Below are 72,089 nucleotides of genomic sequence, written 5' to 3'. Positions count from 1 at the left end.
AATGCTTTCTCAGCATCCAACGAGAGTATCTACTTACAAATTTTTAACTGCATCTAGCCCAGGAAATACTTTGTGCCTAGTAGCAGTGTCTGCTAGTCAGCGGATTATCCCGGCTGTTAAGCAAGCTACACCACCTGTAGTTTGGACACTTAATTTTTTCAAAGGAAATGCTTCGGGACCACGGGATACTCAGTGAAGAGCATCAGGAGGCACCCCAAGGCATAGGGGCTGGGACTGGCACTAGGATGCCTTGTGGTGGACAGCCGAGCTCGATCCTTATAAAAGCTTTTTAACTGCAGCAGCTTTAGTGGACGCTACTGGAGCTGTAATTACGCGGCTGCTGGCATGAGACTTGCCCTCCAATAGATCCTTGTAAATGGATTTAAAGTGTATTCATTCAAATTAGAGGGACAATTTAATTTAAAAAGCTTAGAGCTGCCTCCACCACAGGGGGGCTCTCTCGACCCACCAGCGGACAGGCACCAGTATTGGGAGAGGGGGGCTGGCCGTCAGGGTTCACCGCGTCTCTGGCACAAACCCGGCGACACGGAGGTGGCACGGGCAGGAGCAGACTGGCCGTGTCGACTTCTCACTTTTTGGATTTTAGAAGGGCATGACATGCCTATATCTGTGTCTCCCCCTCCTTTTACTCCTCCACCTCTTTTATTTTCGCATGACTATATGTACTTGTCACTTTTCCATGTGTTAGTTGTGTCTTCTGAGCAGTTTGTCAGCTTTTGGACTCCTTTGAAGGTGTTTTCTATGTGTTTCTATGTGTTTTTGTTTGCCTGCCATTGGTTTTAACGGTGTTCGAAGGTGTTCGACGAACAGTTCGACGAACAGTTCGGCGAACACACGGGTGTTCGACGAACCGAACCGAACTCGAACACTACGGGGGTGGCTCAACACTAAAGACAATATGAATGCCTCGTGGAAGAGACTTGGAGGTCACAGTAGCTTAACAAGATGGTTTTAATGCCCCTTGGAAGAGTGGTGGAGGTCGCAGTGGAATAAAAAGACAATATCAATGCCCCTTGGAAGAGTGGTGGAGGTCGCAGTGGATTAAAAATACAATATCAATGCCCTTTGGAAGAGTGGTGAAGTTCGCAGTGGAATGAAAAGACAATATCAATGCCCAGTGGAAGAGACGTGGAGGTCACAGTAGATTCACAAGATGGTTTTAATGCCCCTTGGAAGAGAGTTGGAGGTCGCAGTTGATTAAAAAGACAATATCAATGCCCCTTGGAAGAGAGGTGGAGGTCGCAGTGAAATAAAAAGACAATATCAATGCCGCTTGGAAGAGTGGTGGATGTTACATTCGAAAAAAAAGACAATATCAATGCCTCTTGAAAGAGCTGTGGAGTTCAAAGTGTTTAACCAGACAGTTTTAATGTCCCTTGGAAGTGAAGAGGAGGTCACAGTAGCTTAATAAGACTGTTTTAATGCCCCTTGGAAGAGTGGTGGAGATTGTTGTGGATTTAAAAGACAATATCAATGCCCCGTAGAAGAGTGGTGGAGGTCGCAGTGGAATAAAAAGACAATATCAATGCCCCTTGGAAAATTGGTGGAGGTTACAGTGGAATAAAAAGACAATATCAATGCCCTGTGTAAGAAACTTGGAGGTCACAGTAGCTTAACAAGACGGTTTTAATGCCCCTTGGAAGAGTCGTGGATGTCGCAGAGGAATAAAAAGACAATATCAATGCACTTGGAAGAGTGCAGAAGGTTACAATGGAATAAAAAGACATTGTCAATGCCCCTTGGAAGAGCTGTGGAGCTCAGCGCGGTTTAACCAGACGGTTTTAATGCCCCTTGGAAGAGACTTGGAGGTCACAGTAGCTTAACAAGACGGTATTAATGCCCCTTTGAAGATTGGTGGAGGTCGCAATGGAATAAAAAGACAATATCAATGCCCCGTGGAAGGGATGTGGAGGTCACAGTAGCATAACAAGACAGTTTTAATGCCCAATGGAAGAGTGGTGGAGTTTGCAGTGGATAAATAAGACAATATCAAAGCCCCTTGGAAGAGTGATGGAGGTCGCAGTGGAATAAAAAGACAATATCAATTCCCCTTGAAAGAGATGTGGAGGTCGCAGTGGAATAAAAAGACAATATCAATGCTTCGTGGAAGAGACTTGGAGTTCACAGTAGCTTAACAAGATGGTTTTAATGCCCCTTGGAAGAGAGGTGGAGGTCGCAGTGGAATAAAAAGACAATATCAATGCCTTTTGGAAGAGCTGTGGAGTACAGAGTGGTTTATCCAGACGGTTTAATGCCCCTTGGAAAAGAAGTGGAGGTGACAGTAGCTTATCAAGACTGTTTTAATGCCCCTTGGAAGAGTGGTGGAGGTCGCAGTGGATTAAAAAGACAATATCAATGCCCCTTAGAAGAGTGGTGGAGGTCGCAGTGGAATAAAAAGACAATATCAATTCCACTTGGAAGAGATGTGGAGGTTGCAGTGGAATAAAAAGACAATATTAATGTCCCTTGGAAGAGTGGTGGAGGTCGCAGTAAAATAAAAAGACAATATCAACGCCCGTTGGAAGAGTGGTGGAGGTTACAGTGGAATAAAAAGACAATATCAATGCCCCTTGGAAGAGCTGTGGAGTTCACAGTGGTTTAACCAGAAGGTTTTAAGGCACCATGGAATAGACGTGGAGGTCACATTAGCTAAACAAGACGGTTTTAATGCTTCTTGGAAGAGTGATGGAGGTCACAGTGGATTAAAAAGACAAAATCAATGCCCCTTGGAAGAATGGTGGAGGTTACAGTGGAATATAAAGACAATATCAATGCCTCTTACAAGAGCTGTGGAGTTCAGAGTGATTTAAATTGACGGTTTTAATGCCCCTTGGAAACAGGTGGAGGTCACAGTAGCTTAACAAGACGGTTTTAATGCCCCTTGGAAGAGTGGTGAAGGTTACAGTCGAATAATAAGACAATATCAATGCCTCTTGGAAGAGATGTGGAGGTTACAGTGGAATAAAAAGACAATTTCAATGACGCTTGGAAGAGTGGTGTAGGTCGCAGTGGAATAAAAAGACAATATTAATGCCCCTTGGAAGAGTGGTGAAGGTCGCAGTAAAATAAAAAGACAATATCAATGCCCCTTGGAAGAGTGGTGGAGGTTACAGTGGAATAAAACGACAATATCAATGCCTCTTGCAAGAGCTGTGGAGTTCAGAGTGGTTTAAATTGACGGGTTTAATGCCCCTTGGAAGAGACGTGGAGGTCACAGTAGCTTAACAAGATGGTTTTAATGCCCCTTGGAAGAGTGGTGGAGGTCGCAGTGGATTAAAAAGACATTATCGATGCCCCTTGGAAGAGTGGTGGAGGTCGCAGTGGAATAAAAAGAAAATATCAATGCCCCTTAGAAGAGTAGTGGAGGATAGAGTGGAAAAAAAAGACAATATCAATGTTCCTTGGAAGAGGGGTGAAGGTCGCAGTGGAATAAAAAGACAATATCAATGTCCATTGGTAGAGTGGTGGAGGTCGCAGTGGATTAAAAAGACAATATCAATGCCCCTTGGGAGAGTGGTGGAGGTCGCAGTGGAATAAAAAGACAATATCAATGCCCCGTGGAAGGGACGTGGAGGTCACAGTAGCTTAACAAGACGGTTTTAATGCCCCTTGGAAGAGTCGTGAATGTCGCAGAGGAATAAAAAGACAATATCAATGCACTTGGAAAAGTGCAGAAGGTTACAATTGAATAAAAAGACATTGTCAATGCCCCATGGAAGAGCTGTGGAGCTCAGAGCGGTTTAACCAGAAGGTTTTAATGCCCCTTGGAAGAGACTTGGAGGTCACAGTAGCTTAACAAGACGGTTTTAATGCCCCTTGGAAGAGTGGTGGAGGTCGCAATGGAATAAAAAGACAATATCAATGCACAGTGGAAGGGACGTGGAGGTCACAGTAGCATAACAAGACTGTTTTAATGCCCATTGGAAGTGTGGTGGAGGTCGCAGTGGAAAACAGAGACAATATCAATGCCCCTTGGAAGAGTGGTGGAGGTTCCAGTCGAATAAAAAGACAATATCAATGCCTCTTGGAAGAGCTGTGGAGTACAGAGTGGTTTAACCAGACGGTTTAATGCCCCTTCTAAGAGACATGGAGGTCACAGTAGCTTATCAAGTCTGTTTTAATGCCCCTTGGAAGAGTGGTGGAGGTCGCAGTAGTTTAAAAAGACAATATTCATGCCCCTTAGAAGAGTGGTGGAGGTCACAGAGGAATAAAAAAACAATATCAATTCCCCTTGGAAGAGATGTGGAGGTCGCAGTGGAATAAAAAGACAATATCAATGACTCGTGGAAGAGACTTGGAGTTCACACTAGCTTAACAAGATGGTTTTAATGCCATTTGGAAGAGAGGTGGAGGTCGCAGTGGAATAAAAAGACAATATCAATGCCCCTTGGAAGAGTGGTGGAGGTTACAGTGGAATAAAAAGACAATATCAATGCCCCTTGGAAGAGCTGTGGAGTTCACAGTGGTTTAACCAGAAGGTTTTAAGGCACTGTGGAATAGACGTGGAGGTCACAGTAGCTAAACAAGACGGCTTTAATGCTTCTTAGAAGTGTGGTGGAGGTCGCAGTGGAAAACAGAGACAATATCAATGCCCCTTGGAAGAGTGGTGGAGGTTCCAGTCGAATAAAAAGACAATATCAATGCCTCTTGGAAGAGCTGTGGAGTACAGAGTGGTTTAACCAGACGGTTTAATGCCCCTTCTAAGAGACATGGAGGTCACAGTAGCTTATCAAGTCTGTTTTAATGCCCCTTGGAAGAGTGGTGGAGGTCGCAGTAGTTTAAAAAGACAATATTCATGCCCCTTAGAAGAGTGGTGGAGGTCGCAGAGGAATAAAAAAACAATATCAATTCCCCTTGGAAGAGATGTGGAGGTCGCAGTGGAATAAAAAGACAATATCAATGACTCGTGGAAGAGACTTGGAGTTCACACTAGCTTAACAAGATGGTTTTAATGCCATTTGGAAGAGAGGTGGAGGTCGCAGTGGAATAAAAAGACAATATCAATGCCCCTTGGAAGAGTGGTGGAGGTTACAGTGGAATAAAAAGACAATATCAATGCCCCTTGGAAGAGCTGTGGAGTTCACAGTGGTTTAACCAGAAGGTTTTAAGGCACTGTGGAATAGACGTGGAGGTCACAGTAGCTAAACAAGACGGCTTTAATGCTTCTTAGAAGAGTGATGGAGGTCACAGTGGATTAAAAAGACAAAATCAATGGCCCTTGGAAGAATGGTGGAGGTTACAGTGGAATAAAAAGACAATATCAATGCCTCTTGCAAGATATGTGGAGTTCAGAGTGGTTTAAATTGACGGTTTTAATGCCCCTTGAAAGACAGGTGGATGTCACAGTAGCTTAACAAGACGTTTTTAATGCCTTTGGAAGAGTGGTGGAGGTTACAGTCGAATAAAAAGACAATATCAATGCCTCTAGGAAGAGCTGTGGAGTTCAGAGTGTTTTAACCAGGCGGTTTTAATGCCCCTTGGAAGAGACGTGGAGGTCACAGTAGCTTATCAAAACTGTTTTAATGCCCCTTGGAAGAGTAGTGGAGGTCGCAGTGGATTAAAAAGACAATATCAATGCCCCTTGGAAGAGTGGTGGAGGTCGCAGTGGAATAAAATGACAATATCAATTCCCCTTGGAAGAGATGTGGAGGTCGCAGTGGAATAAAAAGACAATATCAATGCCTCGTGGAAGAGACTTGGAGCTCACAGTAGCTTAACAAGATGGTTTTAATGCTTCTTGGAAAAGTGATGGAGGTCACAGTGGATTAAAAAGACAAAATCAATGCCCCTTGGAAGAATGGTGGAGGTTAAAGTGGAATAAAAAGACAATATCAATGCCTCTTGGATGAGATGTAGAGGTTACAGTGGAATAAAAAGACAATATCAATGACGCTTGGAAGAGTGGTGTAGGTCGCAGTGGAATAAAAAGACAATATTAATGCCCCTTGGAAGAGTGGTGGAGGTCGCAGTAAAATAAAAAGACAATATCAATGCCCCTTGGAAGAGTGGTGGAGGTTACAGTGGAATAAAACGACAATATCAATGCCCCTTGGAAGAGCTGTGGAGTTCACAGTTGTTTAACCAGAAGGTTTTAAGGCACCGTGGAATATACGTGAAGGTCACAGTAGCTAAACAAGACGGTTTTAATGCTTCTTGTTAGAGAGATGGAGGTCGCAGTGGATTAAAAAGACAAAATAAATGCCCCTTGGAAGAGTGGTGGAGGTAATAGAGGAATAAAAAGACAATATCAATGCCTCTTGCAAGAGCTGTGGAGTTCAGAGTGGTTTAAATTGACGGGTTTAATGCCCCTTGGAAGAGACGTGGAGGTCACAGTAGCTTAACAAGGTGGTTTTAATGCCCCTTGGAAGAGTGGTGGAGGTCTCAGTGGATTAAAAAGACATTATCGATGCCCCTTGGAAGAGTGGTGAAGGTCGCAGTGGAATAAAAAGAAAATATCAATGCCCCTTAGAAGAGTAGTGGAGGTTACAGTGGAAAAAAAAGACAATATCAATGTTCCTTGGAAGAGGGGTGAAGGTCGCAGTGGAATAAAAAGACAATATCAATGTCCCTTGGAAGAGTGGTGGAGGTCGCAGTGGATTAAAAAGACAATATCACTGTCCCTTGGAAGAGTGGTGGAGGTCGCAGTGGAATAAAAAGACAATATCAATGCACTTGGAAGAGTGCAGAAGGTTACAATGGAATAAAAAGACATTGTCAATGCCCCATGGAAGAGCTGTGGAGCTCAGAGCGGTTTAACCAGACGGTTTTAATGCCCCTTGGAAGAGACTTGGAGGTCACAGTAGCTTAACAAGACGGTTTTAATGCCCCTTGGAAGAGTGGTGGAGGTCGCAATGGAATAAAAAGACAATAACAATGCCCAGTGGAAGGGACGTGGAGGTCACAGTAGAATAACAAGACGGTTTTAATGCCCATTGGAGGAGTGGTGGAATTCGCAGTTGATAAAAAATACAATATCAAAGCCCCTTGGATGTGTGGTGGAGGTCGCAGTGGAAAGCAGAGACAATATCAATGCCCCTTGGAAGAGTGGTGGAGGTTCCAGTCGAATAAAAAGACAATATCAATGCCTCTTGGAAGAGCTGTGGAGTACAGAGTGGTTTAACCAGACGGTTTAATGCCCCTTGGAAGAGACGTGGAGGTCACAGTAGCTTATCAAGTCTGTTTTAATGCCCCTTGGAAGAGTGGTGGAGGTCGCAGTGGATTAAAAAGACAATATCAATGCCCCCTAGAAGAGTGGTGGAGGTCGCAGAGGAATAAAAAGACAATATCAATTCCCCTTGGAAGAGATGTGGAGGTCGCAGTGGAATAAAAAGACAATATCAATGCCTCGTGGAAGAGACTTGGAGTTCACACTAGCTTAACAAGATGGTCTTAATGCCCCTTGGAAGAGAGGTGGAGGTCGCAGTGGAATAAAAAGACAATATCAATGCCCCTTGGAAGAGTGGTGGAGGTTGCAGTGGAATAAAAAGACAATATCAATGCCCCTTGGAAGAGCTGTGGAGTTCACAGTGGTTTAACCAGAAGGTTTTAAGGCATCGTGAAATAGACGTGGAGGTCACAGTAGCTAAACAAGACGGTTTTAATGCTTCTTCGAAGAGTGATGGAGGTCACAGTGGATTAAAAAGACAAAATCAATGCCCCTTGGAAGAATGGTGGAGGTTACAGTGGAATAAAAAGACAATATCAATGCCTCTTGCAAGATCTGTGGAGTTCAGAGTGGTTTAAATTGACGGTTTTAATGCCCCTTGAAAGACAGGTGGTTTTCACAGTAGCTTAACAAGACGGTTTTAATGCCCCTTGGAAGAGTGGTGGAGGTTACAGTCGAATAAAAAGACAATATCAATGCCTCTTGGAAGAGCTGTGGAGCTCAGAGTGTTTTAACTAGGCGGTTTTAATGCCCCTTGGAAGAGACGTAGAGGTCACAGTAGCTTATCAAAACTGTTTTAATGCCCCTTGGAAGAGTAGTTGAGGTCGCAGTGGATTAAAAAGACAATATCAATGCCCCTTGGAAGAGCGGTGTAGGTCGCAGTAGAAAAAAAAGACAATATCAATGCCCCTTGGAAGAGTGGTGGAGGTTACAGTTGAATTAAAAGACAATATCAATGCCTCTTGAAAGAGCTGTGGTGTTCAGAGTTGTTTAACCATGCAGTTTTAATGCCCCTTGGAAGAGAGGTGGAGGTCACAGAAGCTTATCAAGACTCTTTTAAAGCCCCTTGGAGGAGTGGTAGAGGTCGCAGTGGATTAAAAAGACAATATCAATGCCCCTTGGAAGAGTGGTGGAGGTTACAGTGGAATAAAAAGACAATATCAATGCCCCTTGTAAGAGTGGTGGTGGTTACAGCGGAATAAAAAGACAATAACAATGTCCCTTGGAAGAATGGTGGAGGTTACAGTGGAATAAAAAGACAATATCAATGCCCCTTGGAAGAGTGGTGGAGGTTCCAATTAAATAGAAAGACAATATCAATGCCCCTTGGAAGAGACGTGAAGATCACAGTGGAATACAAAGACAATATTAATGCCCCTTGGAAGAGTGGTGGCTGACACAGTAAAATAAAAAGATAATATCAATGCCCCTTGGAAGAGTGGTGGAGGTTAGAGTGGAATAAAAAGACAATATCAATGCCCCTTGGAAGAGCTGTGGAGTTCACAGTGGTTTAACCAGAAAGTTTTAATGAACCGTGGAATAGACGGGGAGGTCACAGTAGCTTAACAAGATGGTTTCAATGCATCTTGGAAGAGTGATGGAGGTTGCAGTGGATTAAAAAGACAATATCAATGCCCCTTGGAAGAGTGGTGGAGGTTAGAGTGGAATAAAAAGACAATATCAATGCCCTGTGTAAGAAACTTGGAGGTCACAGTAGCTTAACAAGATGGTTTTAATGCCCCTTAGAAGAGTGATGTAGGTCGCAGTGGATTAAAAAGACAATATCAATGCCCTTTGGAAGAGTGGTGGAGGTCGCAGTGGAATAAAAATACAATATCAATGCCCCTTGGAAGAGTGGTGGAGGTTACAGTGGAATTTAAAGACAATATCAAAGCCCTCTGGAAGAGATGTGGAGGTCACTGTAGCTTAACAAGACAGTTTTAATGCCCCTTGGAAGAATGGTGGAGGTCGCAGTGGAATAAAAAGACAATGTCAATGCCCCTTGGAAGAGTGGTGGAGGTTAGAGTGGAATAAAAAGACAATATCAATGCCTCTTGGAAGAGCTGTGGAGTTCAGAGTGGTTTAACCAGATGGTTTTAATGCCCATTGGAAGTGACGTGGAGGACATAGTAGCTTAAAAAGACGTTTTTAATGCCCCTTGGAAAAGTGGTGGAGGTCGCAGTGGAATAAAAATACAATATCAATGCCCCTTGGAAGAGTGGTGGAGGTGGCAGTGGAATAAAAAGACAATATCAATGCCACTTGGAAGAATGATGGAGATCGCAGTGGAATAAAAAGACAATGTCAATGCCTCTTGGAAGAGTGGTGGAGGTTAGAGAGGAATAAAAAGACAATACCAATGCCCCTTGGAAGAGCTGTGGGGTTCAGAGTGGTTTAACCAGTTGGTTTTATTGCCCCTTGGAAGAGACGTGGAGGTCACAGTAGATTAAAAAGATGGTTTTAATGCCCCTTGGAAAAGTGGTGGAGGTCACATTGGATTAAAAAGACAATATCAGTGCCCCGTGGAAGACAAGTGGAGGTCACAGTAGCTTAATGTAATGGGACTGGGAGGCGGAACCTCTGAGCTACTATACAAGGGGGCGGTCCTTGTAAGGGAGCGGGTGGCGACCAGGCAGGCAGTCACAGCAGGTGACCGGGACAGTCTCTGGATGAACGGGCAGATGGTCACGGCAAGTGACCGGGGCAGTCTCTGGATGAACGTGCAGATGGTCACGGCAAGTGACCGGGGCAGTCTCTGGATGAACGGGCAGACGGTCACGGCAAGTGACCGGGGCAGTCTCTGGATGAACGGGCAGATGGTCACGGCAAGGGACCGGGGCAGTCTCTGGGTAAAGGGTTGGTACGACCTGTGGCGGCTGATGGTAGACGTGAGCTCCCAGGTGAGCAGGCGAGAGTCTCTGGATAAACGGGTGGTCACAGCATGTGACGGCAGAGCCTCCAGGAAAACCAACAGACAGGCGGCAGATGGGCGCTCCCAGGTGAGCGGGCAGAAGTCTCTGGACAGGCGGGTGGTCACAGCACGTGACGGCAGAGCCTCCAGGTAGGCTAGGAGACAGGCAGCAGATGAGCGCTCCCAGGTGAGCGGGCAGGAGTCACTGGACAGGCAGGAGGTCACAGCACGTGACGGCGGAGCCTCCAGGTAGGCTAGCAGGCAGGTAGCAGATGTGCGCTCCCAGGTGAGCGGGCAAGCTGGTCCATAGACAGACTGACAGGAGTTGGAAGGCAGACCGTCGGACCTCAGGCAAGCAGGCAGGTAGCTGATGTGCGCTCCCAGGTGAGCGGGCAAGCTGGTCCTTAGACACACTGACAGGAGTTGTAAGGCAGACCGTCGGACCTCAGGCTAGCAAGCAGGTAGCAGAATATCAGGCAGGAATAAGACAGCAAGCTGGCAGGAATCTGACAGGTATCTGGCAGGTAACTGGCAACGGGACCTGAGGGCTGAAGCAGAGTAGTGAACAGAGCAACAACATTGCTCGGGCACCTCCATTTTGGAGGAGGTGCCTTACATATGGTGAAGTCCTCCGGCCATTGGCCGGGGACTCCTTAGGACGGCGCGCGCGGCCCCTTTAAGAGGGAGGGAGAGCGCGCGCGCGCTCTAAGCACAGTGGAGGGGAAGGAGCGCGCGCTGCCAGCAGAGCGGGAGGAGGACGCCGGGCACGGAGCAGAGAGGTGAGGGGAACAGCGTCCCTGCCTAGCAGAGGGCAGGGACGCCGGCTCTACAGTACCCCCCCCTTTAGGCCCCCCCTTTTTTAGGCCAGACAGAAATTTAGCAAGGATAAGAGGGGCATGGATGTTCTCCCGGGGCTCCCACGTTCTCTCCTCAGGACCAAACCCCTTCCAATCTACTAGAAAAAAGGTCTTTCCTCTTACCCTTTTGGTGGCAAGAATGTTCTCTACCTCAAACTCGTCCTCAGCAGAAACCGGAGCAGGAGGCGTACCTGTAGACTTGGAAAAAGAGGTAAGTACCACAGGTTTGAGGAGAGATACATGGAAGGAGTTAGGGATCCGTAAGTTGGCCGGGAGTTTCAATTTATAGGCCACCGGGTTGATCTGACTGATGACCTCCAGAGGACCGATGAACCGAGGCCCTAACTTGTAAGAAGGTATCTTGAGTCGGACATATTTAGATGAGAGCCAGACTTTATCTCCAGGACGAAATTGTGGAGGATCCAGGCGTTTTTTGTCAGCGTGTCTTTTCATCCGTTCGGACGACTGAAGGAGTGCGGATCGGGTACTCTCCCAAATGGAGGAAAATTTGCTAACGAGAGATTCCGCAGCCAGGTTGTCCACAGAGGTGGAGACAGGAAAAGGAATCCGAGGATGCTGACCGAAGACTACAAAAATCGGGGATTTGGAGGAGGATTCGCTCTCGTGATTGTTATAAGAGAACTCGGCCCATGGTAGGAGATTCACCCAGTCTGAATGATGAGCATTAACGAAGTGCCGGAGGTAACTGGTCAGGTTCTGATTGATCCGCTCCACTTGACCATTGGACTGAGGGTGGTAAGCGGAAGAGAAGTCCAGGGTGACGTCTAGCAGTTTACAAGTGGCTCTCCAGAAGCGTGAGGTGAACTGTACCCCACGATCCGACACGATGTGGAGGGGCAGGCCATGAAGACGAAAGATGTGACGAATAAAGTCTTTAGCTAGCTCGGGTGCAGACGGGAGGCCTGGCAGGGGAACGAAATGAGCCATCTTGGAGAAGCGGTCAGCAACCACCCAAATGACCGTACAACCGGCAGAGACTGGGAGGTCAGTTATAAAGTCCATTGCTATATGCTGCCAGGGGGCAGCAGGTACAGAAAGCGGAAGGAGGCGACCGGCTGGCAGATGTCTCGGAACCTTGTTGCGGGCGCAGGACACACAGGCAGAAACAAAGTCTATTACGTCCTTGTGCAGGGTAGGCCACCAGTAGTGCCGGGTAATAAGCTGGAGGGTCTTTTCCTGACCGGAATGGCCAGCCAGTTTAGACGAGTGACCCCAGTGAAGGATCTTCTCCCGATCAGGTACTGATACGAACGTCTTTCCGGGAGGGAGACGATTTAGACTCACGGAAGCCACCTGCATTACTCTGGCGGGATCGATGATGTGTTTCGGATCTTCCTCGAGATCAGACACCAGAAAGGATCGAGACAAGGCGTCCGCCTTGACGTTTTTGTCAGCCGGGCGAAAATGAAGAACAAAATCAAAGCGAGCAAAAAACAAGGACCACCGGGCTTGGCGTGGGTTAAGTCTCTGGGCATGCTGGAGGTAAGCCAAGTTCTTGTGGTCAGTGTAAATTATTACCGGGTGAAGAGCCCCCTCGAGCAGGTAACGCCACTCCTCCAATGCCAGTTTGATGGCCAATAACTCTCGGTCTCCTATGGAATAATTGCGCTCTGAGGAGGAGAAGAGTTTAGAGAAGAAGCCACAAGTTACCATCCTCCCGGAAGATGATTTTTGAGTAAGTACAGCTCCGGCTCCAGAGGAGGATGCGTCAACTTCCAGGAAGAACTGCTTGTTGCCGTCCGGGCGATGCAGCACCGGGGCGGAAGAGAAGGCCTGTTTTAAGGAAAGAAAGGCCTCCTCTGCTTCGGGCGGCCACTCTTTGGGATTAGTACCCTTACGGGTGAGCGCGGAAATTGGGGCAGTCCGGGAAGAGAAGTGTGGTATGAAGAGGCGGTAGTAGTTGGCGAAGCCCAGGAACCGCTGAATGGCCTTCAACCCCTCCGGTCGAGGCCATTTCTCGATGGCAGACAGTTTCTCTGGATCCATTCGTAGGCCGGTCTGAGAAATAATGTAGCCCAAAAACGGAAGCGAGGTCTGCTCAAAGAGGCACTTCTCGTATTTAGCGAAGAGGTGATTCTGCCTGAGCCTGAGCAGGACCTGACGAACGTCCCTCCGGTGAGTCTGGAGATCCGGAGAGAAGACCAAGATGTCGTCCAGGTACACCACTACGCAGGAGTAGAGAAGGTCCCGGAAGATGTCATTGACCAACTCTTGAAAGACAGCAGGAGCGTTACAGAGACCAAAGGGCATTACCAGATATTCATAGTGGCCGTCCCGGGTGTTGAATGCCGTCTTCCATTCATCCCCCTCACGGATACGAACCAGGTTGTACGCCCCACGGAGGTCCAGTTTGGTGAAGATTCTAGCCCCCCTCAGACGATCAAATAACTCCGGAATGAGCGGAAGGGGGTACTTATTCTTCACCGTGATCTGGTTAAGGCCTCTATAGTCTATACAGGGACGGAGAGAGCCGTCCTTCTTTTTGACGAAAAAGAAGCCTGCTCCCGCCGGGGAGGTAGATTTCCGGATGAATCCCCTGGCCAGATTCTCCTCAATATATTCGGACATCGACCGGGTCTCAGCAGCGGATAATGGATAAATACGCCCACGGGGAGGAGTAGTACCGGGTAACAGGTCGATAGGGCAGTTGTATGGTCTATGAGGGGGTAGTGTCTCTGCCTCCTTTTTATTAAAGACATCAGCATAAGACCAATAAGGAATCGGAAGTCCAGGTAGATTAGCTGGGGTAGGAGAAGGACGGACGGGATGGACGGGAACCAGACAGGTCTTATGGCAGTCCTGTCCCCAGCGAAGGACCTCTCCGGTCTGCCAGTCAAGCACGGGTGCATGTCTCTGGAGCCAAGGTAGACCTAGCAAGAGGGCGTGAGAGAGTCCAGGCAGAACATGAAAGGAGATACTCTCAGAATGCAGCATTCCCACCTGCAGAGTAATGGATTCGGTGATGAGTTGGATGGGGCGTGGTAAGAGACCCCCATCCACGGCAGCAACAGACAAGAGTACAGCCAGAGGTTTGGTGGGGATGCGGTATTTCTCTACCAGGGACTGTGAAATAAGATTCCCGGCTGCTCCAGAGTCAAGTTGGGCTAGTTCGAAATAACGGTTCTCCCCGCAGACGATTGAGACTGACAGCAGCAGAGATGGAGAGGATTTATTCTTGTCTAGGTCGACCTCTCTGAGCGAACCTAGACACAGGCGTTTCCCGACCTCTCCGGGCAGGCACGGATCCGGTGCTCCTTACTGCCACAGTAGAAGCAGCTCCCCTCGGCACGGCGTAAGTCCTGACGGGTTTTGACCATCTTGGTCTGGTCGACCTGCATAGGCTCAGGAGAGTGTACCTGGGGAGAGACGGAGGGAGTGACGGGTTTCTGAAGAGTAGGAGCTAGACGTGGAAACCTCCTCTCACGGGTGACCTCTTTGGCACGCTCCTGGAACCGTAGGTCAATCCGGGTGGCAAGAGTTATTAGGTCATCGAGAGTGGTAGGAATGTCCCGACCGGCAAGTTCATCTTTAATACGGCCGGACAGACCCTCCCAGAAGACGGATACCAGAGCGTCGTTATCCCAGGCCAGCTCCGAGGCAAGGGTACGGAACCGTATGGCATATTGGCCCACGGTGAGACTTCCCTGACGGAGGCGTAGCAGTGATGATGCGGATGAGGTCTTCCGTCCGGGTTCGTCGAAGACTTTCCGGAAAGCCGTGAGAAAGGCAGGCAAGTCGGACACCAGGGGGTCTCCTCTCTCCCATAGAGGATTTAGCCAGGCCAGGGACTCCCCGGTGAGATGGGACATGATGAAGGCAATTTTGGCCCGGTCGGAGTTAAACTGGTGGGACAATAGTCCAAAGTGCAGGGTGCACTGATTTATGAAGCCCCGAGCCTGGGCGGAGTCGACTCCGAAGCGAGGAGGTGCAGAAAGCCGGGGTCCGGGGTAGGATACCACGGTATTAGTGGGCAGCGGAGCTGCCGGATTGCGAGTCATGGCACTGGCGGAGGTTGCTGGCGGAGCAGTCAGAGTGTCCAGGCGAGAATTGACATTCCGCAGGTGACCCAGGATGGACTCCTGTTGGGACCTCTGACGGGACAGTTCATGACACAGGTCCGAGAGCGAGTTAGCTTGGGTGCCACCGGGTTCCATGGCCCGAGCAAACTGTAACGGGACTGGGAGGCGGAACCTCTGAGCTACTATACAAGGTGGCGGTCCTTGTAAGGGAGCGGGTGGCGACCAGGCAGGCAGTCACAGCAGGTGACCGGGACAGTCTCTGGATGAACGGGCAGATGGTCACGGCAAGTGACCGGGGCAGTCTCTGGATGAACGGGCAGATGGTCACGGCAAGTGACCGGGGCAGTCTCTGGATGAATGGGCAGATGGTCACGGCAAGTGACCGGGGCAATCTCTGGATGAACGGGCAGATGGTCACGGCAAGTGACCGGGGCAGTCTCTGGGTAAAGGGTTGGTATGACCTGTGGCGGCTGATGGTAGACGTGAGCTCCCAGGTGAGCAGGCGAGAGTCTCTGGATAAACGGGTGGTCACGGCATGTGACGGCGGAGCCTCCAGGAAAACCAACAGACAGGCGGCAGATGGGCGCTCCCAGGTGAGCGGGCAGAAGTCTCTGGACAGGCGGGTGGTCACAGCACGTGACGGCAGAGCCTCCAGGTAGGCTAGGAGACAGGCAGCAGATGAGCGCTCCCAGGTGAGCGGGCAGGAGTCACTGGACAGGCAGGAGGTCACAGCACTTGACGGCGGAGCCTCCAGGTAGGCTAGCAGGCAGGTAGCAGATGTGCGCTCCCAGGTGAGCGGGCAAGCTGGTCCATAGACAGACTGACAGGAGTTGGAAGGCAGACCGTCGGACCTCTGGCAAGCAGGCAGGTAGCTGATGTGCGCTCCCAGGTGAGCGGGCAAGCTGGTCCTTAGACAGACTGACAGGAGTTGTAAGGCAGACCGTCGGACCTCAGGCTAGCAGGCAGGTAGCAGAATATCAGGCAGGAATAAGACAGCAAGCTGGCAGGAATCTGGCAGGTATCTGGCAGGTAACTGGCAACAGGACCTGAGGGCTGAAGCAGAGTAGTGAACAGTGCAACAACATTGCTCAGGCACCTCCATTTTGGAGGAGGTGCCTTATATATGGTGAAGTCCTCCGGCCATTGGCCGGGGACTCCTTAGGACGGCGCGCGCGGCCCCTTTAAGAGGGAGGGAGAGCGCGCGCGCGTGCCCTAAGCACAGTGGCCGGGAAGGAGCGCGCGCTGCCAGCAGTGTGGGAGGCGGACGCCGGGCACGGAGCAGAGAGGTGAGGGGAACGGCACTACACTTAACAAGACAGTTTTAATGCTCCTTGGAAGAGTGGTGGAGGTCGCAGTGGAATACAAAGACAATATCAATGCCCCTTGAAAGAGTGGTGGAGGTTACAGTGAAATAAAAAGACAATATCAATGCCTCTGTAAAGAGCTATGGAGTTCAGAGTGGTTTAACCAGACGGTTTTAATGCCTCTTGGAAGAGTGGTGGAGGTCGCAGTGGATTAAAAAGACAATATCAATGCCACTTAGAAGAGAGGTGGAAGTTGCAGTGGAATAAAAAGACACTATCAATACCCCTTGGAAGAGTGGTGGAGGATACAGTGGAATAAAAAGACAATATCAATGCCCAGTGGAACAGACATGGACGTTACAGTAGCTAAACAAGTTGTTTTTAATGCACCTTGGGAGAGAGGTGGAAGTCGTAGTGGAATAAAAAGACAATATCAATGCCCCTTGAAAGAGTGCTGTAGGTTACAGTGGAATAAAAAGACAATATCAATGCCTCTTGCAAGAGCTGTGGAGTTCAGAGTGGTTTAAATTGACGGTTTTAATGCACCTTGGAAGAGACGCGGAGGTCACAGTAGCTTATCAATACGGTTTTAATGCCCCTTGGTAGAGTGGTGGAGGTCGCAGTGGATTAAAAAGACAATATCAATGCCCCTTGGAAGAATGGTGAAGGTCCCAGTGGAATAAAAAGACAATATCAATGCCCCTTGGAAGAGTGGTGGAGGTTACAGTGGAATAAAAAGACAATATCAATGCCCCGTGAAAGAGACGTTGAGGTCACAGTAGCTTAACAAGACGGTTTTAATGCCCCTTGGAAGAGAGGTGGAAGTTGCAGTGGAATAAAAAGACAATATCAATGCCCCTTGGAAGAGTGCTGGAGGTTACATTGGAATAAAAAGACAATATCAATGCCCCTTGCAAGAGCTGTGAAGTTCAGAGTGGTTTATATTGATGGTTTTAATGCCCCGTGGAATAGACGTGGAGGTCAAAGAAGCTTAACAACACGGTTTTAATGCCCCCTGGACGAGTGGTGGATGTTACAGTGGAATTAAAAGACAATACTAATGCCCCGTGGAAGAGACGTGGAGTTCACAGTAGCTTAACAAGATGGTTTTAATGCCCCTTGGAGGACGGGTGAAGGTCGCAGTGGAATAAAAAGACAATATCAATTCCCTTTGGAAGAGTGGTGGAGGTTACAGTGGAATAAAAAGACAATAATAATGCCCCTTAGAAGAGCTGTGGATTTCAGAGTGTTTTAACCAGACGGTTTTAATGCCCCTTGGAAGAGACGTGGAGGTCACAGTAGCTTATCAAAACTGTTTTAATGCCCCTTGGAAGAGTGGTGGAGGTCGCAGTAGATTAAAAAGACAATATCAATGCCCCTTAGAAGAGTGAAGGAGGTCGCAGTGGAATGAAAAGACAATATCAATTCCACTTGGAAGAGATGTGGAGGTCGCAGTGGAATAATAAGACAATATCAATGCCTCGTGGAAGAGACTTGGAGGTCACAGTAGCTTAACAAGATGGTTTTAATGCCCCTTGGAAGAGTGGTGGAGGTCGCAGTGGAATAAAAAGACAATATCAATGTCCCTTGGAAGAGTGGTGGAGGTTACAGTGGAATAAAAAGACCATATCAATGACCCTTGGAAGAGTGGTTGAGGTCGCAGTGGAATAAAAAGACAATATTAATGCCCTTTGGAAGAGTGGTGCAGGTCGCAGTAAAATAAAAAGACAATATCAATGCCCCTTGGAAGAGTGGTTGAGGTTAGAGTGGAATAAAACGACAATATCAATGCACCTTGGAAGAGCTGTGGAGTTCACAGTGGTTTAACCAGAAGGTTTTAAGGCACCATGGAATAGACGTGGAGGTCACAGTAGCTAAACAAGACGGTTTTAATGCTTCTTGGAAGAGAGATGCAGGTCGCAGTGGATTAAAAAGACAAAATCAATGCCCCTTGGAAGAGTGGTGGAGGTTACAGTGGAATAAAAAGACAATATCAATGCCTCTTGCAAGAGCTGTGGAGTTCAGAGTGGTTTAAATTGACGGGTTTAATGCCCCTTGGAAGAGACGTGGAGGTCACAGTAGCTTAACAAGATGGTTTTAATGCCCCTTGGAAAAGTTGTGGAGGTCGCAGTGGATTAAAAAGACTATCAAATCCCCTAGTAAGAGTGGTGGAGGTTACAGTTGAATAAAAAGACAATATCAATGCCTCTTGGAAAAGCTGTGGAGTTCAGAGTTGTTTAACCATGCGGTTTTAATGCCCCTTGGAAGAGACGTGGAGGTCACAGAAGCTTATCAAGACTCTTTTAAAGCCCCTTGAAGGAGTGGCAGAGGTTGCAGTGGATTAAAAAGACAATACCAATGCCCCTTGGAAGAGTGGTGGAGGTTACAGTGGAATAAAAAGACAATATCAAAGCCCCTTGGAAGAGTGGTGGTGGTTACAGTGGAATAAAAAGACAATATCAATGTCCCTTGGAAGAATGGTCGAGGTTACAGTGGAATAAAAAGACAATATCATTGCCCCTTGGAAGAGTGGTGGAGGTTCCAATTAAATAAAAAGACAATATCAATGCCCCTTGGAAGAGACGTGGAGGTCACAGTGGAATAAAAAGACAATATAAATGCCCCTTGGAAGAGTGGTGGAGGACGCAGTAAAATAAAAAGATAATATCAATGCCCCTTGGAAGAGTGGTGGAGGTTAGAGTGGAATAAAGAGACAATATCAATGCCCCTTGGAAGAGCTGTGGAGTTCACAGTGGTTTAGCCAGAAAGTTTTAATGCATCGTGAAATAGACGTGGAGGTCACAGTAGCTTAACAAGACGGTTTCAATGCTTCTTGGAAGAGTGATGGAGGTTGCAGTGGATTAAAAAGACAATATCAATGCCCCTTGGAAGAATGGTGGAGGTTAGACTGGAATAAAAATACAATATCAATGCCCCTTGGAAGAGTGGTGGAGGTTACAGTGGAATTTAAAGACAATATCAAAGCCCCGTGGAAGAGATGTGGAGGTCACTGTAGCTTAACAAGACAGTTTTAATGCCCCTTGGAAGAATGGTGGAGGTCGCAGTGGAATAAAAAGAGAATGTCAATGCCCCTTGGAAGAGTGATGGAGGTTAGAGTGGAATAAAAAGACAATACCAATGCCCCTTGGAAGAGCTGTGGAGTTCAGAGTGGTTTAACCAGACAGTTTTAATGCCCATTGGAAGTGACGTGGAGGACACAGTAGCTTAAAAAGACGTTTTTAATGCCCCTTGGAAAAGTGGTGGAGGTCGCAGTGGAATAAAAAGACAATATCAATGCCCCTTGGAAGAATGATGGAGGTCGCAGTGGAATAAAAAGACAATATCAATGCCCCTTGGAAGAATGATGGAGGTCGCAGTGGACTAAAAAGACAATGTCAATGCCCCTTGGAAGAGTGGTGGAGGTTAGAGTGGAATAAAAAGACAATACTAATGCCCCTTGGAAGACCTGTGGAGTTCAGAGTGGTTTAACCAGATGGTTTTATTGCCCCTTGGAAGAGACGTGGAGGTCACAGTAGATTAAAAAGATTGTTTTAATGCCCCTTGGAAAAGTGGTGGAGGTCACAGTGGATTAAAAAGACAATATCAGTGCCCCGTGGAAGACACGTGGAGGTCACAGTAGCTTAACAAGACAGTTTTAATGCCCCTTGGAAGAGTGGTGGAGGTCGCAGTGGAATAAAAAGACAATATCAATGCCCCCTGAAAGAGTGGTGGAGGTTACAGTGAAATAAAAAGACAATATCAATGCCTCTATAAAGAGCTATGGATTTCAGAGTGGTTTAACCAGACGGTTTTAATGCCTCTTGGAAGAGTGATGGACGTAGCAGTGGATTAAAAAGACAATACCAATTCCCCTTAGAAGAGAGGTGGAAGTCGCAGTGGAATAAAAAGACAATATCAATACCCCTTGGAAGAGTGGTGGAGGATACAGTGGAATAAAAAGACAATATCAATGCCCAGTGAAACAGACATGGTCATAACAGTAGCTAAACAAGGTGTTTTAATGCACCTTGGGAGAGTGGTGGAAGTCATAGTGGAATAAAAAGACAATATCAATGCCCCTTGAAAGAGTGATGTAGATTACAGTGGAATAAAAAGACAATATCAATGCCTCTTGCAAGAGCTGTGGAGTTCAGAGTGGTTTAAATTGACGGTTTTAATGCACCTTGGAAGAGACGTGGAGGTCAAAGTAGCTTAACAACACAGTTTAAATGCCCCTTGGACGAGTGGTGGATGTTACAGTGGAATTAAAAAACAATACCAATGCCCCGTGGAAAATACGTGGAGGTCACAGTAGCTTAACAAGATGGTTTTAATGCCCCTTGGAGGACTGGTGAAGGTCGCAGTGGAATAAAAAGACAATAACAATGCCCTTTGGAAGAGTGGTGGAGGTTACAGTGGAATAAAAAGACTATATCAATGCCTCTTGCAAGAGCTGTGGAGTTCAGAGTGGTTTAAATTGACGGGTTTAATGCCCCTTGGAAGAGACGTGGAGGTCACAGTAGCTTAACAAGATGGTTTTAATGCCCCTTGGAAAAGTTGTGGAGGTCGCAGTGGATTAAAAAGACTATCAAATCCCCTAGTAAGAGCGGTGGAGGTTGCAGTGGAAAAAAACGACAATATCAATGCCCCTTGGAAGAGTGGTGGAGGTTACAGTTGAATAAAAAGACAATATCAATGCCTCTTGGAAAAGCTGTGGAGTTCAGAGTTGTTTAACCATGCGGTTTTAATGCCCCTTGGAAGAGACGTGGAGGTCACAGAAGCTTATCAAGACTCTTTTAAAGCCCCTTGGAGGAGTGGTAGAGGTCGCAGTGGATTAAAAAGACAATATCAATGCCCCTTGGAAGAGTGGTGGAGGTTACAGTGGAATAAAAAGACAATATCAATGCCCCTTGGAAGAGTGGTGGTGGTTACAGTGGAATAAAAAGACAATATCAATGTCCCTTGGAAGAATGGTCGAGGTTACAGTGGAATAAAAAGACAATATCATTGCCCCTTGGAAGAGTGGTGGAGGTTCCAATTAAATAAAAAGACAATATCAATGCCCCTTGGAAGAGATGTGGAGGTCATAGTGGAATAAAAAGACAATATTAATGCCCCTTGGAAGAGTGGTGGAGGACGCAGTAAAATAAAAAGATAATATCAATGCCCCTTGGAAGAGTGGTGGAGGTTAGAGTGGAATAAAGAGACAATATCAATGCCCTTTGGAAGAGCTGTGGAATTCACAGTGGTTTAGCCAGAAAGTTTTAATGCATCTTGGAATAGACGTGGAGGTCACAGTAGCTTAACAAGACGGTTTCAATGCTTCTTGGAAGAGTGATGGAGGTTGCAGTGGATTAAAAAGACAATATCAATGCCCCTTGGAAGAATGGTGGAGGTTAGAGTGGAATAAAAATACAATATCAATGCCCCTTGGAAGAGTGGTGGAGGTTACAGTGGAATTTAAAGACAATATCAAAGCCCCGTGGAAGAGATGTGGAGGTCACTGTAGCTTAACAAGACAGTTTTAATGCCCCTTGGAAGAATGGTGGAGGTTGCAGTGGAATAAAAAGACAATGTCAATGCCCATTGGAAGAGTGATGGAGGTTAGAGTGGAATAAAAAGACAATACCAATGCCCCTTGGAAGAGCTGTGGAGTTCAGAGTGGTTTAACCAGACGGTTGGTTTTAATGCCTATTGGAAGTGACGTGGAGGACACAGTAGCTTAAAAAGACGTTTTTAATGCCCCTTGGAAAAGTGGTGGAGGTCGCAGTGGAATAAAAAGACAATATCAATGCCCCTTGGAAGAATGATGGAGGTCGCAGTGGAATAAAATGACAATGTCAATGCCCCTTGGAAGAGTGGTGGAGGTTAGAGTGGAATAAAAAGACAATACTAATGCCCCTTGGAAGAGCTGTGGAGTTCAGAGTGTTTAACCAGATGGTTTTATTGCCCCTTGGAAGAGACGTGGAGGTCACAGTAGATTAAAAAGATTGTTTTAATGCCCCTTGGAAAAGTGGTGGAGGTCACAGTGGATTAAAAAGACAATATCAGTACCCCGTGGAAGACACATGGAGGTCACAGTAGCTTAACAAGACAGTTTTAATGCCCCTTGGAAGAGTGGTGGAGGTCGCAGTGGAATAAAAAGACAATATCAATGCCCCCTGAAAGAGTGGTGGAGGTTACAGTGAAATAAAAAGACAATATCAATGCCTCTATAAAGAGCTATGGAGTTCAGAGTGGTTTAACCAGACGGTTTTAATGCCTCTTGGAAGAGTGATGGAGGTCGCAGTGGTTTAAAAAGAAAATATCAATGCCCCTTAGAAGAGAGGTGGAAGTCGCAGTGGAATAAAAAGACAATATCAATACCCCTTGGAAGAGTGGTGGAGGATACAGTGGAATAAAAAGACAATATCAATGCCCAGTGGAACAGACATGAACATAACAGTAGCTAAACAAGGTGTTTTAATGCACCTTGGGAGAGTGGTGGAAGTCATAGTGGAATAAAAAGACAATATCAATGCCACTTTAAAGAGTGTTGTAGATTACAGTGGAATAAAAAGACAATATCAATGCCTCTTGCAAGAGCTGTGGAGTTCAGAGTGGTTTAACCATGCGATTTTAATGCCGCTTGGAAGAGACGTGGAGGTCACAGAAGCTTATCAAGACTGTTTTAAAGCCCCTTGGTGGTGTGTTAGAGGTCGCTGTGGATTAAAAAGACAATATCAATGCCCCTTGGAAGAGTGGTGGAGGTTACAGTGGAATAAAAAGACAATATCAATGCTTCTTGCAAGAGCTGTGGAGTTCAGAGTGGTTTAAATTGACGGGTTTAATGCCCCTTGGAAGAGACATGGAGGTCACAGTAGCTTAATAAGATGGTTTTAATGCCCCTTGGAAAGGTTGTGGAGGTCGCAGTGGAAAAAAACGACAATATCAATGCCCCTTGGAAGAGTGGTGGAGGTTACAGTTGAATAAAAAGACAATATCAATACCTCTTGGAAAAGCTGTGGAGTTCAGAGTTGTTTAACCATGCGGTTTTAATGCCCCTTGGAAGAGACGTGGAGGTCACAGAAGCTTATCAAGACTCTTTTAAAGCCTCTTGGAGGAGTGGTAGAGGTCGCAGTGGATTAAAAAGACAATATCAATGCCCCTTGGAAGAGTGGTGGAGGTTACAGTGGAATAAAAAGATAATATCAATGCCCCTTGGAAGAGTGGTGGTGGTTACAGTGGAATAAAAAGACAATATCAATGTCCCTTGGAAGAATGGTCGAGGTTACAGTGGAATAAAAAGACAATATCATTGCCCCTTGGAAGAGTGGTAGAGGTTCCAATTAAATAAAAAGACAATATCAATGCCCCTTGGAAGAGACGTGGAGGTCACAGTGGAATAAAAAGACAATATTAATGCCCCTTGGAAGAGTTGTGGAGGACGCAGTAAAATAAAAAGATAATATCAATGCCCCTTGGAAGAGTGGTGGAGGTTAGAATGGAATAAAGAGACAATATCAATGCCCCTTGGAAGAGATGTGGAGTTCACAGTGGTTTAGCCAGAAAGTTTTAATGCATCGTGGAATAGACGTGGAGGTCACAGTAGCTTAACAAGACGGTTTCAATGCTTCTTGGAAGAGTGATGGAGGTTGCAGTGGATTAAAAAGACAATATCAATGCCCCTTGGAAGAATGGTGGAAGTTAGAGTGGAATAAAAATACAATATCAATGCCCCTTGGAAGAGTGGTGGAGGTTACAGTGAAATTTAAAGACAATATCAAAGCCCCGTCGAAGAGATGTGGAGGTCACTGTAGCCTAACAAGACAGTTTTAATGCCCCTTGGAAAAATGGTGGAGGTCGCAGTGGAATAAAAAGACAATGTCAATGCCCCTTGGAAGAGTGATGGAGGTTAGAGTGGAATAAAAAGACAATACCAATGCCCCTTGGAAGAGCTGTGGAGTTCAGAGTGGTTTAACCAGACGGTTTTAATGCCCATTGGAAGTGACGTGGAGGACACAGTAGCTTAAAAAGACGTTTTTAATGCCCCTTGGAAAAGTGGTGGAGGTCACAGTGGAATAAAAAGACAATATCAATGCCCCTTGGAAGAATGATGGAGGTCGCAGTGGAATAAAAAGACAAGGTCAATGCCCCTTGGAAGAGTGGTGGAGGTTAGAGTGGAATAAAAAGACAATACTAATGCCCCTTGGAAGAGCTGTGGAGTTCAGAGTGGTTTAACCAGATGGTTTTATTGCCCCTTGGAAGAAACGTGGAGGTCACAGTAGATTAAAAAGATTGTTTTAATGCCCCTTGGAAAAGTGGTGGAGGTCACAGTGGATTAAAAAGACAATATCAGTGCCCCGTGGAAGACACGTGGAGGTCACAGTAGCTTAACAAGACAGTTTTAATGCCCCTTGGAAGAGTGGTGGAGGTCGCAGTGGAATAAAAAGACAATATCAATGCCCCCTGAAAGAGTGGTGAAGGTTACAGTGAAATAAAAAGACAATATCAATGCCTCTATAAAGAGCTATGGAGTTCAGAGTGGTTTAACCAGACGGTTTTAATGCCTCTTGGAAGAGTGATGAAGGTCGCAGTGGTTTAAAAAGACAATATCAATGCCCCTTAGAAGAGAGGTGGAAGTCGCAGTGGAATAAAAAGACAATATCAATACCCCTTGGAAGAGTGGTGGAGGATACAGTGGAATAAAAAGACAATATCAATGCCCAGTGGAACAGAAGTGGACATAACAGTAGCTAAACAAGGTGTTTTAATGCACCTTGGGAGAGTGGTGGAAGTCATAGTGGAATAAAAAGACAATATCAATGCCCCTTGAAAGAGTGCTGTAGATTACAGTGGAATAAAAAGACAATATCAATGCCTCTTGCAAGAGCTGTGGAGTTCAGAGTGGTTTAAATTGACGGTTTTAATGCATCTTGCAAGTGACGTGGAGGTCAAAGTAGCTTAACAACACGGTTTAAATGCCCCTTGGACGAGTGGTGGATGTTACAGTGGAATTAAAAAACAATACCAATGACCCGTGGAAGATACGTGGAGGTCACAGTAGCTTAACAAGATGGTTTTAATGCCCCTTGGAGGACTGGTGAAGGTCGCAGTGGAATAAAAAGACAATATCAATGCCCTTTGGAAGAGTGGTGGAGGTTACAGTGGAATAAAAAGACAATATTAATGCCTCTTGCAAGAGCTGTGGAGTTCAGAGTGGTTTAAATTGACGGGTTTAATGCCCCTTGGAAGAGACGTGGAGGTCACAGTAGCTTAACAAGATGGTTTTAATACCCCTTGGAAAAGTTGTGGAGGTCGCAATGGATTAAAAAGACTATCAAATCCCCTAGTAAGAGCGGTGGAGGTCGCAGTGGAAAAAAAAGACAATATCAATGCCCCTTGGAAGAGTGGTGGAGGTTACAGTTGAATAAAAAGACAATATCAATGCCTCTTGGAAAAGCTGTGGAGTTCAGAGTTGTTTAACCATGCGGTTTTAATGCCCCTTGGAAGAGACGTGGAGGTCACAGAAGCTTATCAAGACTCTTTTAAAGCCCCTTGGAGGAGTGGTAGAGGTCGCAGTGGATTAAAAAGACAATATCAATGCCCCTTGGAAGAGTGGTGGAGGTTACAGTGGAATAAAAAGATAATATCAATGCCCCTTGGAAGAGTGGTGGTGGTTACAGTGGAATAAAAAGACAATATCAATGTCCCTTGGAAGAATGGTCGAGGTTACAGTGGAATAAAAAGACAATATCATTGCCCCTTGGAAGAGTGGTGGAGGTTCCAATTAAATAAAAAGACAATATCAATGCCCCTTGGAAGAGACGTGGAGGTCACAGTGGAATAAAAAGACAATATTAATGCCCCTTGGAAGAGTGGTGGAGGACGCAGTAAAATAAAAAGATAATATCAATGCACCTTGGAAGAGTGGTGGAGGTTAGAGTGGAATAAAGAGACAATATCAATGCCCCTTGGAAGAGCTGTGGAGTTCACAGTGGTTTAGCCAGAAAGTTTTAATGCATCGTGGAATAGACGTGGAGGTCACAGTAGCTTAACAAGACAGGTTCAATGCTTCTTGGAAGAGTGATGGAGGTTGCAGTGGATTAAAAAGACAATATCAATGCCCCTTGGAAGAATGGTGGAGGTTAGAGTGGAATAAAAATACAATATGAATACCCCTTGGAAGAGTGGTGGAGATTACAGTGGAATTTAAAGACAATATCAAAGACCCGTGGAAGAGATGTGGAGGTCACTGTAGCTTAACAAGACAGTTTTAATGCCCCTTGGAAGAATGGTGGAGGTCGCAGTGGAATAAAAAGACAATGTCAATGCCCCTTGGAAGAGTGATGGAGGTTAGAGTGGAATAAAAAGACAATACCAATGCCCCTTGGAAGAGCTGTGGAGTTCAGAGTGGTTTAGCCAGACGGTTTTAATGCCCATTGGAAGTGACGTGGAGGACACAGTAGCTTAAAAAGACGTTTTTAATGCCCCTTGGAAAAGTGGTGGAGGTCGCAGTGGAATAAAAAGACAATATCCATGTCCCTTGGAAGAATGATGGAGGTCGCAGTGGAATAAAAAGACAATGTCAATGTCCCTTGGAAGAGTGGTGGAGGTTAGAGTGGAATAAAAAGACAATACTAATGCCCCTTGGAAGAGCTGTGGAGTTCAGAGTGGTTTAACCAGATGGTTTTAATGCCCCTTGGAAGAGACGTGAAGGTCACAGTAGATTAAAAAGATTGTTTTAATGCCCCTTGGAAAAGTGGTGGAGGTCACAGTGGATTAAAAAGACAATATCAGTACCCCGTGGAAGACAAGTGAGGTCACAGTAGCTTAACAAGACAGTTTTAATGCCCCTTGGAAGAGTGGTGGAGGTCGCAGTGGAATAAAAAGACAATATCAATGACCCCTGAAAGAGTGGTGGAGGTTACAGTGAAATAAAAAGACAATATTAAGGCCTCTATAAAGAGCTATGGAGTTCAGAGTGGTTTAACCAGATGGTTTTAATGCCTCTTGGAAGAGTGATGGAGGTCGCAATGGATTAAAAAGACAATATCAATGCCCCTTAGAAGAGAGGTGGAAGTCGCAGTGGAATAAAAAGACAATATCAATACCCCTTGGAAGAGTGGTGGAGGATACAGTGGAATAAAAAGACAATATCAATGCCCAGTGGAACAGACATGGACATAACAGTAGCTAAACAAGGTGTTTTAATGCACCTTGGGAGAGTGGTGGAAGTCATAGTGGAATAAAAAGACAATATCAATGCCCCTTGAAAGAGTGCTGTAGATTACAGTGGAATAAAAAGACAATATCAATGCCTCTTGCAAGAGCTGTGGAGTTCAGAGTGGTTTAAATTGACGGTTTTAATGCACCTTGGAAGAGACGTGGAGGTCAAAGTAGCTTAACAACACGGTTTAAATGCCACTTGGACGAGTGGTGGATGTTACAGTGGAATTAAAAAACAATACCAATGCCCCGTGGAAGATACGTGGAGGTCACAGTAGCTTAACAAGATGGTTTTAATGCAGCTTGGAGGACTGGTGAAGGTCGCAGTGGAATAAAAAGACAATATCAATGCCCTTTGGAAGAGTGGTGGAGGTTACAGTGGAATAAAAAGACAATAATAATGCCTCTTAGAAGAGCTGTGGATTTCAGAGTGTTTTAACCAGACGGTTTTAATGCCCCTTGGAAGAGACGTGGAGGTCACAGTAGCTTATCAAAACTGTTTTAATGCCCCTTGGAAGACTGGTAGAGGTCGCAGTGGATTAAAAAGACAATATCTATGCCCTTTAGAAGAGTGGTGGAGGTCGCAGTGGAATAAAAAGACAATATCAATTCCACTTGGAAGAGATGTGGAGGTCGCAGTGGAATAATTAGACAATATCAATGCCTCGTGGAAGAGACTTGGAGGTCACAGTAGCTTAACAAGATGGTTTTAATGCCCTTGGAAGAGAAGTTGAGGTCGCAGTGGAATAAAAAGACAATATCAATGCCCCTTGGAAGAGTGGTGGAGGTCACAGTGGAATAAAAAGAAAATATTAATACCCTTTGGAAGAGTGCTGCAGGTCGCAGTAAAATAAAAAGACAATATCAATGCCCCTTGGAAGAGTGGTGGACGTTACAGTGGAATAAAACCACAATATCAATGCCCCTTGGAAGAGCTGTGGAGTTCACAGTGGTTTAACCAGAAGGTTTTAAGGCACCGTGGAATAGACGTGGAGGTCACAGTAGCTAAACAAGATAGTTTTAATGCTTCTTGGAAGAGAGATGGAGGTCGCAGTGGATTAAAAAGACAAAATCAATGCCCCTTGGAAGAGTGGTGGAGGTTACAGTGGGATAAAAAGTCAATATCAATGCCCCTTGGAAGAGTGGTGGTGGTTACAGTGGAATAAAAAGACAATATCAATGTCCCTTGGAAGAATGGTGGAGGTTACAGTGGAATAAAAAGACAATATCAATGTCCCTTGGAAGAGTGGTGAAGGTTCCAATTAAATAAAAAGACAATATCAATGCCCCTTGGAAGAGACGTGGAGGTCACAGTGGAATAAAAAGACAATATTAATGCCCTTTGGAAGAGTGGTGGAGGACGCAGTAAAATAAAAAGACAATATCAATGCCCCTTGGAAGAGTGGTGGAGGTTAGAGGGGAATAAAAAGACAATATCAATGCCCCTTGGAAGAGCTGTGGAGTTCACAGTGGTTTAACCAGAAAGTTTTAATGCACCGTGGAATAGACGTGGAGGTCACAGTAGCTTAACAAGACGGTTTCAATGCTTCTTGGAAGAGTGATGGAGGTTGCAGTGGATTAAAAAGACAATATCAATGCCCCTTGGAAGACTGGTGGAGGTTACAGTGGAATAAAAAGACAATATCAATGCCCTGTGTAAGAACCTTATAGGTAACAGTAGCTTAACAAGATGGTTTTAATGCCCCTTAGAAGAGTGATGGAGGTCGCAGTGGATTAAAAAGACAATATCAATGCCCTTTGGAAGAGTGGTGGAGGTCACAGTGGAATTTAAGGACAATATAAAAGCCCCGTGGAAGAGATGTGAAGGTCACTTTAGCTTAACAAGACAGTTTTAATGCCCCTTGGAAAAATGGTGGAGGTTGCAGTGGAATAAAAAGACAATGTCAATGCCATTTGGAAGAGTGGTGGAGGTTAAAGTGGAATAAAAAGACAATACCAATGCCCTTTGGAAGAGCTGTGGAGTTCAGAGTGGTTTAACCAGACGGTTTTAATGGCCATTGGAAGTGACGTGGAGGACACAGTAGCTTAGAAAGACAATTTTAATGCCCCTTGGAAAAGTGGTGCAGATCGCAATGGAATAAAAAGACAATATCAATGCCCATTGAAAGAGTGGTGGAAGTGGCAGTGGAATAAAAAGACAATATCAATGCCCCTTGGAAGAATGATGGAGGTCGCAGTGGAATAAAAAGACAATGTCATTGACCCTTCGAAGAGTGCTGGAGGTTAGAGTGGAATAAAAAGACAATACCAATGCCCCTTGGAAGAGCTGTGCAGTTCAGAGTGGTTTAACCAGATGGTTTTATTGCCCCTTGGAAGAGACATGGAGGTCACAGTAGATTAAAAAGATGGTTTTAATGCCCCTTCGAAAAGTGGTGAAGGTCACTGTGGATTAAAAAGACAATATCAATGCCCCGTGGAAGACACGTGGAGGTCGCAGTAGCTTAACAAGGCAGTTTTAATGCCTCTTGGAAGAGTGGTGGAGATTGCAGTGGAATAAAAAGACAATATCAATGCCCCTTGAAAAAGTGGTTGAGGTTACAGTGAAATAAAAAGACAATATCAATGCCTCTTGAAAGAGCTATGGAGTTCAGAGTGGTTTAACCAGACGGTTTTAATGCCCCTTGGAAGAGATGTGGAGGTCACAGTAGCTTAACAAGACTGTTTTAATGCCTCTTGGAAGAGTGGTGGAGGTCGTAGTGGATTAAAAAGACAATATCAATGCCCCTTAGAAGAGAGGTGGAAGTTGCAGTGGAATAAAAAGACAATATCAATACCCCTTGGAAGAGTGGTGGAGGATACAGTGGAATAAAAGGACAATATCAATGCAAAGTGGAACAGACATGGACGTTACAGTAGCTAAACAAGATGTTTTTAATGCACCTTGGGAGAGAGGTGGAAGTCATAGTGGAATAAAAAGTCAACATCAATACCCCTTGAAAGAGTGCTGTAGGTTACAGTGGAATAAAAAGACAATATCAATGCCTCTTGCAAGAGCTGTGGAGTTCAGAGTGGTTTAAATTGACGGTTTTAATGCACCTTGGAAGAGACGTGGAGGTCACAGTAGCTTAACAGTATGGTTTTAATGCCCCCTGGTAGAGTGGTGGAGGTCGCAGCCGAATAAAAAGACAATATCAATGCCCCTTGGAAGAGTGGTGGAGGTTACAGTGGAAGAAAAAGACAATATCAATGCCCCGTGAAAGAGACGTGGAGGTCACAGTAACTTAACAAGACGGTTTTAATGCCCCTTGGAAGAGAAGTGGAAGTTGCAGTGGAATAAAATGACAATATCAATGCCCCTTGGAAGAGTGCTGAAGGTTACATTGGAATAAAAAGACAAAATCAATGCCCCTTGTAAGAGCTGTGGAGTTCAGAGTGGTTTAAATTGATGGTTTTAATGCCCCGTGGAATTGACGTGGAGGTCAAAGTAGCTTAACAACACGGTTTTAATGCCCCTTGGATGAGTGGTGGATGTTGCAGTGGAATTAAAAGACAATACCAATGCCCCGTGGAAGAGACGTGGTGGTCACAGTAGCTAAACAAGATGGTTTTAATGCCCCTTGGAGGACTGGTGAAGGTCGCAGTGGAATAAAAAGACAATATCAAGGCCCTGTGGAAGAGTGGTGGAGGTTACAGTGGAATAAAAATACAATAATATTGCCCCTTAGAAGAGCTGTGGATTTCAGAGTGGAATAACCAGACAGTTTTAATGCCCCTTGGAAGAGACGTTGTGGTTACAGTAACTTATCACGACGGTTTTATTGCCCCCTGGTAGAGTGGTGGAGGTTGCAGTGGATTAAACAGACAATATTAATGCCCCTTGGAAGAGTGGCGGAGGTCGCAGTGGAGTAAAAAAACAATATCAATGCCCCTTGGAAGATTGGTGAAGGTTACAGTTGAATAAAAAGACAATATCAATGCCCCTTCGTAGAAACGTGGAGGTCACAGTAGCATAACAAGGCAGTTTTAATGCCCCTTTGAGAGGAGTGGAATTCGCAGTGGACTTTAAAGACAATATCAATGCCCCTTGGAAGAGTGGTGGAGGTCGCAGTGGATTAAAAAGACAATGTCAATGCCCCTTGGAAGAGTGGTGGAGGATAGAATGGAATAAAAAGACAATACAAATGCCCCTTGGAAGAGCTGTGAAGTTCACAGTGGTTTAACCAGATGGTTTTAATGCCCCTTGGAAGAGACTTCGACGTCACAGTAGCTTAACAAGACCGGTTTAATGCCGCTTGGAAGAGTGGTGGAGGTCGCAGTGGATTAAAAAGACAATATCAATGCGCCTTGGAGAGTGGTGGAGGTCGAAGTGAAATAAAAAGACAATATCAATGCCCCTTGAAAAAGTGGTGGAGGTTACAGTGAAATAAAAAGACAATATCAATGCCTCTTGAAAGAGCTGTGGAGTTCAGAGTGGTTTAACCAGACGGTTTTAATGCCCCTTGAAAGAGAATTGGAGGTCACAGTAGCTTAACAAGACTGTTTTAATGCCTCTTGGAAGAGTGGTGGAGGTCGCAGTGGATTAAAAAGACAATATCAATGCCCCTTAGAAGAGAGGTGGAAGTCGCAGTGGAATAAAAAGACAATATCAATACCCCTTGGAAGAGTAGTGGAGGATACAGTGGAATAAAAAGACAATATCAATTCCCAGTGGAACAGACATGGACGTTACAGTAGATAAACAAGATGTTTTTTATGCACATTGGGAGAGTGGTGGAAGTCGTAGTGGAATAAAAAGACAATATTAATGCCCCTTGCAAGAGTGCTGTAGGTTACAGTGGAATAAAAATACATTATCAATGCCTCTTGCAAGAGCTGTGGAGTTCAGAGTGGTTTAAATTGACGGTTTTAATGCACCTTGGAAGAGACATGGAGGTCACAGTAGCTTAACAATACGGTTTTAATGCCCCTTGGAAAAGTGGTGGAGGTCGCAGTGGATTAAAAAGACAATATCAATGCCACTTGGAAGAGTGGTGGAGGTCCCAGTGGAATAAAAAGACAATATCAATGCCACTTGGAAGAGTGGTGGAGGTTACAGTGGAATAAAAAGACAATATCAATGCCCCGTTAAAGAGACGTGGAGGTCACAGTAGCTTATCAAGACGGTTTTAATGCCCCTTGGAAGAGAGGTGGAAGTTGCAGTGGAATAAAAAGACAATATCAATGCCCCTTGTAAGAGTGCTGGAGGTTGCATTGGAATAAAAAGACAATATCAATGCCCCTAGCAAGAGCTGTGGAGTTCAGAGTGGTTTAAATTGACGGTTTTAATGCCCCGTGGAACTGACGTGGAGGTCAAAGTAGCTTAACAACATGGTTTTAATGCCCCTTGGACGAGTGGTGGATGTTACAGTGGAATTAAAAGACAATACCAATGCCCCGTGGAAGAGACGTGGAGGTCACAGTAGCTTAACAATATGGTTTAAATGCCCCTTGGAGGACTGGTGAAGGTCGCAGTGGAGTAAAAAGACAATATCAATGCCCTTTGGAAGAGTTGTGGAGGTTACAGTGGAATAAAAATACAATAATAATGCCCCTTAGAAGAGCTGTGGAGTTCAGCGTGGAATAAACAGACGTTTTAACGCCCCTTGGAAGAGACGTGGAGGTCACAGTAACTTATCACGACGATTTTATTACCCCCTGTTAGAGTGGTGGAGGTTGCAGTGAATTAAAAAGACAATATTAATGCCCCTTGGAAGAGTGGTGGAGGTTACAGTTGAATAAAAAGACAATATCAATGCCCCTTCTTAGACACGTGGAGGTCACAGTAGCTTAACAAGACGGTTTTAATGCCCCTTGGAGAGGGGTGGAGATCGCAGTGGACTAAAAAGACAATATCAATGCCCCTTGGAAGAGTGGTGGAGGTCATAGTGGATTAAAAAGTCAATGTCAATGCCCCTTGGAAGAGTGGTGGAGGTTAGAGTGGAATAAAAAGACAATACAAATGCCCCTTGGAAGAGCTGTGGAGTTCAGAGTGGTTTAACCAGATGGTTTTAATGCCCCTTGGAAGAGACTTCGACGTCACAGTAGCTTAACAAGACCGTTTTAATGCCCCTTGGAAAAGTGGTGGAGGTCGCAGTGGATTAAAAAGACAATATCAATGCCCCTTGGAGAGTGGTGGAGGTCGCAGAGGAATAAAAAGACAAAATCAATGCCCCTTGGAAGAGTGGTGGAGGTTACAGTGGAATAAAAAGACAATTTCAATGACCCCTCGGAAGAGTTGTGGGGTTCAGAGTGGTTTAACCAGACGGTTTTAATGCCCCTTGGAAGAGACGTGGAGGTCACAGTAGCTTAACAAAACTGTTTTAATGCCCCTTGTAAGAATAGTGGAGGTCGCAGTGGAATAAAAAGACAATATCAATGCCCCGTGGAAGAGATGTGGAGGTCACTGTAGCTTAACAAGACAGTTTTAATGCCCCTTGGAAGAATGGTGGAGGTCGCAGTGGAATAAAAAGTCAATATGAATGCCCCTTGGAAGAGTGGTGGAGGTTAGAGTGGAATAAAAAGACAATACCAATGCCCCTTGGAACAGCTGTGGAGTGCAGAGTGGTTTAACCAGACGGTTTTAATGCCCATTTGAAGTGACGTGGAGGTCACAGAAGCTTAAAAAGACGGTTTTAATGCCCATTGGAAAAGTGGTGGAGGTCACAGTGGATTAAAAAGAAAATATCAATGCCCCTTGGAAGAGTGGTGGAGGTGACAGTGGAATAAAAAGACAATATTAATGCCCCTTGGAAGAATGATGGAGGTCGCAGTAGAATAAAAAGACAATGTCAATGCCCCTTGGAAGAGTGGTGGAGGTTAGAGTGGAATAAAAAGACAATACTAATGCCCCTTGGAAGAGCTGTGGAGTTCAGAGTGGTTTAACCAGATGGTTTTATTGCCCCTTGGAAGAGACGTGGAGGTCACAGTAGATTAACAAGACGGTTTTAATGCCCATTGGAAAAGTGGTGGAGGTCACAGTGGATTAAAAAGAAAATATCAATGCCCCGTGGAAGACAAGTGGAGGTCACAGTAGCTTAACAAGACAGTTTTAATGCCCCTTGGAAGAGTGGTGGAGGTCGCAGTGGAATAAAAAGACAATATCAATGCCCCTTGAAAGAGTGGTGGAGATTACAGTGAAATAAAAAGACAATATCAATGCCTCTTGAAAGAGCTATGGAGTTCAGAGTTGTCTAACCAGATGGTTTTAATGTCCCTTGGAAGAGTGGTGGAGGTCGCAGTGCATTAAAAAGACAATATCAATGCCCCTTGGAAGAGCAGTGGAGTTCAGAGTAGTTAAACCAGACGGAAGTGACTAGGAGGTCAGAGTAGATAATCAGGAGTGTTCTAATGTCCCTTGGAAGAGTGGTGGAGTTCGCAGTGGATTAAAAATACAATATCAATGCCCCTTAGAAGTGTGGTGGAGGTCACAGTGGAATAAAAAGACAATATCAATTTCCCTTGGAAGAGATGCGGAGGTCGCAGTGGAATAAAAAGACAATATCAATGCCTCGTAGAAGAGACTTGAAGGCCACAGTAGCTTAACAAGATGGTTTTAATGCCCCTTGAAAGAGAGGTGGAGGTCGCAGTGGAATAAAAAGACAATATCAATGCTCCCTGGAAGAGTGGTGGAGGTTACAGTGGAATAAAAAGAAAATATCAATGACCCTTGGAAGAGTGGTGGAGGTCGCAGTGGAATAAAAAGACAATATTAATATCCGTTGGAAGAGTGGTGGAGGTCGCAGTAAAATAAAAAGACAATTTCAATGCCCCTTGGCAGAGTGGTGGAGGTTACAGTGGAATAAAAAGACAACATCAATGCCCCTTGGAAGAGCTGTGGAGTTCACAGTGGTTTAACCAGAAGGTTTTTAAGCACCGTGGAATAGACGTGGAGGTCACAGTAGCTAAACAAGACGGTTTTAATGCTTCTTGGAAGAGTGATGGAGGTCACAGTGGATTAAAAAGACAAAATCAATGCCCCTTGGAAGAGTGGTGGAGTTTACAGTGGAATAAAAAGACAGTATCAATGCCTCTTGCAAGAGCTGTGGAGTTCAGAGTGGTTTAAAATGACGGCTTTAATGCCCCTTCGAAGAGTAGTGCAGGTTACAGTCGAATAAAAAGACAATATCAATGCATCTTGCAAGAGATGTGGAGATCAGAGTGGTTTAACCAGACGGTTTTAATGCCCCTTGGAAGAGACGTGGAGGTCACAGTAGCTTATCAAAACAGTTTTAATGCCCCTTGGAAGAGTGGTGGAGGTCGCAGTGGATTAAAAAGATAATATCAATGCCCCTTAGAAGAGTGGTGTAGGTCGCAGTGAAATGAAAAGACAATATCCATTCCACTAGGAAGAGATGTGGAGGTCGCAGTGGAATAAAAAGACAATATCAATGCCTCGTGGAAGAGACTTGGAGGTCACAGTAGCTTAACAAGATGGTTTTAATGCCCCTTGGAAGAGAGGTGGAGGTCGCAGTGGAATAAAAAGACAATATCAATGCACCTTGGAAGAGTGGTGGAGGTTGCAGTGGATTAAAAATACAATATCAATGCCCTTTGGAAGAGTGGTGAAGTTCGCAGTGGAATGAAAAGACAATATCATTGCCCAGTGGAAGAGACGTGGAGGTCACTGTAGCTTCACAAGATGGTTTTAATGCCCCTTGGAAGAGAGTTGGAGGTCGCAGTTGATTAAAAAGACAATATCAATGCCCCTTGGAAGAGAGGTGGAGGTCGCAGTGGAATAAAAAGACAATATCAATGCCGCTTGGAAGAGTGGTGCATGTTACATTAGAATAAAAAGACAATATCAATGCCTCTTGTAAGAGCTGTGGAGTTCAAAGTGTTTAACCAGACAGTTTTAATGACCCTTGGAAGTGACGAGGAGGTCACATTAGCTTAACAAGACTGTTTTAATGCCCCTTGGAAGAGTGGTGGAGATCGTTGTGGATTTAATAGACAATATCAATGCCCCGTAGAAGAGACTTGGAGGTCACAGTAGCTTAACAAGATGGTTTTAATGCCCCTTGGAAGAGAGGTGGAGGTCGCAGTGGAATAAAAAGACCATATCAATGCCCCTTGGAATAGTGATGGAGGTTACAGTGGAATAAAAAGACAATATCAATATCCCTTGGAAGAGTGGTGGTAGTTACAGTGGAATAAAAAGACAATTTCAATGCACCTTGGAAGAGCTGTGGAGTTCACAGTGGTTTAACCAGAAGGTTTTAAGGCACGGTGGAATAGATGTGGAGGTCACAGTGGCTAAATATTACGGTTTTAATGCTTCTTGGAAGAGAGATGGAGGTCGCAGTGGATTACAAAGACAAAATCAATGCCCCTTGGAAGAGTGGTGGAGGTTACAGTGGAATAAAAAGACAATATCAATGCCTCTTGCAAGAGCTGTGGAGTACAGAGTGGTTTAAATTGATGGTTTTAATGCCCCTTGGAAAAGAAGTGGAGGTCACAGTAGCTTAACATGACGGTTTTAATGCCCCTTGGAAGAGTGGTGGAGGTCGCAGTGGATTAAAAAGACATTATCGATGCCCCTTGGAAAAGTGGTGGAGGTCGCAGTGTAATAAAAAGAAAATATTAATGCCCCTTAGAAGAGTGGTGGAGGTTACAGTGGAAAAAAAAGACAATATCAATGTTCCTTGGAAGAGGGGTGAAGGTCGCAGTGGAATAAAAAGACAATATCAATGTCCCTTGGAAGAGTGGTGGAGGTCGCAGTGGATTAAAAAGACAGTATCAATGCCCCTTGGAAGAGTGGTGGAGGTCGCAGTGGAATAAAAAGACAATATCAATGCCCCGTGGAAGGGATGTGGAGGTCACATTAGCTTAACAAGACGGTTTTAATGCCCCTTGGAAGAGTGGTGGAGGTCTCAGTGGATTAAAAAGACTATCAAATCCCCGTGGAAGAGTGGTGGAGGTCGCAGTGGAAAAAAAAGACAATATCAATGCCTCTTGGAAGAGCTGTGGAGTTCAAAGTGGTTTAAACATGCTGTTTTAATGCCCCTTGGAAGAGACGTGGAGGTCACAGAAGCTTAACAAGATGGTTTTAATGCCCCTTGGAAGAGTGGTGGAGGTCACAGTGCAATAAAAAGACAATATCAATGCCCCGTGGAATAGACATGGACGTTACAGTAGTTAAACAAGATGTTTTTAATGCACCTTGGGAGAGTGGTGGAAGCCGTAGTGGAATAAAAAGACAATATCAATTCCTCTTGCAAGAGCTGTGGAGTTCAGAGTGGTTTAAATTGACGGTTTTAATGCACTTTGGAAGAGACGTGGAGGTCACAGTAGCTTAACAATACGGTTTTTATACCCCTTGGAAGAGTGGTGGAGGTCACAGTGGATTAAAAAGACAATATCAATGCCACTTGGAAGACTGGTGAAAGTCCCAGTGGAATAAAAAGACAATATCAATGCCCCGTGGAAGAGTGGTGAAGGCTACAGTGGAATAAAAAGACAATATCAATGCCCCGTGAAAGAGACGTGGAGTTCACAGTAGCTTAACAAGACGGTTTTAAAGCCCTTTGGAAGAGAGGTGGAAGTTGCAGTGGAATAAAAAGACAATATCAATGCCCATTGGAAGAGTGCTGGAGGTTACATTGGAATAAAAAGACAATATCAATGCCCCTTGCAAGAGCTGTGGAGTACAGAGTGGTTTAAATTGAAGGTTTTAATGCCCCGTGGAATTGACGTGGAGGTCAAAGTAGCTTAACAACACTGTTTTAATGGCCCTTGGAAGAGTGTTAGAGGTCGCAGTGGAATAAAAAGACAATATCAATGCCCCTTGGAAGATCTGTGGAGTTCAGATTGGTTTAACCATACGGTTTTAATGCCCCTTGGAAAAGACGTGGAGGTCACAGTAGCTCAACAAAATGGTTTTAATGCCACATGGTAGAGTGTTGGAGGTTGCAGTGGATTAAAAAAACAATATCAATGCCCCGAGGAAGAGTGGTGGAGGTCGCAGTGGAACAAAAAGACAATATCAATGCCCCGTATAAGAGACGTGGAGGTCACAGTAGCTTAACAAGATGGTTTTAATGCCCTTTGGAAGAGTGGTGGAGGTCGCAGTGGAATAAAAAGACAATATCAATGCCCTTTGGAAGAGTGGTGGAGGTCGCAGTAGAATAAAAATACAATATCAATGCCCCTTGGTAGAGTAGTGGAGGTTACAGTGGAATTTAAAGACAATATCAATGCCTGGTGGAAGAGACGTGGAGATAACTGTAGCTTAACAAGACAGTTTTAATGCCCCTTGGAAGAATAGTGGAGGTCGCAGTGAAATAAAAAGACAATATCAATGCCCCTTGGAAGAGTGGTGGAGGTTAGAGTGGAATAAAAAGACAATACTAATGAACCTTGGAAGAGCTGTGGAGTTCAGAGTGGTTTAACCAGACGATTTTCATGCCCATTGGAAGTGACGTGGAGGTCACAGTAGCTTAATAAGACGTTTTTAATGCCCCTTGGAAAAGTGGTGGAGGTCACAGTGGATTAAAAACACAATATCAATGCCCCTTGGAAGAGTGGTGGAGGTGGCAGTGAAATAAAAAGACAATATCAATGCCCCTTGGAAGAATGATGGAGGTCGCAGTGGAACAAAAAGGCAATGTCAATGCCCCTTGGAAGAGTGTTGGAGGTTATAGTGGAATAAAAGACAATACCAATGCCCCTTGGAAGAGCTGTGGAGTTCAGAGTGGTTTAACCAGATGGTTTTATTGCCCCTTGGAAGCGACGTGGAGGTTACAGTAGATTAACAAGACTGTTTTAATGCCCCTTGGAAAAGTGGTGGAGGTAACAGTGGATTAAAAAGACAATATCAATGCCCCATGGAAGACTCGTGGAGGTCACAGTAGCTTAACAAGACAGTTTTAATGCCCCTTGGAAGAGTGGTGGAGGTCGCAGTGGAATAAAAAGACAATATCAATGCCCCTTGAAAGAGTTGTGGAGGTTACAGTGAAATAAAAAGACAATATCAATGCCTCTTGAAAGAGCTATGGAGTTCAGAGTGGATTAACCAGATGGTTTAAATGCCCCTTGGAAGAGTGGTGGAGGTCGTAGTGCATTAAAAAGACAATATCAATACCCCTTGGAAAAATGGTGGAGGTTACAGTGGAATAAAAAGACAATATCAATGCCCCTTGGAAGAGCTGTGGAGTTCAGAGTGGTTTAACCAGACTGTTTTAATGCCCCATGGAAGAGATGTGGAGGTCACAGTAGCTTAACAAAACTGTATTAATTCCAGATGGTTTAAATGCCCCTTGGAAGAGTGGTTGAGGTCGCAGTGGATTAAAAAGACAATATCAATGCCCCTTAGAAGAGAGGTGGAAGGCGAAGTGGAATAAAATACAATTTCAATAACCCTTGGAAGCGTGGTGGAGGATACAGCGGAATAAAAAGACAATATCAATGCCCCGTGGAATAGACATGGACGTTACAGTAGCTAAACAAGATGTTTTTAATGCACCTTGGGAGAGTGGTGGAAGTCGTAGTGGAATAAAAAGACAATATCAATGCCCCTTGAAAGAGGGCTGTAGGTTACAGCGGAGAAAAAAGACAATATCAATGCCTCTTGCAAGAGCTGTGGAGTTCAGAGTGCTTTAAATTGACGGTTTTAATGCACCTTGGAAGAGACGTGGAGGTCACAGTTGCCTATCAAAAAACGGTTTTAATGCCAATTGGAAGAGTGGTGGTGGTCGCAGTGGATTAAAAAGACAATATCAATGCCACTTGGAAGAGTTGTGATGGTCCCAGTGGAATAAAAAGACAATATCAATGCCCCTTGGAAGAGTGGTGGAGGTTACAGTGGAATAAAAAGACAATATCAATGCCCAGTGAAAGATACGTGGAGGTCACAGTAGCTTAACAAGACGGTTTTAATGCCCCTTGGAAGAGAGGTGGAAGTTGCAGTGGAATAAAAAGACAATATCAATGCACCTTGGAAGAGTGCTGGAGGTTACATTGGAATAAAAAGACAATATCAATGCCCCTTGGAAGAGCTGTGGATTTCAGAGTGGTTTAAATTGACGGTTTTAATGCCCCTTGTAAGGGACATGAAGGTGACAGTTGCTTAACAAGACGGTTTTAATGCCCCTTGGAAGAGTGGTGGAGATCGCAGTGGATTAAAAAGACAATATGAATGCCCCTTGGAAGAGTGGTGTTGGTCGCAGTGGAATAAAAAGACAATATCAATGCCCCTTGGAAGAGTGGTGGAGGTTACAGTTGAATAAAAACACAATATCAATGCCCCTTGGAAGAGTGAAGGAGATTACAGTGGAATAAAAAGACAATATCAATGCCCCTTGGAACAGTGGTGGAGGTTACAGTTAAATAAAAAGACAATATCAATGCCCCGTGGAAGAGATGTGGAGGTCACAATAGCTTAAAAAGACGGTTTTAATGCCCCTTGGAACAGTGGTGGAGGTCGCAGTGGATTAAAAAGACAATATCAATGAGCCTTTGAAGAGTGGTGGAGGTCGCAGTGGAATAAAAAGACATTATCAATGCCCCTTGGAGGAGTGGTGGAGGTCGCAGTGGAATAAAAAGACAATATCAATTCCCCTTGGACGAGTGGTGGAGATTACAGTGGAATAAAAAGACAATTTCAATGCCCCGTGGAAGAGACGTGGAGGTCACAGTAGCTTAACAAGACGGTTTTAATGCCTCTTGGAGGACTGGTGGAGGTCGCAGTGGAATAAAAAGACAATATCAATGCCCCTTGGAAGAGTGGTGGAGGATACAGTGGAATAAAAAGACAATAATAATGCCCCTTGGAAGAGCAGTGGAGTACAGAGTGTTATAACCAGACTGTTTTAACGCACCTTGGAAGAGACGTGGAGGTCACAGTAACTTAACAAGATGGTTTTAAGGCCCCTTGGAAGAGTGGTGGAGGTCGCAGTGGAATAAAAAAAAATATCAATGCCCCTTGGAAGATTGGTGGAGGTTACAGTAAAATAAAAAGACAATATCAATGCCCCGTGGAAGAGATGTGAAGGTCACTGTAGCTTAACAATATGGTTTTAATGCCCCTTGGTAGAGTGGTGGAGGTAGCAGTGGAATAAAAAGACAATGTCAATGCCCCTTGGAAGAGTGGTGGATATTAGAGTGGAATAAAAAGACAATACAAATGCCCCTTGGAAGAGCTGTGGAGTTCAGAGTGGTTTAACCATATGGTTTTAATGCCCCTTGGAAGAGAAGTCGACGTCACAGTAGCATAACAAGACGGTTTTAATGCCCCTTGGAAGAGTGGTGGAGATCGCAGTGGATTAAAACGACAATATCAATGCCCCTTGGAAGACTGGTGGAGGTCGCAGTGGATTAAAAAGACAATATCAATGCCCCTTGGAAGAGTGGTGGACGTTGCAGTGGAATAAAAAGACAATATCAATGCCGCTTGGAAGAGTGGTCGATGTTACAGTCGAATAAAAAGACAATACAAATGCCCCTTGTAAGAGCTGTGGAGTTCAGAGTGTTTAATCAGACGGTTTTAATGCCGCTTGGAAGAGACGTCGACGTCACAGTAGCTAAACAAGATGGTTTTAATGCCCCTTAGAAGAGTGATGGAGGTCGCAGTGGAATAAAAAGACAATATCAATGCCCTTTGGAAGATTGGTGGAGGTTACAGTGGAAAAAAAGACAATATCAATGCCCCTTGGAAGAGTGGTGGAGGTTACAGTGGAATAAAAAGACAATATCAATGCCCTGTGTAAGGAACTTGAAGGTCACAGTAGCTTAACAAGACGGTTTTATTGCCCCTTGGAAGAGTCGTGGACATCGCAGAGGAATAAAAAGACAATATCAATGCACTTGGAAGAGTGCAGAAGGTTACAATGGAATAAAAAGACATTGTCAATGCCCCTTGGAAGAGCTGTGGAGCTCAGAGAGGTTTAACCAGACGGTTTTAATGCCCCTTGGAAGAGACTTGGAGGTCACAGTAGCTTAATAAGAGGGTTTTAATGCGCCTTGGAAGAGTGATAGAGTTCGCAATGGAATAAAAAGACAATATCAATGCTCCGTGGAAGGGACATGGTGGTCACAGTAGCATAACAAGACGGTTTTAATGCCCATTGGAAGAGTGGTGAAGGTCGCAGTGGAAAACAGAGACAATATCAATGCCCATTGGAAAAGTGGTGGAGGTTACAGTCGAATAAAAAGACAATATCAATGCCTCTTGGAAGAGCTGTGGAGTACAGAGTGGTTTAACCAGACGGTTTAATGCCCCTTGGAAGAGACGTGGAGGTCACAGTAGCTTATCAAGACAGTATTAATGCCCCTTGGAAGAGTGGTGGAGGTCGCAGTGGATTAAAAAGACAATATCAATGCCTCTTAGAAGAGTGGTGGAGGTCGCAGTGGAATAAAAAGACAATATCAATTCCCTTTGGAAGAGATGTGGAGGTCACAGTGGAATAAAGAGACAATATCAATGCCTCGTGGAAGAGACTTGGAGGTCACAGTAGCTTAACAAGATTGTTTTAATGCCCCTTGGAAGAGAGGTGGAGGTCGCAGTGGAATAAAAAGACAATATCAATGCCCCTTGGAAGAGTGGTGGAGGTTACAGTGGAATAAAAAGACAATATTAGTGCCCCTTGGAAGAGTGGTGGAGGTCGCAGTAAAATAAAAAGACAATATCAATGCCCCTTGGAAGAGTGGTGAATGTCACAGTGGAATAAAAAGACAATATCAACAATCCTTGGAAGAGCTGTGGGGCTCAGAGTGATTTAACCAGACGGATTTAATGCCCCTTGGAAGAGACTTGAAGGTCACAGTAGCTTAACAAGACGGTTTTAATGCTTCTTGGAAGAGGGATGGAGGTCGCAGTGGATTAAAAAGACAAAATCAATGCCCCTTGGAAGATTGGTGGAGGTTACAGTGAAATAAAAAGACAATATCAATGCCTCTTAGAAGACCTGTGGAGTTCAGAGTGGTTTAAATTGACGGTTTTAATGCCCCTTGGAAGAGACCTGGAGGTCACATTAGCTTAACAAGACGGTTTTAATGCCCCTTGGAAGAGTGTTGGAGGTCGCAGTGGATTAAAAAGACAATATCAATGAACCTTGGAAGAGTGGTGGAGGTCGCAGTGGAATAAAAAGACAATTTCAATGCCCCTTGGAAGAGTAGTGGAGGTTACAGTGGAATAAAAAGACAATATCAATGCCAAGTGGAAGAGACTTGGACATCACAGTAGCTTAATAAGACGGTTTTAATGCCCCTTGGCAGAGTGGTGGAGGTCGCAGTGGAATAAAAAGACAATAACAATGGCCTGTGGAAGAGACGTGGAGATCACAGTAGCTTAACAAGATGGTTTTAATACCCCTTAGAACAGTGGTGGAGGTTACAGTGGAATAAAAGACAATATCAATGCGTTTTGGAAAAGTGGGGGAGGTCGCAGTGGAATAAAGAGACAATATCAATGCCCCTTGGAAGAGTGGTGGAGGTCGCAGTGGAATAACCTCACTGGTACATGCTCTGCATAACTTCTCTGCTTGCTGTGTCTGCTGTAATCTAATGCTCTGCTTTGCTGATTCACCTAACTAGTGCATGCTCTGCATAACTTCTCTGCTTGCTGTGTCTGCTGTAATCTAATGCTCTGCTTTGCTGATTCACCTCACTGGTACATGCTCTTCATAACTTCTCTGCTTGCTGTGTCTGCTGTAATCTAATGCTCTGCTTTGCTGATTCACCTCACTGGTACATGCTCTGCATAACTTCTCTGCTTTATCTGTCCCACTCCATTCAATACCCACATATGTCTGTCCCTTCCCCACTATAGATCTTATCTGATTTTTAGAGAATCGAAACTGCAGAGACTAGAGTCCTAGCTCTGTGTTTGATCACCCAGCCATCTCCTGGTGAGAAAACCAGCTGCAAATTTAGCCATATGCAGCTCCTACAATGCCCTTCATCTGATAGTTTAATGTGCCCTATATATTTAGAAGCTTCTTGTGCAAAGTGGCTTCGGAGATAAGTGGCAGTTATTTCAGAGGCAGTTAGTCAGGGCAGGAGTCAGGTAACCAACACTTTGACCACTTACTCTCTTTTAACTATGTTTCTGTTAGCTCTCACGCTTTCCTCTATAGTCCTCCACTTTCTAGTAACCCCTCAAATCCCTACACCTAGTAAGAAACTCTTCATCTCTCCCTCCATCCTCCCCATTCATCTCACCTCCTCCTCCAAATTATTCCTAAACATTCAATCCTGGATCTCCAAACACAGACAGCCACCTCATGCTCTCTCTTGCTCCCACCTGCTAACACTTTCTCTGCTCCTCCTCACTGCTGGAGATATCTCTCCAAATCCTGGTCTTCCTCGCCATATCCCCACAGTTACTTCTTCCTCTTATCCACGACCTTTCGCAAACTGTCGCAACCCTTCTAACCTCATACCCATCCAACCAATCCCCCCTCCCTTAGTTGGACTAACAGGAGCTCTATTGAACGCTCGCTCTATCTGCAACAAACTTTCCTTCATCCACGATCTATTCATTACAAACAAACTTTCCTTCCTCGCCATCACTGAAACCTGGCTCACCCCCTCTGACACAGCTTCCCCAGCTGCACTTTAATATGGCGGATTCCACCTTCTCCACATCCCCCGCCCCAACGGCAAACATCGCGGAGGCATAGGTTTTCTCCTATCAGAACACTGCGCTTTCACCCAAATCCCACTGCCACCCTCCGTTACACTCCCCTCTTTTGAGGTGCACTGTGTGCGCATCTATTCCCCCTCCAACCTCCAACTGGCCATCGTTTACCGACCCCCAGGGCAAGCCACCACCTTCTTAGACCACTTCACCACCTGGCTGCTTCGCGTCCTCTCCACTGACATCCCCACTATCATAATGGGTGACTTCAACATCCCCATTAACACTTCCCACTCGTTTGTCTCTAAGTTCCTATCTCTCACTTCCTCCTTCGGACTCACTCTATGATCTTCCACACCCACCCATAAAGATGACCACACACTGGACCTCATCTTCACCCACCTCTGTTCCCTATCTAACCTCTCTAACTCACCTCTCCCTCTCTCTGATCACAGCCTACTTACATTCTCTTCTCTCTCCTCCCCGGGGCAACAATCCCCACTCCACAAACTTGCATACCCTTGCAGAAATCTCAAACACCTTGACTTACACTCACTCTCTGAATCCCTCCTCCCTCTTACAGACATAAATTCCTTACACGATGCAGACGTTGCTGCTGCTTCATATAACACCACAATAGCTGCAGCTCTAGACTCGATCGCCCCTCTCACACACACACCACATCTCGCACATTCAACAGGCAACCCTGGCACATTAAACTTACTAAAGAACTGCGCCGGGCCTCCAGGTTTGCGGAGCGGAGATGGAAAAGGTCTCACTCCATCGAGCACTTCATCGCATTCAAGCAATCCCTCACTAATTTCAATTCCGGACTCACTACAGCAAAACAAACCTACTTCTCATCTCTCATATCCTCCCTATCTCACAATCCTAAACAGTTATTTAACACTTTCAACTCTCTCCTTCGTCCCCCAGCACCTCCTCCCTCTTCTCTCATCTCAGCCGACGACTTTGCCTCATTCTTCAAACAGAAGATTGACACCATCAGACAAAACTTTTGCCTAAAGTCCATACAACCCCTCCTCATATCTATTCAACCCTCCTCCTCCAAACCCCACTTCTCCACCATTACAGAAGGTCAAGTCTCCTCTTTAATCTCCAAATCACACCTCATCACGTGCGAACTTGACCCAATCCCATCCCACCTCATCACTAACTTTACCACAGTCTTCATTCCAACCCTAACCCACCTCTTCAATCTGTCACTAACAACCGGTGTCTTCCCCTCATGTTTCAAACATGCCGCAATCACACCCATCCTCAAAAAGCCCTCCCTTGACCCTTCCTCTCTGACATGCTACCGCCCCATATCACTCCTCCCCTTTGCCTCAAAACTACTAGAACAACTTGTCCACCTTGAACTGTCCTCCCACCTCTCCTCCTGCTCCCTCTTCGACCGCATGCAATCTGGCTTCCGACCGCATCACTCGACTGAAACTGCCCTGACCAAAGTCACCAACGACCTACTAAATGCCAAATCCAAGCGACACTGCTCCATCCTCCTCCTTCTGGACCTGTCATCTGCCTTTGACACAGTGGACCATTCCCTCTTACTCCAGATTCTCTCATCTCTTGGCATCATGGACTTGGCTCTATCTTGGATCTCCTCATACTTAACAGACAGGACATTCAGCGTCTCTCACTCACGCACCACCTCCTCATCTCGCCCCCTATCTGTTGATGTCCCCCAAGATTCAGTTCTAGGACCTCTGCTCTTCTCCATCTACACCTTTGGCGTGGGACAGCTAATAGAGTCTCACGGTTTTCAGTATCACCTCTATGCTGACGACACACAGATCTACCTCTCTGGACCCTATATCTCCTCCCTACTAACCAAAATCCCACAATGTCTGTCCTCCATGTCATCCTACTTCTCTGACAGATTTCTAAAACTCAACATGGATAAAACAGAGTTCATCATCTTTCCACCCTCTCATTCACATCCCCCATCTGACCTAGCCATCAACGTCAATGGCTGTTCACTCTTCCCAGTCCCACAAGCTCGCTGCCTTGGAGTAACCCTGGACTCTGATCTCTCCTTCAAGCCACATATCCAAGCCCTTTCCACTTCCTGCCGACTCCAACTCAAAAACATCTCCCGGATCTGTGCATTCCTCAGCAAAGACTCTGCAAAAACACTAGTGCATGCCCTCATCATATCCCACCTCGACTACTGCAACCTCCTGCTCTGTGGCCTCCCTTACAACACTCTTGCCCCTCTCCAATCTATCCTAAACTCTGCTACTCGACTAATTAACCTGCCCCCCGCTATTCCCCGGCCTCTCCTCTCTGTCAATCTCTTCACTGGCTCCCCATTACCCAGAGAATCCAGTTCAAAACTCTAACCATGGCATACAAAGCCATCCACAACCTGTCTCCCCCATACATCTATGACCTAGTCTCCCGGTACTTACCTGCACGCAACCTCCGATCCTCACAAGATCTCCTTCTCTACTCCCCTCTTATCTCCTCCTCCCACAATCGTATACAAGATTTCTCCCATGCATCCCCCCTACTCTGGAACTCTCTACCCCAACACATCAGATTCTCGCCGACTGTGGAAATCTTCAAAAGAAACCTGAAGACCCACCTCTTCCGACAAGCCTACAACCTGCAGTAACCACCGCTGCATGACCAGCTGTACCCTCACCTAATGTATCCTCACCCATCCATTCTAGAATGTGAGTCCTCGTGGGCAGGGTCCTCGCTCCTCCTGTACCAGTCGCTGACTCGTTTTGTTAAGATTATGTAAATGCTTTTGTTATGTAAATCCCTATCACATGTAAAGCGCCATGGAATAAATGGCGCTATAATAGTAAATAATAATAATAAAAAGACAATATCAATTCCCATAGGAAAAGTGATGGAGGTTACAGTGGAATAAAAAGACAATATCAATGCCACTTTGATGAGCTGTGGAATTCAGAGTGGTTTAACCAGACGGTTTTAATGCATCTTGGAAGAGACGTGGAGGTCAAAGTAACTTAATAAGATGTTTTTAATGCCTCTTGGAAGAGTGGTGGAGGTCGCAGTGGAATAAAAAGACAATATCAATGCCCCTTGGAAGAATGCTGGAGGTTACAGTGGAATAAAAAACAATATCTAAGCCCCTTGCAAGAGCTGTGGAGTTGAGAGTCGTTTAAATAGACGGTTTTAATGCCCCTTGGAAGAGACGTGGAGGTCACAGTACATTAAGAAGACTGTTTTAATGCCCCTTGGAAGAGTGGTGGAGGTTGCAGTGGAATAAAAAAACAATATCAATGCCCCTTGGAAGATTGGTGAAGGTTACAGTGGAATAAAAAGACAATATCAATGCCGCGTGGAAAAGATGTGGAGGTCACTGTAGCTTAACAATATGGTTTTAATGCCCCTTGGAAGGGTGGTGGAGGTTAGAGTGGAATAAAAAGACAATACAAATGCCCCTTGGAAGAGCTGTTGAGTTCAGAGTGGTTTAACCAGTTGGTTTTAATGCCCCTTGGAAGAGAAGTCGACGTCACAGTAGCAAAACAAGACGGTTTTAATGCCCCTTGGAAGAGTGGTGGCGTTCGCAGTGGATTAAAAAGACAATATCAATGCCCCTTGAAAGAGTGGTGGAGGTCGCAGTGGAATAAAAAGACAATATCAATGCCCCGTGGAAGGGACTTGGAGGTCACAGTAGCTTAACAAGACCGTTTTAATGCCCCTTGGAAGAGTGGTGGAGGTTGCAGGGGATTAAAAAGACAATAACAATGCCCATTGGAAGAGTGGTGGAGGTTACAGTGGAATAAAAAGACAATGTCAATGCCCCTTGGTAGAGCTGTGGATTTCAGAGTGGTTTAACCAGACGTTTTTAATGCCCCTTGGAAGAGACGTGGAGGTCACAGTAGCTTAACAAGACTGTTTTAATGCCCCTTGGAAGAGTAGTGGACGCCGCAGTGGATTAAAAAGACAATATCAATGCCCCTTAGAAGAGAGGTGGAAGTCGCAGTGTAATAAAAAGACAGTGTCAATGCCACTGGGAAGAGTGGTGGAGGTTACAGTGGAATAAAAAGACAATATCAATGCCCCATGGAATAGACATGGACGTGACAGTAGCTTAACAAGACTGCTTTTATGCCCCTTGGAATACTGGTGGAGGTTGCAGTGGATTAAAAAGACAATATCAATGCCCATTGGAAGAGTGGTAGAGGTCGCAGTGGAATAAAAAGACAAAATCAATGCCCCTTGGAAGAGTGGTGGAGGTGGCAGTGGATTAAAAAGACAATATCAAAGCCCATTGGAAGAGTGGTAGAGTTCGCAGTGGAATAAAAAGACAAAATCAATGCCCCTTGGAAGAGTGGTGGAGGTTACAGTGGAATAAAAAGACAATATCAATGCCCCATGGAAGAGTTGTGGAGGTCACTGTAGCTTAACAATATGGTCTTAATGCCACTTGGAAGAGGGGTGGAGGTCGCAGTGGAATACATAGACAATGTCAATGCCCCTTGGAAGAGTGGTGGAGGTTAGAGTGGAATAAAAAGACAATACCAGTGCTCCTTGGAAGAGCTGTGGAGTTCAGAGTGGTTTAAATTGACGGTTTTAATGCCCCTTGGAAGAGACGTGGAGGTCACAGTGGAACAAAAAGACAATATCAATGCCCCTTGAAAGAGTGGTGGAGGTTGCAGTGGATTAAAAAGACAATATCAATGCCCCTTGGAAGGGACGTTGAGGTCACAGTAGCTTCACAATACGGTTTTAAAGGCCCTTGGAAGAGAGCTGCAGGTCGCAGGTGATTAAAAAGACAATATCAATGCCCCTTGGAAGAGTGGTGGAGGTCGCAGTGGAATAAAAAGACAATATCAATGCCGCTTGGAAAAGTGGAGGATGCTACAGTCGAATAAGAAGACAATATCAATGCCTCTTGTAAGAGTTGTGGAGTTCAGAGTGTTTAACGAGACGGCTTTAATGCCCCTTGGAAGAGACGAGAAGGTCAAAGTAGCTTAACAAGACTGTTTTAATGCCCCTTGGAAGAGTGGTGGAGATCGTTGTGGATTTAAAAGACAATATCAATGCCCCTTAGAAGAGTGGTGGAGGTCGCAGTGGAAAAAAAAGACAATATCAATGCCCCTTGGAAGATTGGTGGAGGTTACAGTGGAATAAAAAGACAATATCAATTTCCCTTGGAAGAGTGGTGGAGGTTACAGTGGAATAAAAAGACAATATCAATGCCCTGTGTAAGAAACTTGGAGGTCACAGTAGCTTAAAGAAACGGTTTTAATGCCCCTTGGAAGAGTCGTGGACGTCGCAGAGGAATAAAAAGACAATATCAATGCACTTGGAAGAGTGCAGAAGGTTACAATGGAATAAAAAGACATTGTCAATGCCCCTTGGAATAGCTGTGGAGCTTAGAGAGGTTTAACCAGACGGTTTTAATGCCCCTTGGAAGGGACTTGGAGGTCACATTAGCTTAACAAGACGGTTTTATCCTAAACTCTGCTGCTCGACTAATTCACCTGATCCCCAATATTTCCCGGCCTCTCCTCTCTGTCAATCTCTTCACTGGCTCCCCATTGCCCAGAGAATCCAGTTCAAAACTCTAACCATGGCATACAAAGCCATCCACAGCCTGTCTCCCCCATACATCTGTGACCTAGTCTCCCTGTACTTACCTACACGCAACCTCCGATCCTCACAAGATCTCCTTCTCTACTCCCCTTTTATCTCCTCCTCCCACAATCGTATACAAGATTTCTCCCATGCATCCCCCCTAATCTGGAACTCTCTACCCCAACACATCAGATTCTCAACGACAGTGGAAACCTTCAAAAGAAACCTGAAGACCCACCTCTTCCGACAAGCCTACAACCTGCAGTAACCACTGCAGCACGACCAGCTCAACCCTCACCTAATGTATCCTCACCCATCCCTTCTAGAATGTGAGCTCTCAAGGGCAGGGTCCTCGCTCGTCCTGTACCAGTCGCTGACTCATTTTGTTAAGATTATGTAAATGAATTTGTTATGTATATCCCTATCACATGTAAAGCGCCATGGAATAAATGGCGCTATAATAATAGGTAATAATAATAGTAATAATAATAAAAAGACAATATAAATTCCCATAGGAAAAGTGGTGGAGATTACAGTGGAATAAAAAGACAATATCAATGCCCTGTGGAAGAGACATGGAGGTCACAGTTGCTTAACAAGAAGATTTTAATGCCAGTTGGAAGAGTGGTGGAGGTCGCAGTGGATTAAAAAGACATTATCGATGCCCCTTGGAAGAGTGGTGGAGGTCGCAGTGGAATAAAAAGAAAATATCAATGCCCCTTAGAAGAGTGGTGAAGGTTACAGTGGAAAAATAAGACAATATCAATGTTCCTTGGAAGAGACGTGAAGGTCGCAGAGGAATAAAAAGACAATATCAATGTACCTTGGAACAGTGGTGGAGGTCGCAGTGGATTAAAAAGACAATATTAATGCCCCTTGGAAGAGTGGTGGAGGTCGCAGTGGAATAAAAAGACAATATCAATGCCCCGTGGAAGGGACGTGGAGGTCACAGTAGCTTAACAAGACGGTTTTAATGCCCCTTGGAAGAGTGGTGGAGGTCGCAGTGGATTAAAAAGACTATCAAATCCCTTTTGAAGAGTGGTGGAGGTCGCAGTGGAAAACAAAGACAATATCAATGCACCTTGGAAGAGTGGTGGAGGTTACAGTAGAAAAAAAAGACAATATCAATGCCTCTTGGAAGAGCTGTGGAGTTCAGAGTGGTTTAACCATGCGGTTTTAATGCCCCTTGGAAGAGACGTGAAGGTCACAGAAGCTTATCAAGACTGTTTAAAAGCCCCTTGGAGGAGTGGTGGAGGTCGCAGTGGATTAAAAAGACAATATCAATGCCCCTTGGATGAGTGGTGGAGGTTACAGTGGAATAAAAAGACAATATCAATGCCCCTTGGAAGAGTGGTGGAGGTTACAGTGGAATAAAAAGACAATATCAATGTCCCTTGGAAGAATGGTGGAGGTTACAGTGGAATAAAAAGACAATATCAATGCCCCTTGGAAGAGTGGTGGAGGTTCCAATTAAATAAAAAGACAATATCAATGCCCCTTGGAAGAGACGTGGAGGTCACAGTGGAACAAAAAGACAATATTAATGCCCCTTGGAAGAGTGGTGGAGGCCGCAGTAAAATAAAGAGACAATATCAATGACCCCTTGGAAGAGTGGTGGAGGTTAGAGTGGAATAAAAAGACAATATCAATGCCCCTTGGAAGAGCTGTGGAGTTCACAGTGGTTTAACCAGAAAGTTTTAATGCACCGTGGAATAGACGTGGAGGTCACAGTAGCTTAACAAGACGGTTTCAATGAAGCTTGGAAGAGTGATGGAGGTCGCAGTGGATTAAAAAGACAATATCAATGCCCCTTGGAACAGTGGTGGAGGTTACAGTGGAATAATAGACAATATCAATGCCCTGTGTAAGAAACTTGGAGGTCACTGTAGCTTAACAAGACGGTTTTAATGCCCCTTGGAAGAGTCGTGGATGTCGCAGAGGAGTAAAAAGACAATATCAATGCACTTGGTAGAGTGCAGAAGGTTACAATGGAATAAAAAGACATTGTCAATGCCCCTTGGAAGTGCTTTGGAGCTCAGAGCGGTTTAACCAGACGGTTTTAATGCCCCTTGGAAGAGACTTGGAGGTCACAGTAGATTAACAAGACTGTTTTAATGCCCCTTGGAAGAGTGGTGGAGGTCACAGTGGAATAAAAATACAATATCAATGCCCCTTGAAGGAGTGGTGGAAGTTACAGTGAAATAAAAAGACATTATCAATGCCCCTTGGAAGAGCTGTGGAGTACAGAGTGGTTTAACCAAACGGTTTTCGTGCCCCTTGGAAGAGACGTGGAGGTCGCAGTAGCTTAACAAGACGGTTTTAATGACCCTTAGAAGAGTGGTGGAGGTCGCAGTGGATTAAAAAGACAATTTCAATGAACCTTGGAAGAGTGGTGGAGGTCGCAGTGGAATAAAAAGACAATATCAATGCCTCTTGGAAGAGTGGTGGAGGTTACAGTGGAATAAAAAGACAATATCAATGCCCCGTGGAAGAGACGTGGACATCACAGTAGCTTAACAAGATGGTTTTAATGCCGCTTGGCAGAGTGGTGGAGGTCGCAGTGGAATAAAAAGACAATAACAATGCCCTGTGGAAGAGACGTGGAGGTCACAGTAGCTTAACAAGACAGTTTCAATGCCCCTTGGAAGAGCTGTGGAGTACATTGTGGTTTAACCAAATGGTTTTAGTGCCCCTTGGAAGAGACCTGGAGGTCACAGTAGCTTAACAAGACTGTTTTAATGCCCCTTGGAAGAGTGGTGGAGGTCACAGAGGAATAAAAATACAATATCAATGCCCCTTGAAGGAGTGGTGGAAGTTATAGTGAAATAAAAAGACAATATCAATGCCCCTTGGAAGAGCTGTGGAGTAAAGAGTCGTTTAACCAAACGGTTTTCGTGCCCCTTGGAAGAGACGTGGAGGTTACAGTAGCTTAACAAGACGGTTTTAATGCCCCTTGGAAGAATGGTGGATGTCGCAGTGGATTAAAAAGACAATATCAATGAACCTTGGAAGAGTGGTGGAGGTTGCAGTGGAATAAAAAGATAATATCAATGCCCTGTGTAAGAAACTTGGAGGTCACAGTAGCTTAACAAGACGGTTTTAATGCCCCATGGAAGAGTCGTGGACGTCGCAGAGGAATAAAAAGACAATATCAAAGCACTTGGAAGAGTGCAGAATGTTACAATGGAATAAAAAGACATTGTAAATGCCCCTTGGAAGAGACTTGGAGGTCACAGTAGCTTAACAAGACGGTTTTAATGCCCCTTGGAAGAGAGGTGGAGGTCACAGTGGAATAAAAATACTATATCAATGCCCCTTGAAAGAGTGGTGGAAGTTACAGTGAAATAAAAAGACAATATCAATGCCCCTTGGAAGAGCTGTGGAGTACAGAGTGGCTTAACCAAACGGTTTGAGTGCCCCTTGGAAGAGACGTGGATTTCACAGTAGCTTAACAAGACGGTTTTAATGCCCCTTGGAAGAGTGGTGGAGGTCACAGTGGATTAAAAAGACAATATCAATGAACCTTGGAAGAGTGGTGGAGGTCGCAGTGGAATAAAAAGACAATATCAATGCCCCTTGGAAGAGTGGTGGAGGTTACAGTGGAATAAAAAGACAATATCAATGCCCCTTGAAAGAGTGGTGGAAGTTACAGTGAAATAAAAAGACAATATCAATGCCCCTTGGAAGAGCTGTGGAGTACATTGTGGTTTAACCAAACGGTTTTAGTGCCCCTTGGAAGAGACGTGGAGGTCACAGTAGCTTAACAAGACTGTTTTAATGCCCCTTGGAAGAGTGGTGGAGGTCACAGAGGAATAAAAATACAATATCAATGCCCCTTGAAGGAGTGGTGGAAGTTATAGTGAAATAAAAAGACAATATCAATGCCCCTTGGAAGAGCTGTGGAGTAAAGAGTCGTTTAACCAAACGGTTTTTGTGCCCCTTGGAAGAGATGTGGAGGTTACTGTAGCTTAACAAGACGGTTTTAATGCCCCTTGGAAGAATCATAGAATCATAGAATCATAGAATGTAGAGTTGGAAGGGACCTCCTGGGTCATCTGGTCCAACCCCCTGCTCAAAGCAGGATTCACTAAATCATCTCAAACAGATGTCTGTCCAGCCTCTGTTTGAAGACGTCCATTGAAGGGGAACTCACCACCTCTCATGGCAGCCTGTTCCACTCATTGATCACCCTCACTGTCAAAAAGTTTTTTCTAATATCTAATCTGTGTCTCCTCCCATTTAGTTTCATCCCATTGCTTCTAGTCTTTCCTTGTGCAAATGAGAATAAAGTGAATCCTTCTACAATGTGACAGCCCTTGACATATTTGTAGACAGCTATTAAGTCACCTCTCAGTCTTCTTTTTTGCAAGCTAAACATTCCCAAATCCTGCAACCGTTCCTCATAGGACATGGTTTGCAGACCAGTCACCATTCTGGTCGCTCTTCTCTGAACTTGCTCCAGTTTGTCTATGTCTTTTTTAAAATGTGGTGCCCAAAACTGTACACAGTATTCCAGATGAGGTCTGACCAAAGAGGAGTAAAGTCCGATAATGACTTCACGTGATCTAGACTGTATGCTTCTGTTAATACATCCCAGAATTGTATTTGCCTTTTTTGCTGCTGCATCACACTGTTGACTCATGTTCAGTCTATGATCTATTAGTATACCTAAGTCTTTTTCACATGTACTGTTGCTTAGCTCTATTCCTCCCATTCTGTATATGCTTTTTTCATTTTTATTGCCCAGATGTAGTACTTTGCATTTTTCCCTGTTAAAAACCATTCTGTTGGTTGCTGCCCACTGCTCCAGTTTATTTAGGTCTTTTTGAATCCTCTCTCTCTCTTCTCTAGTATTAGCTATCCCTCCTAGCTTTGTGTCATCAGCAAATTTAATCAGTTTACCCTCAATTCCTTCATCTAAATCATTGATAAAGATGTTGAACAATACAGGTCCCAGGACGGAGCCCTGTGGTACCCCACTTGAGACATTCATCCAGCTGGATGTGAAGCCATTTACAACCACCCTTTGAGTCCGATCACTAAGCCAGTTATGAATCCACCTAACAGTTGCCTGGTCCATTGCATACTTGGTCATTTTTTCAATAAGGATGGTGTGAGATACTTTGTCAAATGCTATGCTAAAGTCAAGATATACTATATCTACAGCATTTCCCTGATCCACCCAGTCAGTGATTCTGTCATAGAAGGAAATTAAGTTAGTCTGACATGACTTGTTAGTTACAAACCCATGCTGACTCTGGTTAATCACTTCATTCTTATCCATGTACTTACATACATGTTGTTTAATAATTTGTTCAAAGATCTTTCCTGGTATAGAAGTCAGACTCACCGGCCTATAGTTCCCTGGGTCCACATTCTTCCCCTTTTTGAAGATAGGAACAACATTTGCTCTTCTCCAGTCTTCTGGGACTTCTCCTGTTCTCCAAGAATTTTCAAAGATTATGGAGAGTGGTTCTAAAATTTCTTCTACGATCTTCAGTACTCTGGGGTATAATTCATCTGGACCTGGAGACTTGAACTCATTTATGTTAGCTAAATATTCCCTCACAATCTTTCTGTTTACAGATAACTTGGATTCTTCTATTCCTTTAAAACGACAGTGAAGATCAGTTGATGATACATTTTCTTTCTGAGAGAAAACAGATGCAAAATAGGAATTAAAAAGTTCGGCCTTCTCAACATCCTCTCTTACCATTTCTCCATTTTCATCCTGTAAAAATCCTATAGCATCTTTGACTTTTCTTTTACTTTTGACATACCCCCAAAATCCTTTTTTGTTGCTTTTGACATCTCTTGCAAGCCTTAATTCATTGTCAGCTTTAGCTAACCTGATACGTGCCCTGCAGGATCTGCAGACTGCATTATAATCTTCTTTAGATATGCCTCCCTCTTTCCATTTAATAAACATTTCTTTCTTTCTTTTTAGAATATGTTTAAGTACTGTGTTCATCCATCCTGGTTTCCTTAAATGCTTCCCATTCTTCCTACTTTTCGGGATTGTTAACGATTGTGCTTTGAGAATCTCATTTTTAAAAATTTCCCATCCTTCCTGGACATTTTTGTCCTTAAGGACATCCAGCCATTGGATCCCTCCTATTCTCTTTCTGAGTCTCTTAAAATCTGCCTTTCTAAAATCTAACCTTGAAGTTTGAGTCTTCACATGTCTTCCTCCTCTAGTTATCGAAAATTCTATAATAGCATGATCGCTGCCTCCTAGGGTCCCAGCCACCTTTACCTCCTCAACCATTTCATCCCTGTTTATAAGGATTAGATCCAAAGTAGCAGAGCCCCTTGTTTTCTCCCCTACCTTTTGGAAGATAAAGTTGTCAGCAAGAGAGGATAAGAATTTGCTTGACCTGTTAGTTTTACTTGAGAGAGATTCCCAACAAATGTCTGGATAGTTGAAATCTCCCATGACCACTACGTCATATTTTTTTGAGAACTTGGTCATTTGATACATAAAGAGTTCATCCATATCTTCAGCTTGCCCAGGTGGCCTGTAGTAAATGCCTACAATGGTGTCCTTTCCGTTGTTCTCTCCTTGTATTCTTACCCAAACAGTTTCCACAGAACTCCCAGTCTCTGAAGCTTCAATCTCTGTGCAGATATGCGCTTTTCTAACATACAATGCGACACCTCCTCCTCGTTTATCAAGTCTGTTTCTTGCAAATAAGTTGTATCCTTTTAGCCTTTTATTCCAATCATGTGTATCGTCCCACCAAGTTTCAGTGATTCCAATGACATCATATTTCTTTTCCTGCATTAGTAGTTCCAATTCTCCTTGTTTGTTGCCCATGCTTTGTGCATTTGTATAAAAACATTTTAGTTTGTGATTGGTTTCTCTTCCTCCCATATTTTTATTATTTAAATTGTTTTGTCTTTGTTCTTCCTTTCCACTTCTAGCAGTAGAGATCTCAATAGTATTTGTCAGCTGTATGGCTTTTTCTGGCCTTTTGCTTCCCTTCCCACATTGTTCTAGTTTAAAGCTCTCCTGATGAGTGTAGCAAGGCGACTTCCAAATACATGTTTTCCAGTCTTTGTAAGGTGCACCCCATCTCTAGCAAGTAGTCCATCGTATAGGTAATTCATTCCGTGATCCAGAAATCCAAATCCTTGTTGACGGCACCATTGACGTAGCCAGTTGTTCACCTGTAGAATCTTATTCCACCTCATTGTTCCATGGCCATCCACTGGGAGGATGGATGAGAAGACCACCTGCGCTCCCAATTCTTTCACTTTCTTGCCTAAGTCTTCAAAGTCACTGCAGATGGTTTCCAGGTCCTTTCTTGCGGTGTCATTTGTCCCCACATGTATTAGCAGGAATGGGTAGTGATCTGTAGGCCTGAAGAGTCTTGATATCCTGTCAGACACATCTTTAATTTTTGCTCCTGGCAGACAGCACATTTCTCTTGAGGTTATGTCTGGTCTGCAGATAGCGGCCTCTGTTCCTCTTAACAGGGAATCCCCCATGACCACCACTCTCCGTTTTTTCTTCACAACATTCTTCTTTCTCCATCCAGGAGGATTCTGAGGGCTTACAAGGTTATTCATTGCTGGCAAAGTCTTATCTTGCTGTATTTCTTCATGGTGCTCCTGTGAGAGAGCCTGGTACTGGTTCCTGAGCAGTATGGGTGCTGACTGCCTCTCGATCCTCCTGCTTCTGTGGGTCACATGCTTCCATTCCTCTGTTTCCTCAGGTGCAGTTCGAATTTCTTCTCTTTCTGAATCATGAAGAGATAATTCTGCTCTGTCTAAGAACTCTTCACCTTCCTTAATGATTTTCAAGGTAGTTAACCTCTCTTCTAGATTTCGCAACTTTTCCTCCAACAGGGACACAAGCTTGCATTTCTGGCATGTGAAGTTTGGCTTTTCCACTGGCAAGTCTGTGAACATGTAGCAGGATATGCAGCTCACCAAATGGCTCCTGGACTCTTCCATGTTCTTATTGTTAATGTTCTGAAAACAGTGAAAAAAGCTTAAAAAAAAGCTTCAACATGCGCGCGCCTACCGGCGCGCGGTTTACCGATGTCCTCTTTTCAGCTCCAACAGCCAAAATCCAGTGTTCTTTGAGCTCGCGGAGACTCTTCACTTACCCCAAAATGCAGTGGGAATATGCAAATTATCTCCTCAGGACTCCTCCCCTGGTGGAGTGGTGGATGTCGCAGTGGATTAAAAAGACAATATCAATGAACCTTGGAAGAGTGGTGGAGGTTGCAGTGGAATAAAAAGACAATATCAATGCCTCTTGGAAGAGACGTGGACATCACAGTAGCTTAACAAGACTGTTTTAATGCCGCTTGGCAGAGTGGTGGAGGTCGCAGTGGAATAAAAAGACAATAACAATGCCCTGTGGAAGAGACATGGAGGTCACAGTAGCTTAACAAGACAATTTCAATGCTTCTTGGAAGAGTGAGGGAGGTCGCAGTTGATTAAAAAGACAATATCAATGCCCCTTGGAAGAGTGGTGGAGGTTACAGTGGAATAAAAAGACAATATCAATGCCCTGTGTAAGAAACTTGGAGGTCACAGTAGCTTAACAAGACGGTTTTAATGCCCCATGGAATAGTCGTGGACGTCGCAGAGGAATAAAAAGACAATATCAAAGCACTTGGAAGAGTGCAGAACGTTACAATGGAATAAAAAGACATTGTAAATGCCCCTTTGAAGTGCTGTGGTGCTCAGAGCGGTTTAACCAGACGGTTTTAATGCCCCTTGGAAGAGACTTGGAGGTCACAGTAGCTTAACAAGACGGTTTTAATGCCCCTTGGAAGAGAGGTGGAGGTCACAGTGGAATAAAAATACTATATCAATGCCCCTTGAAAGAGTGGTGGAAGTTACAGTGAAATAAAAAGACAATATCAATGCCCCTTGGAAGAGCTGTGGAGTACAGAGTGGCTTAACCAAACGGTTTGAGTGCCCCTTGGAAGAGACGTGGATTTCACAGTAGCTTAACAAGACGGTTTTAATGCCCCATGGAAGAGTGGTGGAGGTCGCAGTGGATTAAAAAGACAATATCAATGAACCTTGGAAGAGTGGTGGAGGTCGCAGTGGAATAAAAAGACAATATCATTGCCTCTTGGAAGAGACGTGGAAATCACAGTAGCTTAACAAGACTGTTTTAATGCCGCTTGGCAGAGTGGTGGAGGTCGCAGTGGAATAAAAAGACAATAACAATGCCCTGTGGAAGAGACATGGAGGTCACAGTAGCTTAACAAGACAGTTTCAATGCTTCTTGGAAGAGTGAGGGAGGTCGCAGTGGATTAAAAAGACAATATCAATGCCCCTTGGAAGAGTGGTGGAGGTTACAGTGGAATAAAAAGACAATATCAATGCCCTGTGTAAGAAACTTGGAGGTCACAGTAGCTTAACAAGACGGTTTTAATGCCCCATGGAATAGTCGTGGACGTCGCAGAGGAATAAAAAGACAATATCAAAGCACTTGGAAGAGTGCAGAACGTTACAATGGAATAAAAAGACATTGTAAATGCCCCTTGGAAGTGCTGTGGTGCTCAGAGCGGTTTAACCAGACGGTTTTAATGCCCCTTGGAAGAGACTTGGAGGTCACAGTAGCTTAACAAGACGGTTTTAATGCCCCTTGGAAGAGAGGTGGAGGTCACAGTGGAATAAAAATACTATATCAATGCCCCTTGAAAGAGTGGTGGAAGTTACAGTGAAATAAAAAGACAATATCAATGCCCCTTGGAAGAGCTGTGGAGTACAGAGTGGCTTAACCAAACGGTTTGAGTGCCCCTTGGAAGAGACGTGGATTTCACAGTAGCTTAACAAGACGGTTTTAATGCCCCATGGAAGAGTGGTGGAGGTCGCAGTGGATTAAAAAGACAATATCAATGAACCTTGGAAGAGTGGTGGAGGTCGCAGTGGAATAAAAAGACAATATCAATGCCCCTTGGAAGAGTGGTGGAGGTTACAGTGGAATAAAAAGACAATATCAATGCCCCTTGGAAGAGTGGTGGAGGTTACAGTGGAATAAAAACACAATATCAATGCCCCTTGAAAGAGTGGTGGAAGTTACAGTGAAATAAAAAGACAATATCAATGCCCCTTGGAAGAGCTGTGGAGTACAGAGTGGTTTAACCAAACGGTTTTAGTGCCCCTTGGAAGAGACGTGGAGGTCACAGTAGCTTAACAAGACTGTTTTAATGCCCCTTGGAAGAGTGGTGGACGTCGAAGTGAATTAAAAAGACAGCATCTATGAACCTTGGTAGAGTGGTGGAGGTCGTAGTGGAATAAAAATACAATATCAATGCCCCTTGGAAGAGTGGTGGAGGTTACAGTAGAATAAAAACACAATATCAATGCCCCGTGGAATAGACGTGGAGATCACAGTAGCTTAACAAGACGGTTTCAATGCTTCTTGGAAGAGTGATGGAGGTCGCAGTGGATTTAAAAGACAATATCAATGCCCCTTTGAAGAGTGGTGGAGGTTACAGTGAAATAAAAAGACAATATCAATGCCCTGTGTAAGAAACTTGGAGGTCACAGTAGCTTAACAAGACGGTTTTAATGCCCCTTGGAAGAGTCGTGGACGTCGCATTGGAGTAAAAGACAATATCAATACACTTGGAAGAGTGCAGAAGGTTACAATGGAATAAAAAGACATTGCCAATGCCCCTTGGAAGAGCTGTGGAGCTCAGAGCAGTTTAACCAGACGGTTTTAATGCCCCTTGGAAGAGACTTGGAGGTCACAGTAGCTTAACAAGACGGTTTTAATGCCCCTTGGAAGAGTGGTGGAGGTCACAGTGGAATAAAAATACAATATCAATGCCCCTTGAAGGAGTGGTTGAAGTTACAGTGAAATAAAAAGACAATATCAATGCCCCTTTGAAGAGCTGTGGAGTACAGAGTGGTTTAACCAAACGGTTTTAGTGCCCCTTGTAAGAGACATGGTGGTCACAGTAGCTTAACAAGACGGTTTTAATGCCCCTTGAAAGAGTGGTGGAGGTCGTAGTGGATTAAAAAGACAATATCAATGAACCTTGGAAGAGTGGTGGAGGTCGCAGTGGAATAAAAAGACAATATCAATGCCTCTTGGAAGAGTGGTGGAGGTTACAGTGGAATGAAAATACAATATCAATGCCCCGTGGAATAGATGTGGACATCACAGTAGCTTAACAAGACTGTTTTAATGCCCCTCGGCAGAGTGGTGGAGGTCGCAGTGGAATAAAAAGACAATAACAATGCCCTGTGGAAGAGACGTGGAGGTCACAGTAGCTTAACAAGATGGTTTTAATGCCCCTTAGAACAGTGGTGGAGGTTACAGTGGAATAAAAGACAATATCAATGACCCTTGGAAGAGTGGTGGAGGTTACAATGGAATAAAAAGACAATATCAATGCTCTGTGTAAGAAACTTGGAGTTCACAGTAGCTTAACAAGACGGTTTTAATGCCCCTTGGAAGAGTCGTGGACGTCGCAGAGGAATAAAAAGACAATATCAATGCACTTGGAAGAGTGCAGAAGGTTACAATGGAATAAAAAGACATTGTCAATGCCCCTTGGAAGAGCTGTGGAGCTCAGAGCGGTTTAACTAGACGGTTTTAATGCCCTTTGGAAGAGACGTGGAGTACAGAGTGGTTTAACCAAATAATTTTAGTTCCCCTTGGAAGAGACGTGGAGGTCACAGTAGCTTAACAAGACGGTTTTAATGCCCCTTGGAAGAGTGGTGGAGGTCGCAGTGGATTAAAAAGACAATATCAATGAACCTTGGAAGGGTGGTGGAGGACGCAGTGGAATAAAAAGACAATATCAATGCCCCTTGGAAGTGTGGTGAAGGTCGCACTGGAATAAAAAGACAATAACAATGCCCTGTGAAAGAGACGTGGAGGTCACAATAGGTTAACAAGATTGTTTTAATGCCCCTTGGCAGAGTGATGGAGGTCGCAGTGGAATAAAAAGACAATAACAATGCCCTGTGGAAAAGACGTGGAGGTCACAGTAGCTAAACAAGACGGTTTTAATGCCCCTTGGCAGAGTGGTGCAGGTCGCAGTGGAATAAAAGGACAATAACAATGCCCTCTGGAAGAGACGTGGAGGTCGCAGTGGAATAAAATGACAATATCAATGCCCCTTGGAAGAGTGGTGGAGGTCGCAGTGGAAAACAGAGACAATATCAATGCCCCTTGGAAGAGTGGTGGAGGTTACAGTAGAATAAAAAGACAATATCAATGCCTCTTGGAAGAGCTGTGGAGTACAGAGTGGTTTAACCAGGCGGTTTAATGCCCCTTGGAAGAGACGAGGAGGTCACAGTAGCTTATCAAGACGGTTTTAATGCCCCTTGAAAGAGTGGTGGAGGTCGCAGTGGATTAAAAAGACAATTTCAATGAACCTTGGAAGAGTGGTGGAGGTCGCAGTGGAATAAAAAGACAATATCAATGCCCCTTGAAAGAGTGATGGAGGTTACAGTGGAATAAAAAGACAATATCAATGCCCTGTGGAAGAAACTTGGAGGTCACAGTAGCTTAACAAGACGGTTTTAATGCCCCTTGGAATAGTCGTGGACGTCGCAGAGGAATAAAAAGACAATATCAATGCACTTGGAAGAGAGCAGAAGATTACAATGGAATAAAAAGACATTGTAAATGCCCCTTGGAAGTGCTGTGGAGCTCAGAGCGGTTTAACCAGACGGTTTTAATGCCCCTTGGAAGAGATTTGGAGGTCACAGTAGCTTTACAAGATGGTGTTAATGCCCCTTGGAAGAGTGGTGGAGGTCACAGTGGAATAAAAATACAATATCAATGCCCCTTGAAAGAGTGGTGGAAGTTACAGTGAAATAAAAAGACAATACCAATGACCCTTGGAAGAGCTGTGGAGTACATTGTGGTTTAACCAAACGGTTTTAGTGCCCCTTGGAAGAGACGTGGAGGTCACAGTAGCTTAACAAGACTGTTTAAATGCCCCTTGGATGAGTGGTGGAGATCACAGAGGAATAAAAATACAATATCAATGCCCCTTGAAGGAGTGGTGGAAGTTATAGTGAAATAAAAAGACAATATCAATGGCCCTTGGAAGAGCTGTGGAGTAAAGAGTGGTTTAACCAAACGTTTTTCGTGCCCCTTGGAAGAGACGTGGAGGTTACAGTAGCTTAACAAGACGGTTTTAATGCCCCTTGGAAGAGTGGTGGATGTCGCAGTGGATTAAAAAGACAATATCAATGAACCTTGGAAGAGTGGTGGAGGTTGCAGTGGAATAAAAAGACAATATCAATGCCTCTTGGAAGAGACGTGGACATCACAGTAGCTTAACAAGACGGTTTTAATGCCGCTTGGCAGAGTGGTGGAGGTCGCAGTGGAATAAAAAGACAATAACAATGCCCTGTGGAAGAGACGTGGAGGTCACAGTAGCTTAACAAGACAGTTTCAATGCTTCTTGGAAGAGTGAGGGAGGTCGCATTGGATTAAAAAGACAGTATCAATGCCCCTTGGAAGAGTGGTGGAGGTTACAGTGGAATAAAAAGACAGTATCAATGCCCTGTGTAAGAAACTTGGAGGTCACAGTAGCTTAACAAGACGGTTTTAATGCCCCATGGAAGAGTCGTGGATGTCGCAGAGGAATAAAAAGATAATATCAATGCACTTGGAAGAGTGCAGAACGTTACAATGGAATAAAAAGACATTGTAAATGCCCCTTGGAAGTGCTGTGGTGCTCAGAGCGGTTTAACCAGACGGTTTTAATGCCCCTTGGAAGAGACTTGGAGGTCACAGTAGCTTAACAAGACGGTTTTAATGCCCCTTGGAAGAGAGGTGGAGGTCACAGTGGAATATAAATACAATATCAATGCCCCTTGAAAGAGTGGTGGAAGTTACAGTGAAATAAAAAGACAATATCAATGCCACTTGGAAGAGCTGTGGAATACAGAGTGGCTTAACCAAACGGTTTGAGTGCCCCTTGGAAGAGACGTGGAGGTCACAGTAGCTTAACAAGACGGTTTTAATGCCCCTTGGAAGATTGGTGGAGGTCGCAGTGGATTAAAAAGACAATATCAATGAACCTTGGAAGAGTGGTGGATATCGCAGTGGAATAAAAAGACAATATCAATGCCCCTTGGAAGAGTGGTGGAGGTTACAGTGGAATAAAAAGACAATATCAATGCCCCTTGGAAGAGTGGTGGAGGTTACAGTGGAATAAAAACTCAATATCAATGCCCCTTGAAAGGGTGGTGGAAGTTACAGTGAAATAAAAAGACAATATCAATACCCCTTGGAAGAGTGGTGGAGGTTACAGTCGAATAAAAAGACAATATCAATGCCTCTTCGAAGAGCTGTGGAGTACAGAGTGGTTTAACCAGATGGTTTAATGCCCCTTGGAAGAGACGTGGAGGTCACAGTAGCTTATCAAGACTGTTTTAATGCCCCTTGGAAGAGTGGTGGAGATCGTTGTGGATTTAAAAGACAGTATCAATGCCCCATAGAAGAGTGGTGGAGGTCCCAGTGGAATAAAAAGACAATATCAATGCCCCTTGGAATATTGATGGAGGTTACAGTGGAATAAAAAGACAATATCAATGCCCCTTGGAAGAGTGGTGGAGGTCGCAGTGGATTAAAAAGACAATGTCAATGAGCCTTGTAAGAGTGGTGGAGGTCGCAGTGGAATAAAAAGACATTATCAATGCCCCTTGTAAGAGTGGTGGAGTTCGCAGTGGAATAAAAAGACAATATCAATGCCCCTTGGACGAGTGGTGGAGGTTACAGTGGAATAAAAAAAAAAATTTTGATGCCCCGTGGAAGAGACGAGGAGGTCACAGTAGCTTAACAAGACGGTTTTAATGCCTCTTGGAGGACGGTGAATGTCGCAGTGGAATAAAAAGACAATATCAATGCCCCTTGGAAGAGTGATGGAGTTTACAGTGGAAAAAAAAGACAATAATAATGCCCCTTGCAAGAGATGTGGAGTTCAAAGTGGTATAACCAGACGGTTTTAACGCTCCTTGGTAGAGATGTGGAGGTCACCGTAACATAACAAGACGGTTTTAATGCCTCTTGGAAGAGTGGTGGAGGTCGCAGTGGAATAAAAAAACAATATCAATGCCCCTTGGAAGATTGGTGGAGGTTACAGTGGAATAAAAAGACAATATCAATGCCCCTTGGAAGAGTGGTGGAGATCGTTGTGGATTTAAAAGACAATATCAATGCCCCATAGAAGAGTGGTGGAGGTCGCAGTGGAATAAAAAGACAATATCAATGCCCCTTGGAATATTGATGGAGGTTACAGTGGAATAAAAAGACAATATCAATGTCCCTTGGAAGAGTGGTGGAGGTCGCAGTGGATTAAAAAGACAATATCAATGAGCCTTGTAAGAGTGGTGGAGGTCGCAGTGGAATAAAAAGACATTATCAATGCCCCTTGTAAGAGTGGTGGAGTTCGCAGTGGAATAAAAAGACAATATCAATGCCCCTTGGACGAGTGGTGGAGGTTACAGTGGAATAAAAAAAAAAATTTTGATGCCCCGTGGAAGAGACGAGTAGGTCACAGTAGCTTAACAAGACGGTTTTAATGCCTCTTGGAGGACGGTAAATGTCGCAGTGGAATAAAAAGACAATATCAATGCCTCGTGGAAGAGAGTTGGAGGACACAGTACCTTAACAAGATGGTTCTAATGCCCCTTGGCATAGAGGTGGAGGTCGCAGTGGAATAAAAAGACAATATCAATGCCCCTTCGAAGAGTATTGGAGGTTACAGTGGAATAAAAAGACAATATTAATGCCCCTTGGAAGAGTGGTGGAGGTCGCAGTAAAATAAAAAGACAATATCAATGCCCCTAGGATGAGTGGTGGAGGTTACAGTGGAATAAAAAGACAATATCCATGCCCCTTGGAAGAGCTGAGGAGTTCACAGTGGTTTAATCAGAAGGTTTTACGGCACCGTGGAATAGACGTGGAGGTCACAGTAGCTAAAGAAGACGGTTTTAATGATTCTTGGAAGAGTGATGAAGGTCGCAGTGGATTAAAAAGACAAAATCAATGCCCCTTGGAAGAGTGGTGGAGGTTACAGTGGAATTAAAAAACAATATCAATGCCCCTTGGAAGAGACGTGGAGGTCGCAGTGGAATAAAAAGACAATATTAATGCCCCTTGGAAGAGTGGTGGAGGTCGTAGTAAAATAAAAAGACAATATCAATGCCCCTAGGATGAGTGGTGGAGGTTAAATTGGAATAAAAAGACAATATCCATGCCCCTTGGAAGAGCTGAGGAGTTCACAGTGGTTTAACCAGAAGGTTTTAAGGCACAGTGGAATAGACGTGGAGGACACAGTAGCTAAACAAGATGGTTTTAATGCTTCTTGGAAGAGAGATGGAGGTCGCAGTAGATTAAAAAGACAAAATCAATGCCCCTTGGAAGAGTGGTAGAGGTTACAGTGGAATAAAAAGACAATATCAATGCCTTTTGCAAGAGGTGTGGAGTCGTTTAAATTGACTGCTTTAACGCCCGTTGGAAGAGACGTGGAGGTCACAGTAGCTTAACAAAACGGTTTTAATGCCCCTTGGAAGAGTGGTGGAGGTGTCAGTGGATTAAAAAGACATTATTGATGCCCCTTGGAAGAGTGGTGGAGGTCGCAGTGGAATAAAAAGAAAATATCAATGCCCCTTAGAAGAGTGGTGGAGGTTACAGTGGAAAAAAAAGACAATATCAATGTTCCTTGGAAGAGGGGTGAAGGTCGTAGTGGAATAAATAGACAATGTCAATGCCCCTTGGAAGAGTTGTGGAGGTCGCAGTGGAATAAAAAGACTATCAAATCCCCTTGTAAGAGTGGTGGAGGTCGCAGTGGAAAAAAAAGACAATATCAATGCCCCTTGGAAGAGTGGTGGAGGTTACAGTTGAAAAAAAAGACAATATCAATGCCTCTTGGAAGAGCTGAGGAGTTCAGAGTGGTTTAACCATGTGGTTTAATGCCCCTTGGAAGAGACGTGAAGGTCACAAAAGCTTATCAAGACTGTTTTAATGCCCCTTGGAGGAGTGATAGAGGTCGCAGTGGAGTAAAAAGACAATATCAATGTCCCTTGGAAGAGTGGTGGACGTTACAGTGGAATAAAAAGACAATATCAATGCCCCTTGGAAGAGTGGTGGAGGTTACAGTGGAATAAAAATACAATATCAATGTCCCTTGGAAGAATGGTGGAGGTTACAGTGGAATAAAAAGACAATATCAATGCCCCTTGGAAGAGTGGTGGAGGTTCCAATTAAATAAAAAGACAATATCAATGCCCCTTGGAAGAGACGTTGAGGTCACAGTGGGACAAAAAGACAATATCAATGCCCCTTGGAAGAGCTGTGGAGTTCACAGTGGTTTAACCAGAAAGTTTTAATGCACCGTGGAATAGACGTGGAGATCACAGTAGCTTAACAAGACGGTTTCAATGCTTTTTGGAAGAGTGATGGAGGTCGCAGTGGATTTAAAAGACAATATCAATGCCCCTTGGAAGAGTGGTGGAGGTTACAGTGAAATAAAAAGACAATATCAATGCCCTGTGTAAGAAACTTGGAGGTCACAGTAGCTTAACAAGACGGTTTTAATGCCCCTTGGAAGAGTCGTGGACGTCGCATTGGAGTAAAAGACAATATCAATACACTTGGAAGAGTGCAGAAGATTACAATGGAATAAAAAGACATTGCCAATGCCCCTTGGAAGAGCTGTGGAGCTCAGAGCAGTTTAACCAGACGGTTTTAATGCCCCTTGGAAGAGACTTGGAGATCACAGTAGCTTAACAAGACGGTTTTAATGCCCCTTGGAAGAGTGGTGGAGGTCACAGTGGAATAAAAATACAATATCAATGCCCCTTGAATGAGTGGTGGAAGTTACAGTGAAATAAAAAGACAATATCAATGCCCCTTTGAAGAGCTGTGGAGTACAGAGTGGTTTAACCAAACGGTTTTAGTGCCCCTTGGAAGAGACATGGTGGTCACAGTAGCTTAACAAGACGGTTTTAATGCCCCTTGAAAGAGTGGTGGAGGTCGTAGTGGATTAAAAAGACAATATCAATGAACCTTGGAAGAGTGGTGGAGGTCGCAGTGGAATAAAAAAACAATATCAATGCCTCTTGGAAGAGTGGTGGAGGTTACAGTGGAATAAAAAGACAATATCAATGACCCGTGGAATACATGTGGACATCACAGTAGCTTAACAAGACGGTCTTAATGCCCCTCGGCAGAGTGGTGGAGGTCGCAGTGGAATAAAAAGACAATAACAATGCACTGTGGAAGAGACGTGGAGGTCACAGTAGCTTAACAAGACGGTTTTAATGCCCCTTAGAACAGTGGTGGAGGTTACAGTGGAATAAAAGACAATATCAATGCCCCTTGGAAGAGTGGTGGAGGTTACAATGGAATAAAAAGACAATATCAATGCCCTGTGTAAGAAACTTGGAGGTCACAGTAGCTTAACAAGACGGTTTTAATGCCCTTTGGAAGAGTCGTGGACGTCGCAGAGGAATAAAAAGACAATATCAATGCACTTGGAAGAGTGCAGAAGGTTACAATGGAATAAAAAGACATTGTCAATGCCCCTTGGAAGAGATGTGGAGCTCAGAGCGGTTTAACTAGACGGTTTTAATGCCCTTTGGAAGAGCCGTGGAGTACAGAGTGGTTTAACCAAATGGTTTTAGTGCCCCTTGGAAGAGACGTGGAGGTCACAGTAGCTTAACAAGACGGTTTTAATGCCCCTTGGAAGAGTGGTGGAGGTCGCAGTGGATTAAAAAGACAATATCAATGAACCTTGGAAGGGTGGTGGAGGTCGCAGTGGAATAAAAAGACAATATCAATGCCCCTTGGAAGTGTGGTGAAGGTCGCAGTGGAATAAAAAGACAATAACAATGCCCTGTGAAAGAGACGTGGAGGTCACAATAGGTTAACAAGACTGTTTTAATGCCCCTTGGCAGAGTGATGGAGGTCGCAGTGGAATAAAAAGACAATAACAATGCCCTGTGGAAAAGACGTGGAGGTCACAGTAGCTAAACAAGACGGTTTTAATGCCCCTTGGCAGAGTGGTGGAGGTCGCAGTGGAATAAAGAGACAATAACAATGCCCTGTGGAAGAGACGTGGAGGTCGCAGTGGAATAAAATGACAATATCAATGCCCCTTGGAAGAGTGGTGGAGGTCGCAGTGGAAAACAGAGACAATATCAATGCCCCTTGGAAGATTGGTGGAGGGTACAGTAGAATAAAAAGACAATATCAATGCCTCTTGGAAGAGCTGTGGAGTACAGAGTGGTTTAACCAGGCGGTTTAATGCCCCTCGGAAGAGACGAGGAGGTCACAGTAGCTTATCAAGACTGTTTTAATGCCCGTGGAAGAGTGGTGGAGGTCGCAGTGGATTAAAAAGACAATATCAATGCCCCTTAGAAGAGTGGTGGAGGTCACAGTGGAATAAAAAGACAATATCAATTCCCATTGGAAGAGATGTGGAGGTCGCATTGGAATAAAAAGACAATATCAATGCCCCTTGGAAGAGTGGTGGAGGTTACAGTGGAATGAAAAGACAATATCAATGACCCTTGGAAGAGTGATGGAGGTCGCAGTAAAATAAAAAGACAATATCAATGTCTCTTGGAAGATTGGTGGAGTTTACAGAACAATAAAAAGACAATATCAATGCCCCTTGGAAGAGATGTGGAGTTCACAGGGTTTTAACCAGAAGGTTTTAAGGCACCGTGGAATAGACGTGGAGGTCACAGTAGCTAAACAAAACGGTTTTAATGCTTCTTGGAAGAGTGATGGAGGTCGCAGTGGATTAAAAAGACAAAATCCATGCCCCTTGGAAGAGTGGTGGAGGTTTCAGTGGAATAAAACGACAAAATCAATGCCTCTTGCAAGAGCTGTGAGACGTGGAGGTCACAGTAGCTTAACAAGACGGTTTTAAAGAGCCTTGGAAGAGACGTGGAGGTCATAGTAGCTTAATAAGATGTTTTTAATGCCTCTTGGAAGAGTGGTGGAGGTCACAGTGGTTTAAAAAGACAATATCACTGCCCCTTAGAAGAGTGGGGGAGTTTACATTGGAAAAAAAAAAAAATCAATGCCCCGTGGAATGGACATGGAGGTTACAGCAGCTTAACAAGACAGTTTTAATGCCCCTTGGAAGAGTGGTGGAGGTTAAAGTGGAATAAAAAGACAATACCAATGCCCCTTGGAAGAGCTGGGGAGTTCAGAGTGGTTTAAATTGACTTTTTTAATGCCCCGTGGAATTGACATGGAGGTCAAAGTAGCGTAACAACACGGTTTTAATGGCCCTTGGAAGAGTGGTGGAGGTCGCAGTTGATTAGAAAGACAATATAAATGCCCCTTAGAAGAGTGCAGGAGGTCGCAGTGGAATAAAAAGACAATATCAATGCCCCTTGGAAGAGTAGTGGAGGTCGCAGTGCAATAAAAAAACAATATCAATGCCCCTTGGAAGAGTGGTGGAGGTAACGGTGGATTAAAAAGTCAATATCAATGCCCCTTGGAAGAGCTGTGGAGTTGAGAGTAGTTAAACTACACGGTTTTAATGCCCATTGGAAGTGACGTGGAGGTCACAGTAGCTTAAAAAGACGTTTTTAATGCCCCTTGGAAAAGTGGTGGAGGTCGCAGTGGATTAAAGATGCAATATCAATGCCCCTTGGAAGAGTAGTGGAGGTGGCAGTGGAATAAAAAGGCAATATCAATGCCCCATAGAAGAGTTGTGGAGGTCACTGTAGCTTATCAAGATGGTCTTAATGCCCCTTGGAAGAGTGGTGGAGTTCGCAGTGGAAAAAATAGACAATGTCAATGCCCCTTGGAAGAGTGGTGGAGGTTAGAGTGGAATAAAAAGACAATACCAGTGCTCCTTGGAAGAGCTTTGGAGTACAGAGTGGTTTAAATTGACGGTTTTAATGCCCGTTGAAAGAGAAGTGGAGGTCACAGTGGATTAAAAAGACAATATCAATGCCCATTGGAAGAGTGGTGGAGGTCGCAGTGGATTAAAAAGACAATATCAATGCCCCTTGAAAGAGTTGTGGAGGTTACAGTTGAATAAAAAGACAATATCAATGCCCCTTGGAAGAGTGATGGAGGTTACAGTGGAATAAAAAGACAATATCAATGCCCCTTGGAACAGTGGTGGAGGTTACAATTAAATAAAAAGACAATATCAATGCCCCGTGGTTGAGATGTGGAAGTCACAATAGCTTAACTAGACGGTTTTAATGCCCTTGGAAGAGTGGTGGAGGTCGCAGTGAATTAAAAAGACAATATCAATGAGCCTTGGAAGAGTGGTGGAGGTCGCAGTGTAATAAAAAGACATTATCAATGCCCCTTGGAAGAGTGTGGAGGTCGCAGTGGAATAAAAAGACAATATCAATGCCCCTTGGACGAGTGGTGGAGGTTACAGTGTAATAAAAAGACAATTTAAATGCCCCGTGGAAGAGACGTGGAGGTCACAGTA

Source organism: Phyllobates terribilis, unplaced genomic scaffold, assembly GCF_046119375.1.
Source record: "Phyllobates terribilis strain yellow unplaced genomic scaffold, ASM4611937v1 Scaffold_121__1_contigs__length_5197421, whole genome shotgun sequence".
In the NCBI taxonomy this organism is placed as follows: Eukaryota; Metazoa; Chordata; class Amphibia; order Anura; family Dendrobatidae; genus Phyllobates; species Phyllobates terribilis.
Note: the sequence above shows the minus strand (reverse complement) of the source record.